Source organism: Tiliqua scincoides, chromosome 2 (assembly GCF_035046505.1).
Source record: "Tiliqua scincoides isolate rTilSci1 chromosome 2, rTilSci1.hap2, whole genome shotgun sequence".
Lineage (NCBI taxonomy): Eukaryota > Metazoa > Chordata > Lepidosauria > Squamata > Scincidae > Tiliqua > Tiliqua scincoides.
The window spans coordinates 258,183,501-258,246,794 of NC_089822.1; the positions used below are offsets into that span (position 1 = coordinate 258,183,501).

A 63,294-nucleotide genomic window follows, 5' to 3' on the forward strand; every position below is an offset into this window, starting at 1 on the left:
CAACACCTGCTGTGGATCAAAGGCACTTATTCAGCCCCTCATGCTGCCTTACTGAAGCTCTTCTAGGGGTCTGTCTTGTGTTTTGCATGTGCCCACTCTCACACAAACAAGGGCAGCTTTTCACACCCTTCTGGGGCTTCTGCTTTGAACACACTGCAGAAATCAGGAATCAGCAGAAGGCCCTCTGCCTTCCTCTCAGGTGCCTGCAAAACTTAGGGCCCAATCCTATCCGACTTTTCAGCACCAATGCAGCCATGCCAAAAGGATGTGCACTACATCCTGTGGTGGTGGGGCAGTCATGGAGGACTCCTTGAGGTAAGGCAATATTTGTCCCCTTACATCGGGGCTACATTGCAACTGCACCAGCATTGGAAAGCTAGATAGGACTGGATTGCTTTGCACCCCACAGCTACACCACTGTCCTACCTCAACCTTGACTGCTGGCCATAGGCCAATTCCCCCCCCCCCCATCATGAGTGGTTTGGTCTCTAAGGGTGGTCTCTGAGACATCATGGCCAGCTGCAGGGTCAGTGGTTGCTGGGCTGGAGGATTGTGAGTTGCCATCTTGCCTCTCCATTTCCAAGCAAGCAGATCCAATGATCAGTTGAGATCCAGTGTGGACAGTGCAAAGTCCTGCAGGAGCCTCCCAGGGGGCTTCCTCCAGCCCTTCTGCAGCTGGCTGCCCCCCTCTGCACAGACCCCAGCTTCTCAGAGCCCAATACTATGCAGGTCTACTCAGAAGGAAGTCCAATTATAGTCAACAGAACTTACTCCCAGGTAAGTGTGGATAGGATTGCAGCCTCAGGCCCCATAGACTATAAGGGGACTTCTGAGTAGACAAGCATAGGATTGGGTACTCACTCCCCTGCAACATCTCGCCCTTTCTGACTTGGCTACAGAGTAGCCTCAGGGAGGAGACGAAGGAGGGGAACCTCAGAGGGGGCAGTTTGGTGGGTGTGACTGACCAGGACCCTTTGGGACCTCCCCTCCTGCAGGGATAGGGGCCACCCCTCGACCACGTGCGGAAAACCGGAGCCCGGAGTCCAGACTCAGACCCTCTCCAGCCTCAGCAGGACCAGGTGGCTCCATCGGCAGAGTTCTGGCAGGATCGGCCCCTGAAGAGGTAAGGTTCCTTCCCTGGGGATCTGCCCTCTTCTGGAGTTGAGAGGCAGCACGGAGGGGGAGGGGGCCGGAGGAGATGCCCTGGGGGCAGGGGGGACAGCTCGCTTACTGCCCGATCCTGTTGGGCAGGTCTACTCAGAAGTAAGTCCCACTGAGTTACTGGAGTCCCGCTGAGTGAACTGGAGAGATCAAAGCACACAAGGCTGGAAGGAGGAGATGGTAGCAGGTTTTTCGACGCCCGGGCAGGGTCCCTCCAAAGGGGGGTCTGACTCCTAATATAAAAAGATCGAGTTTGCTTCCAGTGGAGTAGCCAAAGGGGGTGCAAAGCACTAAGTTTTGCAGGGAGCCTCACCGCAGCGTGCAAGCAGCCCCTTCCAGACGGTGGTAGCGTGTGCTGCCTCCGTGGAGCCCCCATGTGCAGGAGCAGCCTGCTTCTCTGAACGCCAAGTGCCGGGCACAAGCGAGAGGGGAGGGAAGGCAGTCACTTTCATCCAGTCCTGGTGAAGATCCGGGAACATCCAACTGAGCACGGACAGGGGTCCGCTTGCACGCTGCGGTGAGGCTCCCTGCAAAACTCAGTGCGTTACGCCCCCCCCATCCCACTGTTTGCTCCTTATTACCTGTTTTAGAGCCCAGCCCTGTGCGTGTCTACTCAGAAGTAAGTACCATTACAGTCAGTGGGGCTTACTCCCAGGAAAGCGTGGCTAGGAGTGCAGCCCCCATCATCAGCTGTGGCTGGCTGCCATCTTAGCTCTGAAGCAGCCCTTCCTTTCAGGTGGTCTGTGACCTCTCCCCAGAGAGGCAGCTTCTCTTGGGCTCTGCCTCGTTATTGCTGAAGGGTCCTGATCTCACTAGTGATCTCTAGATCACTAGTGCCAAACTTAGCAACCAAGCTAGAATGTTTAGTTTTAGTTTGAGAGACATGTGTGTATGTTTCATGTTACCTTTCCTGGCCTTTTGAATAATATAATGATTGATTGGCTGCCTGCATGCAGGAGCATAGCCCCCCCCCCCAAAAAAAAAATCCTATAGGAGGGTATGGGGGTGCCATGGGTGCATACCCCCCCCCACCCAAATACCTGCCAGCCCAGCAGGGAAGTGCGCCTTCTTGGCTGGGGAGCAAAATTGGGTGCCAGGAGAAAGTCCACTGGGTGGGGTCCTGGTGAGATTGGCTGAAATGGGAGCCCAGATCTACCAGCTGGGTAGAGCTGGACCCCCATTCCAGTCAGTGGCTCAGAAATCCAGTGGGAGCTCAAGGCCTGGGTAGACCTGGGCTCTCATTCCAGCCAATGGCTCCAAGTCCAGGTGGGAGCTCAGGTCTACCCAGCAAGTCTTTCTGGGCTCCAAGTCCATGACTGCCTGGTTGACCTCCCTTCTGAAGTTTGCAGTGATCATGCTCGCCCCCCCCCAAAAAAAACAAGCACTGCATTCACCAGATATAAGATGCCTTATTATCTGACCACATCTAGCCCCCTCTCCCATTCTGACTCCTGCACATGCTCAGCTGAATATTTCTGGATCTGTACCAAGACTGGATGAAAGTGGCTCCTTCCCCTTTCGCTTGTGCCCAGCATTTGGTGTTCAGAGAAGCAAGTTGTCCCTTCACATGGAGGTTCCATTGAGATAGTATTGTGACTAATCCTAGAAGAAGAATACTAGCAGGGCTCCTGCCTTTCTGCAACCTCTGCCAATCAACCTCATTCCCACCCCCTCCATTACTGGCATACTTCTTTGCTTTCTAACCCAAAAGGCTAGAAAATGGGGGGGGGGAGCAGTTGTGCAGCTAAGTGGCCACAGCCAGTGTGCAGGGGAAGAGGACTGGCACTGGAAGGTCAAAGGAAAGTGAGGATGGAGGGAAGTGGAGTTGGGGGTGAGCGTCTACAATGTTCCTCTAAGGTTACAGACTTAGGGCCCAGTCCTATCCAATTTTCCAGTGCCAGTGCTGCTGTACCAACTGGGTGTGCACTGCTTCCTGTGTAGGGGAAGCAATCACAGAGGCCTCTTCAAGGTATGGGAGCATTTGTTCCCTTACTTCTGGGCTGCATTGTGGCTGCACCAGTGCTGGGCAGTTGGATAGGATTGGGCCCCTAGACATTTTTACCAGGGGGAAGGTCCCTTTGAACTTGGTGGGTTGTACTTCTGAGTAGCCATGCTGAACTTAGCCATGCTTAACACAGCCCAATGCTATGGGGCTTTACTGCTCCCAGAACTAGCATTCTGGGTGTGGTTCCTGCCTTACCACAGCTGTAGAAACACACCAGCTAGGGGTAAGACAGAGGCGGTGGGGTGGCACCCAGTGCCAGCAACCTACCCCAGACAGCTGTCCCCTCCAGTAGCAGCCAGCACACCCCCTTTATCTCCATGAACTTCCATCAGGCTCAAGGAAGTGCATAAGAGACCCTGGTTGGGTGGAGTAGAGTAAGTAGGATTTTGCCTTACTTCTCTCTCCCATCTCATCATGCCCCCCCCCCATTTCAGGGTGCAGTACAAGCCTCCTTGGTGCAGCTGCTTCAGTGGGGGAGGGGAGGAGTGGCCCCTTTGCCTCTTTTTAATTTTATTTATTTTTTTAAAGTGAAGAGACGCATGTCCTCTTGCGCCTAGGAAAAGTGCTCCAACTCCCCATTTGTCCCCATTGATCATTTGTTTACTTCTAGCGTCCCTCCCAGCTGTGATCATCTCTTGGCATCTGGGTGAGCAGAGCTATATGCAGCAGGTCAGATGTGGTTGCACCACAGACCCTGTCATCCTGGTTGTTCCTTTCTAGTAGTAAATATCTAACATGGAAGTGTCACTCTTCCCTAACAGTGCAGTCCTCAGTGCCAGTATCCCTGCTACACTGGTGCAACACCTTTCCTATTCTCTGCCTGTCCACACCAAGGGGGAGGGGGGAATTAGAACCCAAACAACTCAGTGGGGCAGCCCTTCTAGTAAGTCCACCAGTGTGCATGGAAACCCTGCCACCACTCCACCCGTCAATCACAGTTTGGCAGCCTGACCATACCCACACATTGGCCCCCTATCAGAAGTAAGGAGCCATCACTCAGATGTGTAAAATCATTTAATGTTTGGTGTTAATGCAAAAGATAGCAGGTGTTATGAAAATAACTGCACTAAAATAAGAAGGCTGGTCTGGAGAGAAACATTTTTAGGCCCAGACAAGAGGCTTCTAAGGAGGGAGCAGCTTGTAGACTAAGAGGAAGGGAATTCCAAAAAGTGGGAGCCACTCCTGAGAAGACCCCGGCTAGTCCTCAAGAGGTGTTCCTTCCTCCTCTCACCCATGCCCTTCCTGCTGTCTGGTACAGGTCTCACAAGCCGCCTGAATGGATCAATCTGCCATGGCCTCAGCCTCACTACCATCCATGAATGTGGAAGAGGAACTCAAGTGCCCCATCTGCTTGGAGTACATGACAGACCCAGTGTCTGTGGACTGCGGCCACTGCTTCTGCAGGGTCTGCATCACCAGCTACTGTGAGAGGCGTATAGATCTGATAGACTTGGATTGTCTCTTGTGCGGTGTCAAAATCCACAAAGAGAATTTCCGGCCAAACTGGCCCCTGGCAAATATATTAAAAAACGTTAAAGGTTTATCAAGCCAGACCGAAAGAGGGGCAATGTGTGGCAGACACAACGAAGCACTCAATCTGTTCTGCAAAGAGGACGAGGAATTGGTCTGTGTGCGTTGTGAACGATCCCAAGAACATCGATCACATAGTGTTGTCCTCTTGGAAGATGCTGCTGATGAACACAAGGTAGGATCATTTGGCTCTTTGATAACAGAAGCTTTGTATGTTCTATGGATATGGTTTTCCCCCCTGTCATGTCCAGAACCAATCCCTCCCCAGGGTTGAGGTTCATTAGTGGTTAAAGAGTTCTGTTTTGTTCCAGCCTGCAGCCAAGCAAGGGTACAAGAAGGTGTGAACCAATTATCTGTCTCCCAACAAACTGGGACCTGATTCTTCATCTACCATCCCAAACAATATCTTTACTATTCCCTGGCGGTGGCTCATTTTTCATCCTGCCCAATCTGGTTTCAGGCAGGTGCCCCTGTTGCCCAAAGACAGGGTCAGTTCTAGTTTGAATGAGCCCTTAGCAAGCTGTGCTGCAGTGCACCCACCCCCCTGTTCTCATGACAGTCAGTGTCACAGTCGGGCAGGTTTCTCTTCTTCTCCTTTGTCTGCCACCAGGTCTGCTGCCAAGGTATAGGGAGGAGGGCCCAGACAATTGGTGGCCACTGGTTGATGGCTGGACCCAGTCCTCACTTGGTGCCCAGGACAGACAGACATCAATAGCGTACCCCCTTGTAGCTATCCAAAGATGCCATAAGTGAATTATGGTCCTGCTTATGACACTCCTGCTACTGTTCAGGTAGCACCAAGTCAACGAAACTCTTTGTAAAGAAGATATCTGGAAATACTTTTCTTTTCCTGTGGAAAACCAGCTCCTTTCCTTGCCCTCTGTTTTGCCCTCTGGAGTGCTGGATTAGATGGAGGAAAGATCAGATTTCCCGTCTCCTGTTATTTGCTAAAATTTACGATCTGACTGCAGACCATGGCGGGCAAAGGGTTAAAGCCGCTCTCTTCAGTGGAGGCCATATAGCTTCTATTTAGCCCCAAGTACTGCAGAGCCAATGATGTTCTTGATATGTAGTTTGAGGCTGAGAAAAAGTGTTGAAGGAAGTAGGCGGGGAAAGGCCTTCCTGCCATGTGCCTCACAGCAGGTGAAGCAACTTCCTGCTTTGGGATGTGACAACTCCCATGCTGTAAGGTTGGACATGAGGTGAGGGTGATGGACTTCCCCCCTTCCCCATCTCAGGAAGTGTTCATTCAGACTCGCTCTGAATCTGAAAACCCACTCACAGCTCACTCCTCTTATAGACTGAGATGCAAATTTGAAGAACATGAGACCCCCCCCCCCCAAAAAAAAGTTGGGGGTCTGAAATGTGGGGCATGGAGCAAAGGTCAGCTCCTCTCTCTTTCTAAGTGACAGGTTTCATGTGCCTTTAAATGGAATAACCTCAGGGTCTTTTCTTGTTGCTTAGGGCCAGTTCTCAAGATCCCTGGAGACTCTGAAGGAGATGAAAGAGAACATTCCATTTTATTTAGGAGCCATGGAAGTGATAAACCGAGACTTGCTTGTAAGTGTCACTATTACTTGGATGTGCACAACTGCTAGAACGAATATGTGGGGAATATAAATTTGCAGAATATACAGGTTTTCCCCCCTCATCTGGCAGCTTAGGGACTGGAGTAGCGGTGGGAAGGGAAATGGTTGAACAGAGGAATCTCTCTCATCAGCAATGGTCTACCTGTCAAAAATTCTCATGCTTTACCTCTTGATGCCAGAAAGACTGACTATATCTCTTCCTGTCACTGATCTCCTTTTCTCCACATCCCTCCTACTTATCATCTCAGGCCAAAATAAAAGCATTGAGGAAAGAGACATTGGCTCAATTCAGGCATCTGCACCGCTTTCTGGAAAAAGAAGAGAATAGTCTTCTGGCCCATTTGGAGGAGGTGGAGAAGGAGGCCGAAAGGAGAAAGATGCATTTCAGTTCCTGTGTTGCCAGGGAGCTCTTCTTCGTTGACACTCTCATCCCGGACCTGGAGGAGAAGCAGCAGCAGTCAGCAAGTGAAGTCCAGAAAGTAAGAGGATGGTAGAAATAATCCAGCACTCTCTGAAGGGGAAGGGTACAACCTCTGTGTGCCTGCTTTGCTTGCACAAGAAGTGAAGGGTCTCGGTTCATCGACCTTATAACCAGATTGGCTTATCTACAGAAGAGAAATAGGAAAGAACATTTTCTTCCTGTTGCGCCCTTGGGCATTTGGCTGGCTATTGTCTGAGTGGAGTGTTAGGCTAGAGCAGGGGTGCCCAAACCCCGGCCCTGGGGCCACATGCGGCCCTCAAGGTCTCTCAATGCGGCCCTCAGGGTGCCCCCAGTCTCCAATGAGCCTCTGGCCCTCCGGAGATTTGTTGGAGCCCGCACTGGCCCGACACAACTGCTGTCAGTGTAAGGGCGACTGTTTGACCTCTCGTGTGAGCTGTGGGATGAGGGCTTCCTCCACAGCTTGCTGTTTCACATCTGTGATACAGTAGCAGCAGCAAAGGAAAGGCCAGCCTTGCTTTGTGCAAGGCCTTTTATAGGCCTTGAGCGATTGCAAGACCTTCATTCATTCATATAAGTTCATTTTTAATATATTCATTTATGTATACTTATGTAAATATGTTCAAATTTTAAATGTAAATTAATTCTCCCCCCCCGGCCCCCGACACAGTGTCAGAGAGATGATGTGGCCCTCCTGCCAAAAACTTTGGACACCCCTGGGCTAGAGCAGGGGCGTCAAACTCTTGGAAACAGCCAGCCAAACAGCATTCATGGCTACTGCTGAGGGCCAGAAGTGGCATCATTCTGGTTCTTTTCCTGGAACCTCCTTGGATACCATAATTAGCGGATGTTGGATTCTGTGGATTTGGGCATCCCAGAGTTTCCGAAGGCCGTTCTGGAGTTTCTGGAGACCGTTCTGAGGGCTGGGGAGGCAGGAAGGCCTTCAGAAGGCTGAAGAGCACAACTCCAGTTGGGTTTGGAGGGCTGTAGGTGGCCCACCCTGCATGTCTGGAACCCACAGATTTTCAAGTCTGTGCATAACGAAGACCGGTATGCTGAGGGCTGCCTTTATTAAGCAGATGATGGCCAGAAATAAGCACTGTCTGATATAGGAACTCATTAGCTGCAAATGACAAAAGAGAAAATATGCAAATCTTTAAGATATGAGAGAACCCAATTATCATCCTGAGAGAGCCCAGTTATCACATGGGCCACCCTTTCAGCTGTGCCACTTCTGCTCAGGCATCACCTTGCAACTCAGGTGTTTTGCGAAGTGATTCCTTGGCAGAAGTGGCACTGCTGAAAGGGTGGTGCACTTGGGCTCTCCCAGTGCCTCTGCAGCAACTCCCTCCTCACCCCACTTGGCCCTCCCTCCCACCACCACAGCATTCCCTGCTTTCTGAGGCCCTCTTCTGACTATCCCAGAGCCTCAGTTGAAATGCTACTGCTGAAAGGGCAGCACTGGGAGAGGCCAGTTATCACTTGGGTTGGACAAAGAGCTTCCACAGACTATATCCAGCCTAGAGGCCTTATATGTGACACCTCTGGACTAGAGGAACACTTGTCTGACTGCAGAGGGTTCCCCCATGTTATGTTTCAGGGCTGAGTTCCTTTGTCTTTGTTGTTATCTTATTATGTCTTAAGAGACTGTGGCATCTTCCAAAATTATTTCCGTTGATGGACTAAACAAGTGTTTCTCAAACTGTGGGTTGGGACCGACTAGATGGGTCATAAGCCAATTTCAAGTGGTTCTCCATTCATTTCAGTGAGTGCTTTATTTTTAGTATATTAGAGTTGATGCTACCATGGGATGTGACTGCATTTGGGGGAATGTTACAGATCTGTACTTTTAACAGGCTAATATGTATACATTTTTAACAACGATAGTCAGTGGGGCTTACTTCCAGGTAAGTGTGGATAGCATTGCAGCCTTTAGGATTTTGGGAAAAATTTCTTTTAAACAGATCAGCAACTTCTTGGGAGATTTAGGGCTCAACTGCTATCCAATTTTCCAGTGCTGGTGCTGCTGTACCAATGGGGTATGCACTACTTCCTGTGAGGGGGAGACAGTTGCAGAGGCCTCCTCAAGGTATGGAAACATTAGTTCCCTTACCTTGGGACTGCATTGAGGTTGCACCAGTGCTGGAAAGTTGGATAGGACTGGGCTCTTAGAAGCGTTCTTTATTTTAAATAAATTTTTAACTTGTACTTATTGTAAACTTTTAATTTACTTAGGGCGCAATCTTAACCCTTTATGTCAGTGCTTTCCAGCACTGACATAAGGGCAATGCAGCTCTGAGGTAAGGAAACAAACATTCCCGTACTTTGAGGAGGTCTCCGTGAGTGACACCCAACTGCAGGATGTCCCATTGGCACTGCTATGCCAGTGCTGGAAAGTCCAGTGCTATGCCAGTGCTATGCCAGTGCTATGCCAAAGTCCAGCTGAAATGTCTGCGTGACTTCCTCTTTGCCGACGATGCAGCTGTCACTACCCACTCTGCCAAAGATCTCCAGCAGCTCATGGATCGTTTTAGCAAGGCCTGCCAAGATTTTGGACTGACAATCAGCCTGAAGAAAACACAGGTCATGGTTCAGGATGTGGACTCACCTCCCTGCATTACAATCTCTGAGCATGAACTGGAGGTTGTCCATGACTTTGTGTACCTTGGCTCAACAATCTCCGACACTCATTCTCTCGATACCGAGCTAAACAAGCGCATCGGTAAAGCAGCTACCACGTTTTCCAGACTCACAAAGAGAGTCTGGTCCAACAAGAAGCTGACGGAACATACCAAGATCCAGGTCTACAGAGCTTGCGTCCTGAGTACACTTCTGTACTGCAGCGAGTCATGGACTCTTCGCTCACAACAGGAGAGGAAACTGAGCACTTTCCACATGCGCTGCCTTCGACGCATTCTCGGCATCACCTGGCAGGACAAAGTTCCAAACAACACAGTCCTGGAACGTGCTGGAATCCCTAGCATGAATTCACTGCTGAAACAGAGACGCCTGCGTTGGCTTGGTCATGTCGTGAGAATGGATGATGGCCGGATCCCAAAGGATCTCCTCTATGGAGAACTCGTGCAAGGAAAGCGCCCTACAGGTAGACCACAGCTGCGATACAAGGACATCTGCAAGAGGGATCTGAAGGCCGTAGGGATGGACCTCAACAAGTGGGAAACCCTGGCCTCTGAGCGGCCCGCTTGGAGGCAGGCTGTGCAGCATGGCCTTTCCCAGTTTGAAGAGACACTTTGCCAACAGTCTGAGGCTAAGAGGCAAAGAAGGAAGGCCCATAGCCAGGGAGACAGACCAGGGACAGACTGCACTTGCTCCCAGTGTGGAAGGGATTGTCACTCTCGGATTGGCCTTTTCAGCCACACTAGACGCTGTGCCAGAACCACCTTTCAGAGCGCGATACCATAGTCTTTCGAGACTGAAGGTTGCCAATATACAAGGGATTAGGATTGCACCCTTAATTGATTTAATTTTGTCATATGGGGAGTTAAAAATTTTCTTGTTTGACGATGTCACTTCCAGTCATGACATAGTTTCTGGTGGGTCCCAGCAGATGGTCATTCTAAAAAGTGGGGCTAAACCCTTCCATTCTGGCTGTACTCTGCATGTACAAAACAAATGATTTCTTCCCACCCTAGAGTTAAGGATCCAGTTCAATCCCTTCCACAACCCCTCATTGTCTAGTGGGTGTCACTTTTGCCTTTTGTTGCTGAACTGCAGTGGGCAGACTCAGCGCAGGGGGGTGGAAGACAGTGACACTGACTTCATTATCATCCAACTGATGCTGGCTGGTTTCACTATCTTGGAAATACTTTTTTTTTCTTGCTTTATGATGACATACATGCTCCTTGCATGACATGTGCTATGCGGACCCTCCCCTTGGCCACATCAGGGAGCCAAAGATCATCACCCTCCAAGGGCTTTGTAGGGTCTTCATAGCGTGGTTTGCGACAGGCACTGAGCTCCCTCCTCTCTTTCTCTCCTCCCTTCTAGAATATTGGAAGAACCTTTCAGAGGTACGTGAATCCCACTCCTTTCATTCTCTACGAATGGTCAGGATAGAGGTCCGATTGGGTGGATGGTTCAACTGTCTTGTGCTTGTTTTTGAAGCAAGAGTGTGAATGGACTTCAACAATTTAATCCTTTCAGAAGGTGAGACTATTCAAGAGCATGGGATGGATCTGGTTATAAAATAGCTGCAGCTCAACCATGCTCAGTGGGTTTTATTGTCTGGCTTGGCAGTTACTGGAGGGAGGGAACTGGAAGTAGAATCTTGACTTCCATATAATGTGCTCTAGATTCTCCCTCTGGGGATTTACCTTTTGATCATGATAAATGACCATTGAAATGACTTAAACATTTTAAGAAGGAGAGACATTCCTGCAGTTTCCAAAAAAAGGAACTATGATTTACCAGGAACCCATCCAAAAAAAATAAGAGTGTCCCTGATAAACTGGGACAATTTGGGGGACCATCTCACAGCACAGACAAATCGTTCCTCTTTTTGTGTTGAACTCAATTGTGCTGAACAGTGAATTCTCCTGTTGAGCAGATGTCTGAGTAAGCGAAACTCACAGTTCTTTAATGTAAGATTCCACAACACATCTCAAAGAAGCCTTCAGAAAGACAGAGCAGTGCTAGTGTGATCTACATCTGCCAAGGCTGTGCAACATTTCTGGTGTTCATTTCCTCCTGGTTGGTAAAGGAAATAAATTGTGGATTGAATGGATGGTGGGATCATTTTTTTTTCCTTTCTACTAGGTGTGCGGATTGGAAAGAATTTGAGACTCGTACTTCTATTCCCCCTATGCCTAAATGGAGGAACTGTGATATCGGTGATATACATCCCTTTGTGGAGGGTGTCATAAAACAATTCAAAGGTAATGGATAATGAGGTTGAATGTGAAGCTGCCTGTGGCTGGAAGCACTCCTCCATGGGAGAGGCAGTTGTGACCCCTTCCTTTTGTCGCCCTCACCTTCTTAGGGCCCGATCCAGATCGGTTTGCCCCACCTCACCGCTGGTGAGCAGTGTCACAAACGTGCCATAAGGCAAGCTGCGACACTTACTGCTGAGCCAGCGCCAGGTGGAGGATGGGCAACCACTGCCTGGAGCTCCATGCTATCACTGGGTGGCAGAGAAGTGAGTGGGGGACTAGGGGAGATGTTCGGGGCGGGGGAAGGAATGTGGGAGAAGGCATGGCAGGGGAGGGAGGGGATGGGACTGGCCGAGCTGAGCCAACCTCCTGGCCTGACATGGAACTCCTTTACTCTGCACCGGCTAAATAGCCAGCACAGAGTCGAGTAGCCCCATTGCAGGGCTTCTTACTTTACTCGGGGGAAGGGGATGAATGTCCCCTTCCCCAGAGAAGATACCAGGAGCCACCACTGGCTTCCCAACGTCCCTAGGATACTGCTGCAGCCATTTTGGAACTCGTTAAGCAACAGGAAGCAGACATTAGAACTATATGGATAGTTTTTGCAGTGGAGAGAAGCAAGGAGTGGATTCTCACCAGATTACTTACTGGGACCAGTGCCACTGAACTTGTTCAGTAATGATCTGAAGTTTGGGGTGAGCAGTGAATAAATTTCCCCATGATCTGCCTTGTGATGGTCAGCTTTGAAGATGTGCTAGCGGGAGAACAGGCAAGGAGGGGGCTGCGGCGATGATGGAGAAGGGTGAACCCATGCATATGATCGCATGGAGCGCAGCCGGATTGGGCTGTCTTAGGCAGGCAGCACCCAACCCTTCGGGTGGGCCTGTGTGAGCATTTAGAGTTGTTGGAGGATTCCTTTCCAAAATATGCTTCAGCTTCTGTTTAATTCTCTCTTTGAAATAAGGCAGGGGGTGAAAATGCAACCGTGTTATGAGCTGATATACTTGTTAGGAAGTTTCTGCCATGATGGTTTGGTGCTTAGCTTCTGTTCATTTTGCTTCCTCAGACACTCTGGAATCTGGATTTCTTTCACCTAGAGGTATGTTTCCAGGACTGACAGACCTCCAGGTTCCCAAGAAGAGAGATTTTCCTCTGTCCCTACAGGTTGCGACTCATTATTCGCCAGGGTTCCCTTCCAGGAACTCACCTGGATGACAAAAAATGGCACTAAAGCAAGTCAATTTAAAAAACAAAACACAAAATCTTCCCTCCTGTGATTTAAAAACAGCCTTGCTGACTTTTTGAAATGCACACAGAGACAATCAATCTCTCTCCAGGCTTCAGTAGGAGGCAGCAATCCCTCCCTTCACCAGGAGCCACAGTGAGGGGGAAAGAATGGAGGTGATAAGCACTGCCAATGTAGCCTTCTTTCATGTTCTCATGGAAGGGAGGAGTGAAGCCTTCAGAGAGAATGATTGATGGATTGTCAGCCTGCTGCCCTCTCTGGTATTATTAAAGGACTGTTTTTCTTTAATTTAAAGGGCCGTTCTCATCACTTTGAGATAGAAAAATCTATAGATAATTAGGTTATACCTGTAATCACTTGCATGACTGTGGGCACAATCCTAACCCCTTATGTCAGTGCTTTCCAGCACTGACATCAGGGCAATGCAGTTCAGAGGTAAGGGAACAAACATTCCCGTACTTTGAGGAGGCCTCCGTGAGTGACACCCAACTGCAGATGCAGCACATGTCCCATTGGCACTGCTATGCCAGTGCTGGAAAGCACTGACATAAGGGGTTAGGATTGCACCCTTAAAGTCATTCTTCAATTTGGCTACCTCACCTACCCTGATGGACCCCCTTCACCCCACTCCAGAAACCTATGACAGAGGTCTTGGTCTCTAGTGGGAGTAGTACTGCGAGCAGGCTACGTGTTGGCATTGGGGCAGGAAAGCGGAAATCCTCTCCAAATTGAATTCAGAAGGCTGGTGAGTAAAGGAGGAAAATTGTTTTGGGCTGTGAAAGTGGGGAGGTATAGTGAGAGTGCGTTGTTTCATTGTTGGAGCGGTATGAGTGCATTGTGTGTCATGTTTATTGTGAACATAAGAGACGTTCAAGACAAACTTATAAATCTAACCCAACTTTTTGAAGGCACTGAGCCAGAAGATGCCAGTGGAACAGAAAATTGGAAGGAAAGTTTGGAACGCCAAATAGAAGAGTATCAAAAGGGAAGAGGCAAACGGAGATGCCTGGAACCCCCTAAAGAGCCGAACTTTTTCCCACCACCATGGGAATAGAGGAAATGGCTGTGAGACCAATGGAACAAAAGCCAGCCTCAGTATTTCCCTGAGCAAGTAACCAAAACCCTCCTACAGTCCCCCCTCCCATAATAGGCCTTCCTTGAAGCCTCAGGTGCTCCCATCCCAGGAGCCCTCTCCATCATCAAGTTGAAAATCTTGCTGTTAGTACAAGTCCCTCTTACGTATGGGTCTAAAATGGGCGGGCTAACTTTCAACTTTAGGGATCCTGAACCTTTAACAATTGTATAGAAGAGGGAATTTCAGCAGATGACAAGCTGCAGCTGCTGAAGTTCTCACCCCTACACAATTATTAAAGGTCCAGGACCTTTAAAGTTGGCAGTTTGTCCACCACAGTCTAAAAAGTTTAACACTCAAACCCTAAGGGCACAATCCTATGCTGCACTGGAAAAGGCAGGCCAAGAAGCTTGCGCTGTATCCAGCACAGGATAGGGGACATAAGCGGCTCAGCCAGACGCAAGGGGAAACTTTTCCCCTTGCCTCTGGGTAAGGGTTGCTGGCCCCTATGAGGTGGTGCAAGTCTGTGGAGAGGGGAGCATCTTGAAGCCGCTCAGTTCTCCTCTGGAACAGGGGTTGGGATCCAGTATAACTGCAGGATCGCAGCCCCACCTCCCGTTCCCCACCCACCCACCACTGGGGCAGCCCACCGCCTGCTCACCTCCCTCCAACCTCCTTTCCCCCTACCTTTTGTCCCTGTGTCGGCTGGGCCGACACAAGTGTCAAGGAGGAAGCTAGCGCAGAGTCTTATGTCAGCCTCTGCAGGCCTGCGCTTCTTGGAGCGCCAGCCCAGCTTCCTCTCAAGGAAGTGCAAATGAGTCTTATGGCACAAACAAGCTTTAAGAGCGTGTTTGGATTGCACCCTAAGTCTTTATGTTTGTGTTTGTCTTCTATAGATTATAGATATTGGGGGGTTGTGTTGTTAATGGAGTGTTTTGTTTCTTTGTGTTCTGTTTCAGCCCATCTTCAGGGTTAAGAGCCAGGCTTAATCAACCTGGTTTTTTCCTCTTGAGGTGCAGTTAAATAGATGGGTTTATCAGCATTACTCCCTTCCTAATAGAATTTTTTTTTTAAAGAACAATTGCTATGACAGAAGTTGTGTGCACAAAACAACATCAATTAAACCACTTCTGGATAGGTGCGCCTGGCATTATAAGAGTTAATTGGAGGTCACCAATTAGTCCTTCTAAAACAAAAGCCTGTAATAAAAAGCAAAAAAGGTTTGCAAAAGATGGTGCTGCTTACAAATGCTGCTTTTAGAATAGCTAACCTGTTGGTGTGTGCCGGGAAAGGTGTGAATAAAAGAAAAGAATGAAGCTTAAAAATTGTGTTAAATGATAAGTGTTGTAGCCACAGACAAAAAAAATCTATCCTAACAAGGTTATGAGTTGCAGAGGTGCAGCAGGAGATGTCTGTGTATGTTAATCAAAAGAGTATCATGCAGGAGAAACCTCCTGATAAGACCCTGACCATAAAGCCCAGTAGGAATTTTGAGGAGGTTTCTCTTCAGATCCTGTTAGGGCAGGCCTAAATGTAGGGTAAAGCCTTGGGGGGACATCTGGTAATACAGGCATAAGGCAGCAATCCTATACACACTTTCCTGGGAGTCAGCCCCATAGGATACATTGGGACTGACTTCTGAGAAGGCACGCATAGGCTTGTGTTGCAAGTTGTGTAGGATGCCATTTTATTCCACCCTTAAACAATTTGGGATGGGGATACTCTAAGGGTCACTTGTTTCCACATGATCCTGCCTTCAGATCTCTTCAGTGCAGGTTGTATTTCATGACCCTCTCATTTCCATCAGAAATGTTTTTAATGGGAATGCAGGGTGGGACCTTCTTGGTGACCACCCTAGACATGCACTGCAGCTCACTTACTAGGGGTCAATCCCATTGATGTCTGCATAGGCATGCTTAGGGTTGCACTGTTGCTTGTTGATTTTAGAAGGTTTCTGTGCTACTTTCCTTTTAAAATTCAGTAAAACTGAAGGCAGCTTGCAAGCATGATAGAAATTACAAAAATTACTCAAAAATGTTTGTTATTCTTCGTTCTCTGTTGGGTTGTACATTTATTGTCTCTTTATTGCATTGTGCCATTCTGAGGCCTCTTTTTGGGTGGAAAATAAATCTTCAAACAAACACAAAGTTCCTATTATTTAACAAGCAGCAAACAAAGATTCTGCATTGGGATTTCCAGTGAGAGAGTGAATCCAGTGAGCAGTGAATCCTCCTTGCTCTGGATCTTGCTTGTGCCAAGAATTCCATAGGGGGGGTTAAGCAAACCCCTCCCTCTCAGCCTCAGCTCTGAAGCTGCCATATGGAGATGGTAATTCTTACCTTACAGGATGGTTGTGAGGGCCCCATCAAGAGTACAGGTGAAGCACTTTGCATGTTAAGAAAGTGCTCTGGGAATGCTGTGCGAGGATGTTGATGCTCTCTTTTTCCTCTCTAGAGACAGCTGCTGGGCTGTTCTCCCCCATCCCAGAGGACTGCTGCACTGCCAGATGCAGGGGAGGGCACCAGGACTCAGGTTGTGTCTTGCTATCTTGTGTGCTCCCTGAGGCATTTGGTGGGCCACTGTGAGATACAGGAAGCTGAACTAGATGGGCCTTTGACCTGATCCAGTGGGGCTGTTCTTATGTACACAGTGTGAGAAGGGGTGCTGGCCTGCACCATTCAAACCCTGTTCTGAAATGTGAGGGAACCCATAGGTTTCAATTCCTACTTGCTGAGTTCCATCTTACTTTGTCCAACAGGGCAGTTGTTGACTCCCATGTGAACTGCAAGAGTGGTACTTCTGCAATCCTCCCACTTTCCCCTCACTGGGATGAAGCAATTTACTTCAAACTGAGAGGAAAAGCCCATGGTTGTCTCTTATCTGTTCACTGTACTGAGAACATGGAGGCCACAGTCTTTGCAAATGGCCACTCATCTTCAAGACTCTTCTCCAAGACTGGAGGAGGGGAGGTGGCTGACTGTCTCACAGCCCAATCCTATCCACACTTCCCTGGGAGTGAGCCCCATTGACTATAATGTGACTTACTTCTGAGGAGACATGCAAAGGATTGGGCTGTCAGACTGCAATCTTAATCTCACTTTCCTGGGAGTAAGTCCCCATTGAGCACAATAGGACTTACTTCTGAGTAGACCTGGTTAGGATTGTGCCCTCAGTGTTTTAATTTAGGTCCTACTGCCCTAGCCAATGGGCTGCTGCCACCTCCAGAACTAGTATTCCAATGGTGGAATGTGCTTTCCAGCTGTTGTGAAAGGCAATCCAGGAGCAAATGTATCTTACTTCCAGACTATAGTTAGAGAGGCTGTGAAAGCCCATAATAAAACCTGTCATAGTCACAGGCCTACCTCCTGTGGCTTGTGTGTGACAAGTGCCAATGTCCAGGATGGGCTATAGATCACTGATGATATGTAGGAGTGGTTTTAACTGGGAGCCATAGGTGGCAACCAGTGGCATACTGTCTTTTTCCCTTTGGGATCCATCTTGTAGCAAGTTGTCTCTGGGTATCACTCTAGCCCTGTCTGTCTTGGGTGAATATTCTAATTTTCTGAATGCCTATTGTCAGGGTTGGGTGGGGGGGCCTGTGACCAGCTGCAGACTGATCCAGGGCAGTAGTGCATAGTGGTTGGGATGCTCACTCTTATTCCTACTCCTCCCCCCCCAGCCACAGTTGAATGGGGAACCACACCTACTGCAAATCTATCCAGCTTATTCACTCTTCATTCAGTCTACCAGAAACTCAAGGCTGGGGTCTTGTGTGTGTGTGTGTGTGCCTACCTGCATATGCATTTTGATCCCTGCCCTCCCAGAGCTCCCTATGGGATAATTCTCAGCAATCAGGAATGAGGAAATGATGCTCGGTCATTCTCCCAGCTCCACAACTACAAGCCTGAAGTCTTCTTTGGCAGTTTTACTATGTGATGGGTTTACAGAACACTAGATGCTGTTCCAGAACCACCATTCAGAGTATGATACCATAGTCCAGGGGTGCTCAAACTTTCAACTTTAGGGATGCTGGACCTTTAACAAGTGTATAGAAGAGAGAAAGAATTGCAGCAGGTGCAACTTGTCATTCCACAGATGACAAGCTGCACCTGCTGAAATTCTCTCCTATACACTTGTTAAAGGTCCAGCATCCCTAAAGTTGAAAGTTTGAGCACCCCTGCCATAGTCTTTCAAGACTGAAGGTTGCCAACTACTAAGTGGAAAGAAGATCCAATAAGGGACATTATTGCTATTCTAGTTAAAAACATCACAAGTAACACAATGTGGGCAGGGGAGGATTCTGCTGGGAGCAGCAGTCTGCATCCTGAAATGAAGTCTTAAGTTTCAAGGGGAAAATAAGTGGCAGGAGAAGAAAGAACTCCAAAAAGGAAACTGAACCCACTTTTGCCCCGCCCAAAGGTGTGCACCTTTGGTCCCTGTTGCGTATATGCAACATTGGGCAGAAATGGCTGACCTTGGATATTTTGTAGTGTCTTTTTACTGGGGCGTGGCTATGGGAGGGGGAATGTCCTGAGGGAGCTCCAGCACTCCAAGGCTGACCACTGATCACAGGCCACTCCCTTCCTTTGCAGCCTGTCTCTTCAAGAGGAATCCCTGAGACAGCATGGCCGGCTGCAGTGTTAGTGGTTGCTGGGGGGGGGGGGGGGTTGTGAGTTGCCATTGTGCCTCTCGATTCCCAGGCAAGCAGATCCAATGCTCAACTGGGATGCACGTACTACTTCCCAGTACGAATGGGCAGAGAACCCTTTATTATGACTCCAGTTCCAACCTGCCCCTGCCCTTCGCTTCTTCAGGGGCACATCTACAGTGGGAGCCCCCCCTCAGTGTCAATGCTCCTGGCAGTGGAAGGCGATCTCCTGGGTGACCGGATCGCATGGAGGACAGAGTGCCTGGACCTTTAACCACTGCATAGAAGGGGGAATGTGGGTAGGTGCAGCTCAACATGGGAGGGTTTGAAAAGCTGCACCTGCCAGGATGCCGCCTTCTATGCAGTGGTTAAAGGTCCGGGCACTCTGTCCTCCATGCGATCTGGTCACCCTGGGAGGCCTGCATCGACAACGGGGGGGTGGGGAGGATGTGGGCAGGGAAAGCCTTGCAGGAGCCTCTGGGGAAGCTGCTGAAATCCTTCTGCAGCTGGCACTCCCCGTGCATCCCGCAGCAGCTTCCCAGGCGCGAGCATCCTCTCTCCCTCCCTGGCTTGGCTGCAGGAAGGAAACGACAGAGGGGAGGCTCGCAGGGCGTGACTGACAAAAACACTCCTCGCCCTGCAGAGCCGGAAGAACCGGAGCCCGGGGCGCAGGCTCAAACTCTCTCCAGCCCCAGCACGATCAGGAGGCTCCACCGGCAGAGTCCTGGCAGGATCAGCCCCCCTGAAGAGGTAAAGCTCCTTCCCTGGGGATCTGCACCTCTCCTAGAGTCGAGAGCGGGGGAGGTGGCACAGAGAGGGCACCTGGAGGGTCTCTTGGGGAGAGCTCGCTTGCAGCCCGATCCTCTGCGTGTCTACTCGGAAGTAAGTGCCTTTGAATTAAGTGGGACTTACTCCCATGCACGCTTCAGCCTTGGGACGTCGAAGCCACGATTCGGTCTCCAGCACATGCTCCGCCCGCTGCATCCGGACTTTCCACCAGGCTGGCATGAAGGTGGCTGCCCACCCCGTTGGTTCGTGCCCCGCATCTGGCGCTCAGAGAGGCAGGCTGAAGGCTTAGGGCGTGCACTGTTGGGAATCAGACCCGTCTAGCGGCACCCTAGTGGCGTAGCTAGAGGGGGGAAAGCTTTAAGTTTTGTAGGGAGCCTCACCTCAGCGTGCAAGAAACCCCTCCCCTTGCATTCGCCTGCGTTTTACTCCCCACCCATAGCTCCGAAGGGAGGGGCCCCTTGCACGCTGCGGTGAGGCTCCCTGCAAAACTTAAGAACATAAGAACAGCCCCACTGGATCAGGCCATAGGCCCATCTAGTCCAGCTTCCTGTATCTCACAGCGGCCCAGATAACAAGAGACCTGCATCCTGGTGCCCTCCCTTGCATCTGGCCTTCTGACATAGCCCATTTCTAAAACCAGGAGGTTGCACATGCACATCATGGATTGTAACCAGTAATGGATTTTTCCTCCAGAAACTTGTACAATTCCCTTTTAAAGGCATTCAGGCCAGATGCCATCACCACATCCTGTGGCAAGGAGTTCCACAGACAAACCACATGTTGAGTAAAGAAATATTTTCTTTTGTCTGTCCTAACTCTCCCAACACTCAATTTTAGTGGATGTCCCCTGGTTCTGGTGTTATGTGAGAGTGTAAAGAGCATCTCCCTATCCATTCTGTCCACCCAGTGCATAATTTCGTATGTCTCAATCATGTCCCCCCTCAGGCGCCTCTTTTCTAGGCTGTAGAGGCCCAAACCTTTCCTCATAAGGAAGGTGCCCCAGTCCCATAATCATCTTAGTCGCTCTCTTTTGCACCTTTTCCATTTCCACTATGTCTTTTTGAGTTGTGGTGACCAGAACTGGACACAATACTCCAGGTGTGGCCTTACCATCGATTTGTACAACAGCAGTGTTTTGCACCCCATCTAACTATGTCACTGCTGCAGCCTCCACCTATCACCTTCTTTACCCATCCCGTCCTTTGCAGTGCTTCTGCTTAGTTATCTAATGCAGTGGTTCTCACACTTTTAGCACTGGGGACCCACTTTTTAGAATGAGAATCTGTCAGGACCCACATCAGGAAGTAACATCATCAAGCAGGGAAATTTTTAACAATCCTAGGCCAGGGGTGCCCAAACCCCGGCCCGGGGGCCACTTGCGGCCCTCGAGGATTCTCAGTCAGGCCCGCGGGGAGCCGCCAGTCTCCAATGAGTCTCTGGCCCTTTGGAGACTTGCTGGAGCCCTTGCTGGCCCAATGCAACTGCTCTCAGCGCAAGGGCGACTGTTTGCCCTCTCACATGAGCTGCGGGGCGAGGGCTCCCTCCACCGCTTGCTTTTTCACATTTGTGATGCAGCAGTGGCAGCAAAGGAAAGACCAGCCTTGCTTTGTGCAAGACCTTTTATAGGTCTTGAACTATTGCAAGACCTTCATTCATTTATATAAATTCCATCTCTAATATATTCATTCATGTTACTTTATTCAAATTTTAGATGTGAATTAATTCTTTTTTTCCCTGGCGCCCCCCCCCCCCGCACAGTGTCAGAGAGATGATGCGGCCCTCCTGCCAAAATGTTTGGACACCCCTGTCCTAGGCTGTAATCCTACCCACACTTACCTAGGAGTAAGTCCCATTGACTATCAATGTTAAAAGCATATACATAGTACCCTGTTCAAAGTACAGGTTTGTAACAATTCCCCAAATGCAGTCACATACCATGGCAGCATCAAGTCTGATTGAAATGAATGGGGACCCACCTGAAATTGGCTCCTGACTCACAGTTTGAGAAACACTGATCTAAGGGATGCAAAGAAAGAGGAGGGGCAGTGGCCAATGAAGCCACTCTCAGTGAAGCTTTCACTCTCAGCCAGTGTGCAGAGGAAGAGGATGGGGTTGGAAGGATCAAAGTGTGGATGCCAGGAAGCGGAGTTGTGGGTGAGCATCCTGAATTTCCTTGGCTCACCTCCACCCTGTGTTCTAACACTATGGAAAAGGGAGAGAACCATCCTTCTGTCTACTACCAACCACAGTATTTAAACCTTTGAGATATCCTTCCCAGGCTGCAGTCTTAAGCATAATTTCTAGGTTCCATTGAACTCTGGGATTTACTTCTGAGTAAGGAGTGTATTGATTGCTCAGGATTGTGTTGGTTGTCATTCCCCACCCCCCCACCACCGGCCCCTAAACCTAAAGACCCAAATGTTTAGAGGAACTGTAACTCAGCAGCAGTGCATGTGTCTTTCCCTGTCCTGGCATTGCCAGCAGTGGCCTAGCTCAGAGGGGATGCAGGGGTGGCAACTGCACCGGGCAACAAGCTTTAGGGGGGCAACAAGCTGAGCTTGACACTAATGGCCAAAATGGTGAAAAATGTACAAAAACTGCCATTATGTTATATATCATTGGAAAGGTAATTTAATGCAGAATGCAATGAAACAACCCATACTGAATTATCTCTATTTTATCAAAAGTTATGGCCAGTGAATCAGAAAAAGAAAACACAACTGCCTTATGGAACAAAAAGTGGATTTTGTTAACTTAAAACTGTGCAACGAGACTGACTGTTCCGAGAGCCAGTGCAGTGGTGTTATGATAAAGCAGGCAACCAATAAGGTTAATATCAGTCAGCTCTTATTTCCATGTATCATAATACCATTACCCTTGCTAACTGGGCAGAGGCACTTTTCAAGTGCTGTTCCTCTTATATTTAGCAAGGGGAGAATAACTGTCCCTTAAGCCAACAGTGTCTCTAATCAATGCGGGGCACAATGGCAATTTGCCAGGGAGGGCTGGGAAAGACCCCTGCTGGAGACCCTCATCTGCTGCCACTCAGTGTTGACAATACTGAGCTGGATGGGGCAAGAGTCTGATTCTTCCTGTGCTTCTATGTAGACATGTGTTGGATTGTACTGTTAGCCTTGTACTGTCCCTGAACTTCTCACTACTCAGAAAAGTGGGGCGCATGCAACCCAGCTGCAGGAAGATCCGAGTATGGGGTAGGAGGCATATTTCAGAGCATGGGGGGAGCAGCTGTTTGTAGTGGGGAAGAAGGCAGGCATGTCAGTTGAGATGCTGCTTCCTGGCGATTGTCTTTCCCAGTTACCAGTCTAGTAAGTTCTGGAAATATAAATTTTTATATATAAGCATTGTCTAAATTTTAAAATTTCCAGAACACTATAAGAAGTCAGTCGAATAACTGAAAACAATACCATATAGACACTTGGCCAACAGTCTGAGGCAAAGAGGCAAAGAAGGAAGGCCCATAGCCAAGGAGACAGACCAGGGACAGACTGCACTTGCTCCCAGTGTGGAAGGGATTGTCACTCCCGAATTGGCCTTTTCAGCCACACTGGACGCTGTGCCAGAACCACCATCCAGAGCACGATACCAGAGTCTTCCGAGACTGAAGGTTGCCAACAACAATTGTTATGTGCATTTGCCCTTCTCCAGTGGTGAGAAGTTCTAGAAGCAGCACAAACTGGATTCTGGCTTCCTTTGGAGAAGAAATCACTGGAGGCCTCTGATGTACCAACCTTCCTCTGAAAAGCTCCTACCCCACCTTTTATTCTTACAACAGCCATGTAAGATAAGCAAGACTGAGAGATAGTGGTTCAAAGTCCACCTCATAAGGTACATGATTGAGTGGGAATTTGAACCCAGGTCTTCCAGTTCCCCTTGGCTACCCATTTTCCACTAAGATCCCCCTTTAAGCAAGCATCCACTTGGAACACTGGGATGTATAAACTAGCCTCCTACACCAATATCCCCGTCAATGACTGCAAACTCTCCTCCTCCTCCTCCTCCTCCTCAAATCACTGTATCAGAGTCCAATGCAACTTCCAAATGTAAGGAGTCTACTACTGCAGTTACTTCCTCCCTTAAATGGAGTTAAGACATTGCATATAGTGGGATGTTCAGGACTGCATTATAACTCACTATAGAAAGCATCATTTCCAGGACCTCTTTGTTGGTGTGTCTTACAAACATTTTTAGACCTTTGGGACAGTGAATTATGTTTTTTTTAAATTTCCTTTGCAATATATGCCGTTCTGAAGGTGGTGGTGGTGGTTGAAAAGTGGTATATACATACTCTTAATAATAAAATACCAATAATAATGAGCTCCTTGAAAACCTGCAGTTTTCAGATAATAGAGAACAACCTTCTGGTACAGGGAGGTCTTTGGCTGCATGGAGAGCTGGTCTGTGGAACGGGTGGAAGAATCTAATTTGGTCAGTAGTTCCAGAAACTGTGTGCCATAGCAGAGAAATTGTGGAGCTTCTGGAGTAGATGGATGGTGAAATAGTGATTCCCCAAGAGGCATTTCTTCCTTCTCAGTTTCCCATTTCCACACTGATATCCTCTTTCAGGCCTTCCAGCCTGCTCTTCTGTCAAAGCAGTAGAGGTTCCACCCATCATGGCATCATCCTCAGTGGAAGAGGAACTTGAGTGCCCCATCTGCACGGAGTTCCTGAGAGACCCAGTGACCCTGGACTGTGGCCACAACTTCTGCAGGAGTTGCATCACTGACTACTGTGAGAAGTGGGAAGATCTGGGGGACTTGGAGTGTCCCCTCTGCAAAGCCAAAATCAAGAAAGGGAATTTCCGGCCAAACTTTTCACTAGCAAATATAGTAGAAAAAATCAAACTTCTGTCACTTAATCCAGGAAAAGAGGATTTATGTTTGAAACATAAGGAAAGACTCCATCTGTTCTGCAAAGAGGATAAGGAACTGCTGTGTCTGTTTTGTGAGCGATCCCCAGAACATCGATCACATACCGTCTTTCTCTTGGACGAGGCTGCCAAGGAATATAAGGTAGGATCGTTTGAATTTTTAATAAGAGAATCTTGTTTGGTTGAACAGAATTCTGTGGAATATGAATTTTATTCCTGGTACATCAAGAAACTTTCTCCCTTGAGGGCTGATGCTAATTATCTTCTGCTCTAAGGAAGGTAATCCCCTTGGAATAACTCTTCTTGGTGTCCAAATTGTTGGTTAAATAGTTCCAGTGTTCTCCATTCTACAGTCAAATGGGTATACAGCAGGTCCTGTTTTTAAGTCAGGGTTCTGATGGAAGGCTTGGACTTCTAGCCAAACAACTTATAAAAGGAACTTTTCCTCCCTAAGAAATGATGTAAATAGGAGCTAATGGGGACATCCATGCCCTTCACCAAACCTAAAGAGGAAAATGTTCTCTCATTAATAACACAATGGGATAAGGTGGGGTAGGAACTGCAGAGAGTGGCATGTGGTCCTAAACATATATAAACCAGTATGCCCGCCCCCTGCAGGGGCTGCTGGTCCATGATACCAGTGAACAGAATGTGGGGAGGCATTGAGTTGAGGAAGGGGACCACTTTCCCAGCCCGCACCCTCCTTGGAATCCACACTGGCTCCATCCTCTTCTCCTGTTATACATGCCAGAGCCTGGCATATATATACACGGAGCGCGGCATTCCGTATGTGGCCAGTAGAGGAAATGGCGTAAGTGGCCCTCACTTAGGGAGAGAGTTAAGCCTTGCCCATCCTCTTCTTGGCCTCTGATGCCTCTAGAGCAGTCGCAACCCAGCAGGAGAACCTGAAGCAGGGTATTCCGCCTTAAGAAGAGTGGCCCTGCTCCAATGGCAGTGACTGTGCTGCAGAGATCGCAGCACTGCCACTGCCAAGGGTCTTTTGTACTTACTGGGGGGGGCAGTGCTGGCCTCCTGCAGGGTCATGGAGGCTCGAAGCAGCTTGTTTACAAGGCACCTTATCTCCAATCTAAAGCGTGTTTGAATGAAAACAGGAAGTAGCTTTAGATTGGAGAGTTACAGCAGCCATGGAGGAGATCAGAGAGGATGTGAGCCTCCAGAACCCTGCAAGAGGCCAGCACGTCCCCCTCCAGGTAAGTGAAAGAGACCCTTGGCAGTGGCAGTGCTGCAATTTCTGAGCATTGTAACGGCCCCTCTCCCTGCCCCCCTCTCCACCCTTGCAAACACTTACCTGCTTTCAAACTCTCCTGTGGGAGTTTAGGAACCACTGCTGTAGTGGCGAGTGAAGGGAATGCCAAGAGCCCAGAATTCCCTCCACGGCCTTGAGAGGCAGTGACAATGAGGCTGGACACTGAGGGAGAGGGGTAAATGCGGAGCATACTTCTAAGACGGTGGTCCGGCGCAGGTTTACCTCTCTCCCTTGGCATCCAGCAGTATCACCACTGCCTCTTGTGACTGAGACTTATAATGTCCCCCATTGAGTATGTGTGGAACAGCCTTCTGGCTGCAAGCAGGCTGGTATCTGGCTCTTTGTCAAATACCTTGAAGCATGTTTTATTATTCCATACAGAAAACCGAGCATAATGTAATTGAATTTGAGGAGCTTTAGATATATTTGGTGGTCTTTGTCATCCAAGCTCCATTGGGAACAGGTGTTCATGTCACCCTGCTGTAGCACCAGCTCTAGTTTTGATGGTCTCTTGGCAAAGTGAGCCCCTTTGGTGAGCCCCCTTCCCTTACTCTACCAGTGGGTGTGGCAGTGGATGTAGGGCTCTGTTTTTATGGTACCATATCTGCTGCTTAGGTAAAGGGAGGGAAGGCCCAGCCAACTGGTGGCTGCAGGTTTCTGGCTGGGCCCAGGTTTCCCTTGGGGCTCAGAGTAGGTATCAGTTGTGGACCTCCTGTAGTACTTGGGCCCCAGCAGCTGCCCAAGAGTGCCACCAGTTGATGCCTACCCCGCCTGAGACATTCCTCCTGTGGCTCCTCTTCCCACCAAGTTAAGGAAAGTCTGTGTAATTAGAACTTTTGGCAACTATTTTTTTAATAATAATAATAATAATAATAATAATAATAATAATACAGGTATTTATATACCGCCTTTCTTGGTCATCAGATTTCTCCTCAGACTTTATACAAGGCGGTTTACATAGGCAGGGATTTTTACAATTGAAAGAAGGTTCTATCTTCCAAGAACCACAACATTCAGATGTTTCTTTCTGATCTGGTTTCACATTCTGGCCTCCATCCTCCCACGCTCAGCGCAGATGGAATAGCTCAGCTTCAGCTTGTCAGCTGCTTCAAGGTCGCATGGTGCCGGTGGCCTCGAACTGGCGACCTGTGGATGTTATCTTCAGGCAAACAGAGGCTCTACCCTCTAGACCAGACCTCCTGCCCCAGACCTGATAAATAAATTTATCATTTATTAAATGATAAATCAACTTCTTCTCTTGCTCTCAGTTTTGGTTTGAGGGCCAAATTAGATCATCATGAAGATGACAAGATCAGATTTCCTGTCTCTTTAATTTTTAGCAACTAGAAGATCTAGGTCGGGACTGTGATAGGGGGCCAATGGTCAAAGCCCACCCATGCTTGGAGACCCTGCAACTTTGGTTCAGCAAGCAAAACCCCAAGCACTGTACACCCCATGAAATGTGCATCTAGAAATTCTTTGTTTCCCTTGGCCCAAGTATGGAATACCGGGTGCTGTAGGCTTATACCATAGTCTTTCAAGACTGAACGTTGCCAACCAACAAGTATGAATTTACCCAGTCTATATATGTCATTCAGGTTGCCCACTGACTTTGACTCTGCTAGGATTTGAACTGTTGGAGGAGTGACAGCATGTGAGCTAGACCTGTGCAATAATAGATGTGGATGTGTGTGCTAATTCCTACCAGGAGGGGGAGCCGTTATACAGTATTCAGTTCCTACTTGAAAGGCTTGTGGGTTGCTGTCTCCTACTTTGGATCCTCACTAGTCTCTTTTCCTGTGCTGCTGCTGTTTCATGTCTCCCTGCCTGAATGCCCATGACCAGTTGCTTGTTTTACTTTGCAGTATAAAAACACTTCACAGGTCTGCTGTGAATGAATTTGTATTTACACAGCTCTGCTAGCTTAGACATGAGGGAGAAATGAGGGGTGTTCTCCATCTCAGGAAGGGTTAAACACAGTCTCCACCTTGATCTAGTAACCTGGTGGCTCTCAAACTGGGGCACTGTGATGCCCCAGCCTGAGAGTCCTGCACTCTGCCCCCTTAAGGGACAGGGAAAGGGGGAAGGCAGCAACGTGATCCCCAGGATTAAGCCACTGCAGGAGCAGGGGGGCTTTTAAAAATACATCTTACCTTATGTGTAAAAAGTGAAAATTGCAGTTGTGACCCATTTCTGTTTTCCCATTGCAACCTGGAAGTGGGTTGTAATTGCAACTTTCACTTTTTACAAGCTGCCAAGAGCCCTGCAGAGTGCTCCATAGGGCTCCCTGCACCCACTGGAACCTGGTAGAAGATAAGGCATGTTTAAAAAAAAAAAGCCCCCCCTCCCTGCTCTGCAGAGGCATGGTCCTGGGGCTACCTTTTTTCCTGCCCCCGCAAAGACATCTTTGGGGGGGGGGTTCCTTCTGAGAAGCTTGAGAACCCCTGAAAACCCATTCATTTCATTGCATGCAATGCTGAAACACAGGGTCTAATGAAACCTTCTCAAAAGTCACTGGAACGTGGGGCAAAGAGGAAGATCTGTCTTTCTTTTTTAATATGCCAACACGCTCTCCTCCTAAATGTTTCTTTTCTTTTTTTACTTCAGGCCAGATTCCAGGATCACCTGAGGATATTAGTGATTGAGCAGGAGAGAATTCTGGAGATGAAAATAGCTGCAAAAAAGGAGAGTCAAGACTTGCTTGTAAGTACCACTATTACGTGGGGGAGAACAGCTATTAGAAACAGTGTGTGGAAAACCTCTGTGTAAAATACCAAAGATTCAAAATGGAAGGATCTCCCATAAAAATGTCCATGAAAGACTTTTGAAAGGGTGGGCCATTGCAGTGTTTTCGTGCTCGCAACTGGTCTGATCTCTGCAGAAAGTCAGCAGCGACCTTCCTGTCAGATGTTCAGGTCCTGCTTTTCAATGCTTCAGATATCACTGTCTGAGACTGGTCTGCTTTTTTCTCCTTTCCCCCTTCTTATTGCAGAAGCAAGTGAAAATGGAGAGGAAGAAGGCAGTGACTGAGTTCAGGCAACTCCAGCAATTTCTGCAAGAACAGGAGAATCTTTTGCTGGCCCAGATGGAAGAGGTGATGGAGCAGATCATTGCAAAAAGGGAGGAGCACCTGGCCAGACTCTCAGAGGAGCAGTCCTCTCTGGAAAGCCTCATCCAGGAGATGCAAGAAAAGCTTCATCACCCAACAGGTGAACTCCTGAAGGTAAAGTGAAGAAGATTCCTTTAAAGGAGCACACAAACTTCAGGGTGTCTCCTTTGCTTTAAGCAAAAGGCCTCTGGTTATTGTGCTGATAACTAGATCTGTTTATGTACCAGAGTACCCAAGAAGCAGGAAGGAACATCCATCTCATTGTGGTCTATTTGATGATGAAATCTGTGGTCAAACTCGCTTCTTGGCTAATGATTTCCTGCCTGATTCCTCTCTTTCATTCATTTCTTCCTACCTACCCACCCACCCTGCCTCTCCTTTGCTGAAGCAAATGCCCATTAGGGTCTTTCTGTGGACTTTTGGGATGCTTTTGGCTGGCTACTGATGGAATGGGAATGCTGTAATGGCATCCTTGTCTGATCCCAGAGCATTCTCTATGTCCTGTTTCAAATCTGTCTTGTACCCCTGATGTCACTGGGAGTACAAGTGGGTCCAACTTAAACCCTTCCAGAGTCTCTCATTGTCCAAAATATACTGCTCTGGCCTTTTTGCTCTCACCTGAACTGTAGTGGGCGAGCTTGGCCAGCAAGGGTTTACTGAGGGTGGTTCTGGCTCCATCATGATGGCAGCAGAACTGCTGTGAATCCCCACATGGAAGAATGAAATTTTACAAGAGGCATCTGCCTCTGTGCATATGTAGCTCCAGTGGCAGCAAAAAGATGGAAGACTTCTTCTCTCCCCCTTTCCTTGCCTGATCTGACCTGTGAAGGAAGTTGAACCTTGTGTGTCTGCTTGCCTGCCACCTGTGTATCCATGCCCAGTGCCTCCAAACCCCCCTGCCAAGCCCATTTGATGATTATACCCTCCTTTCCCAAGTTCCTAAGTACTGTGTGCTGTGCAGACCCTCACCCTGGGACACATCAGGGAGAGAAAGATCATTAAGCTCTGGAGTCTATGAAGGGTTTTCACAGCATCATATGTAGCAGACACTTATTCCCCTCTTCTCTTTCTTTCTTTCCTTCTAGGATGTTGGAAGCACCTTGCAGAAGTAAGTGACTCTCACTCAATTCACTAAACTTTGCCTACTGATGAAGTCTCAGACCACGGCATGAGATCGTTCAAGGGTATTTTTCATCTTGCTGATGGATCTGGATGTGCATATTTGCAAAGCAGATGTAGCTCAAACATATTCATCAAGGCGTAGTAACTAGATTGGCAGTAATTGAAGGGATGGAATCAACCTGGAATCTTGGCATGTCTGTGTGTCCATGTCTGTCTCTGTATTAAATGGCATATGCACTAGACTGAAGGTGCTCCTGTCTCCCTTTGGGAGGATTGCTCTCATTTCTGATCAATGCCTATTGAAACAACTTGCACATTTTTTTTTTAAATGAGAGGTATTCCCCCCCCCCCCCGGTGTTTGAAAAGACAAAATAGAACAGCGACTTAATCAGGAACAAATACAAGAAAATAAGGACTATCCCTGGTAAACAGAGAAAATTTGAGTGACTTTGTCTCAGTGCAGATTTTATTTTCTTTGTTGCTTGAGTTCTGCTTTAAGCAGATGTTCCAGAAAGCTTATCCCTTGGTTACCAGTGTATGATTTCACTATACACCTCAAAGTACTCATGTCTTCAGAATGAGTGCAGTAGTTCCCAAACTGTGAGCCTGCCACAGTTGTGTATTGCTTTGACATTAAGCAAAGCCTCTGGAGGTTAGGGGAGCATGGCTCCCCTTGGCTTCAGAGGCTAGGTGGGTGAATAGGGACCAGTGGCAGCCATCGCATAAGCAGGTTGTTGCTGGTCGGATTTGCTTTTAACAATGGGACTTACTCCCAGGTAAATGGGAGTTTGGGGAATTTGTTTTAAACAAATCAGCAGCTGGTTGAAAGATTAGGAGGTCTTGTCTACATTTTAAAAATTATTCTTATTGTAGACTTTTAATTTACTTAACTTACAGCGTAATCCTATCTTGCGCTGGAACAGGCAGGCCTGGAGGCCTGCGCTATACCCAGCACAAGATTTGGGTCAGAAGTGGCTCAACCGGAGACATGGGGAAATTCTTTCCCTTACCCCCAGGTAAGCCACCACAGCTCCAATGGGTCTCCTCGGATTTGTGCCACCTCCAGAGTTGGCATAAGTCTGAGGAGTGTGGAGCAGCTGCTCAGGAATGGGGGCTAGGATCCAGCATTTGTGGGCATCTGGCCCACCCGCCCCGGAACACCTTCATCCCGCCTCCTTCCCACCCACCCCAGACCCTTGCGTCGGCCGAACTTGGCTAACACAAACTACCCAGACCAAACCGCTATGGAAGCTGGATACAGCCTCTGTGCTCCAGCATATCTCCGTGCACTGGATCAGCTTGCTCCCAAGGAGGTGCAAACATGCTTTATGGCACATTTGTGACCCTCCTGGGCCGGCGCAAGAAACTTGCGCTGGCCCAAGGGCGCATTATGATTGCGCCCTTACTTATTTAATTTGGATTTGATTTTGACATATGAGGGTACTAAATATTTTCTTGCTTGATGTCGCTTCCAGGTTAATGACATCACTTCCACTAGGTCTTGACACATTGTCACTCTAAAGAGTGGGTCATAGTGCTAAAATGTTTGAGAACCACTGATCTAGAGCAGGGCCCAAACCCCGGCCCGGGGGCCACTTGTGGCCCTCGGGGACTCCCAATCCGGCCCGCAGAGAGCCCCCAGTTTCCAATGAACCTCTGGCCCTCTGGTGACTTGCTGGAGCCCATGCTGGCCCAATACAACTTCTCTTAGCATAAGGGTGACTGTTCAAACTCTTGCATGAGCTGTGGGACAAGGACTTCCTCCACTACTTGCTGTTTCACATCTGTGATATAGCAGTGGCAGTTGAGGAAAGGCTGGCCTTGCTTTAGGCCAGGTCTTTTATAAGCTATTGCAAGACCATTCATTCATTCATACAAGTTCTATCTCTAATATATTCATTTATGTAAATCTATTCAAATTTGAAATGTAAATGAATTCTTTTTTTTCAGGGCCCCCAACACAGTGTCAGAGAGATGATGTGGCCCTCCTGCCAAACATTTTGGACACCCCTGATCTAGAGAAAGAAAATGTGCAAAGTGATGATGATGTAGCACAGGAGCACAGAATCACTTAGCATGATGAAAATGAAGCATCCTCTCATGAGAAACTAGTGGGGATATGGGGGGGAAAAGGCTCCTGCCAGTTTGGTTCACAAATGCTACATGTTGGGGTCCCAGCAGATATAGTCTTGCACCTGCCTGAGTGTCGTGGTTTTCCGCTGATTCTTTCTCTTCCATTCATTTCTTTGGCTCTACTCAGGAATTCAGCATTGAGCAAATGGTGGGATAACCTTTTTTTTTTTCCCCCCCCTGCAGGTACAAAACAAGAACAACACTTGAGAAGCTTGAGGCTTTTCCTGATAGGTTAAAATACAGAAGCCGGAAATTCTCTTACATAAATCACTTCATGCAGAATGAAATTAAAAAGCTCAAAGGTAACGAATTATGAGGTTAAACATGAAGATCTACCAAGCCTGGCAAGTTCCTAAATGGGAAGCTACCTGGAAGGACCCCTGGTTTTGATGCCAACAGCTCATGGACTAAACAGAGCAGTAAAATTCTAAACAGACTGTAGAGAGCTGGCCACAAAATGGCAACTGTGTTTCATTGTCAGTGCTTGCAGAGTGATGCACAGTGGTGAAAAAAGTCTCAACTTCACAAATGAAGTCTGAAGTGACAGACTAATTGGACCAGAGATCTTGAGGTTGTGGTGGATATTAATGTGAAAACATCAGGCAAGAACTGTGGGAAAAGACAAATTCCACAATGGGGGTTTGTGGTGTTTCTGTGCATCGTCATGGCAAACTTGGGGACATGGGTTATTTTAACACTAGAAACCTGGTAGATTTACTGCCACCAGAAAGGAAGGTGGCTCTTCCAAAGGCAGTGTAAAGCATGGGTGCCATTTTTTACATACGAACACTGATATTGTTGCATGTTTTCTTACAGAGTCTCTGCAGTCGGAACTTCAGCAGAACAATGGTAAAGTTCATGGATTGACACAGGTCCTAATTCACAGAAAAAGAAAGGTCCCTCGGCAGCCCCCCCCATTTATATTTCTAAACCTCAAAACTCCAAACCTTATCCATATTCCAGACATCAGATTATTTGGGTGCCCTCAGTCTGCTTCTGTGATCATGCCCAAGTCAGGTTTCCTCCTAATGCCCAAAAATTAGTGCAAAAAGAATGCAGTCGTCATAACAAAGGTCCTTTTCTGTAGGAAAGGAAAGGGTGATGGAAAAGTTTCTTGCAGCACGAAAAAAGCTTTTGGAGGGCATAAGAGCGTTGCCCCCAAGTTGCTGCCTCAGACTGTTGCAGAACCAGTTTCAAGGCCTGCACAGGTACCACCCAAAATTCAGACTATAATGAAGGCATGATAATAGCCTAATCCAGGAATTAATTCTGTGGGGAGCAAATGCACTTGGGGTGAAACAGCATCAGGCCTGCCAATCAGGTTCCCTTATTGCCCTGTTGATGAGCCAGACGGCACCCTAACCACTCTGGATTTAGAGCTTTTCTGCAGAGGCAAATACAGAATGTCTGTTCTCTTTCCCTCCCTCTCTTCTTCCCCCACAACTTTTGTTTATGGTGTTTTGGCAGGATATAAATACAGTCTCAAATAAATCAATATCATAATTAATGGGTCATAATTACGAGGAGTGGGTTTTTTTCTTCTTTCTTTGTACCTCTAAGATCAGGACACTGTCAATTGACTCTCTTTCTCTTCTCTGTCCTTGTCTCCCCAACAGCAAGTATTGCTCTGGGTCCAGATTCAGCTCATTTCGAATTCCTGCTGCCTGAGGGTCATAAAAATATGAGACAGGCCAAAAAGTGTGTATTTCTCCAGGGCCATCAGATGAGAAAACCACTTTATGCTGAGCTGCAACTACTTTCCAGAGAAGACACCGTGAGAAGGAAGGAATACACCAGTGAATGGTTGAGCAGAAAGGAGAACTCTGAATGGATAACTATCGATGGTTCTGACTCTGACTATGAGGATTTGTCATAGGGGTCGGGTGGCCTTTGTTGATGCTGATACAAGAGCCTGGCTGTACAAATACCCTGGATCAACCTCCTTTCTTTTTAAAGGAGGCTGTGTGACCAGTTGTGGAGTGACCCAGAATGCCTCCTGATGCTGTCCTGAGTCCACCACTGCATCTTCCCTACAGAGAGAGAGAGAGAGAGAGAGAGAGAGAGCGCAGTCACTTTCTGCACACCTCGGGCAGTTTTTTCAATTACAGATGTACAGGACTTCAGTTTGACTTCAAGGTGTTATGCAAATGAAGGATGGTGGAAGTAATATCCATATTTAGCAGGATCAGAGGGAAAGCTATGACAAATGAGGACCAGCAAGGAGCCTAGCAGGGCTGTTTGCTATGTGCAAACTGGCCTATATAAGGAGGCTGACACTGCAGAGGTGGGCCCTTTTTCATCCTTCTGGAATAGCAGAGCTACAGAAGGAATCATATGTACCTGGTTCTCCACTTCTTGCAGTCATACCTCAGTCTCCAGCCTATCTTGGATGTCAGAAGGAATAAAGGGTGGTAGCTGAAGTAATAAGAGTGGCTATCTTTTTGTATATGTGAAATTGGCTGAATAAAATTTTTTACGCTACTTACCTTGTCTTCTGGAGTTTCTCCGACCCCCTTGCCCAGGCTCCTTATGCAACAGTGATGATCAACCCCCTTCCCACAGTTAACTGAGTGAAGACTGCAGGCAGAACAGGACTGGCCCAGACTAAGCTGGGAGAATGAAAGCAAAGGGAGCCAGGGCTTAGAGGGGAGCAGACCTTTTGCTACGACCCCCTTGACTTGCAAATCATACATCAATTTTTTTAAAAAAGAACAATTAAAATGCCCCATGAATTATAGTGTCAGATCATTGTCTTTTGTTTAGAAGAGGAAAATAGGTTGTTCTTTGGTGCCTATTCTGGAGCTGGACCAGTTTTTGAGGCACATCATTGCTGGAATTGAGGCTATGATGGCAGAACTGTTGTTGCCCTGATGGAGCTGTCATTGTGCTGGCGAGTAACCCCCTCCCACCCTTTGTTCTGGTTTCTCTGAGACCTCCCTGTGCCTTCCTCCCTCCCTGGAAGGCACTTCCAGTTGCATCCAGAGGTCCTATGTGGGCCCTCCGAATGTGGGTTCAGTACTGCTTTGGGTCAAATCTGCAGGTTCCGAATCAGGCAAATATCAACAGAACTTATTTGATCATGATTCACCTGTTGGTTGCTGCCTACATTTTAAGGGATGGTGTAGCCTCATGGCTAAGAGACCAAGTTGTGAAGCTGGACTTGTTGGGTTAAATCTTTCCTGTGTCAAGTACTTAGTAGGCAGTACTCCCTCTTAGCCTCAGCTCCTCATGTGGAGATACTAATCATTACCTTACATGGTGGTTGTAAGGTCAGTAGTTGTTGGCAACCTTCAGTCTCGAGAGACTCTGGTATCGCGCTCTGAAAGGTGGTTTTGGAACATCGTCTAGTGTGGCTGAAAAGGCCAATTTGGGAGTGACAATCCCTTCCACAACGGGAGCAAGTGCAGTCTGTCCCTGGTCTGTCTCCCTGGCTATGGGCCTTCCTTCTTTGCCTCTTAGCCTCAGACTGTTGGCCAAGTGTCTCTTCAAACTGGAAAAGGCCATGCTGCACAGCCTGCCTCCAAGCGGGCCGCTCAGTGGCCAGGGTTTCCCACTTGTTGAGGTCCACTCCTAAGGCCTTCAGATCCCTCTTGCAGATGTCCTTCTATCGCAGCTGTGGTCTACCTATAGGGCGCTTTCCTTGCACGAGTTCTCCATAGTGGAGATCCTTTGGGATCCGGCCATCATCCATTCTCACAACATGACCGAGCCAACGCAGGCATCTCTGTTTCAGCAGAGCATACATGCTAGGGATTCCAGCACGTTCCAGGACTGTGTTGTTTGGAACTTTGTCCTGCCAGGTGATGCCGAGAATGCGTCGGAGACAGCGCATGTGGAAAGCGTTCAGTTTCCTCTCGTGTTGTGAGCGAAGAGTCCATGACTCACTGCAGTACAGAAGTGTACTCAGGACGCAAGCTCTGTAGACCTGGATCTTGGTATGTTCTGTCAGCTTCTTGTTGGACCAGACTCTCTTTGTGAGTCTGGAAAATGTGGTAGCTGCTTTACCGATGCGCTTGTTTAGCTCAGTATCAAGAGAAAGAGTATCGGAGATCGTTGAGCCAAGGTACACAAAGTCATGAACAACCTCCAGTTCATGCGCAGAGATTGTAATGCAGGGAGGTGAGTCCACATCCTGAACCATGACCTGTTTTTTCTTCAGGCTGATCGTCAGTCCAAAATCTTGGCAGGCCTTGCTAAAATGATCCATGAGCTGCTGGAGATCTTTGGCAGAGTGGGTAGTGACAGCTGCATCGTGGGCAAAGAGGAAGTCACGCAGACATTTCAGCTGGACTTTGGACTTTGCTCTCAGTCTGGAGAGGTTGAAGAGCTTTCCGTCTGATCTGGTCCGGAGATAGATGCTTTCTGTTGCAGTTCCAAAGGCCTGCTTCAGCAGGACAGCGAAGAAAATCCCAAACAAGTTTGGTGCAAGAACACAGCCCTGCTTCACGCTGCTTTGGATGTCAAAGGGGTCTGATGTGGAGCCATCGAAGACAACAGTGCCCTTCATGTCCTTGTGGAAGGATCTGATGATGCTGAGGAGCCTGGGTGGACATCCAATCTTGGGGAGAATCTTGAAGAGGCCATCCTTGCTGACCAGGTCGAAGGCCTTCGTGAGATCTATGAAGGCTATAAAGAGTGGCTGTCGCTGTTCCCTGCATTTCTCCTGCAGTTGTCTAAGGGAGAATACCATATCTGTGGTGGACCTGTTGGCTCGGAATCCGCACTGTGATTCTGGATAAACGCTCTCTGCAAGTACCTGGAGCCTCTTTAGTGCAACTCGGGCAAACAACTTTCCTACAACGCTAAGGAGAGAGATGCCACGGTAGTTATTGCAGTCACCCCTGTTGCCTTTGTTCTTGTACAGCGTGATGATGTTTGCATCCCTCATGTCTTGAGGTACTCTACCTTCTCTCCAGCAGAGACAGAGGATTTCATGCAGCTCAGTGAAGATGATTTCTTTGCAGCACTTTAGGACTTCAGCAGGGATGTTGTCTTTTCCAGGTGCCTTGCCAAAGGCAAGGGAGTCCAGGGCCACGTGAAGTTCTTCTAGGGTTGGTTCACTGTCAAGCTCCTCCAGCAAAGGCAGGCATTCAGTGTTGTTCAGCGCTTCTTTGGTGACTACATTTTCTCTGGAATATAGCTCAGAGTAGTGCTGCACCCAGCGTTCCATCTGCTGCGTCCGATCCTGGATGACCTCGCCTGTGGCAGACTTCAGAGGGGCAATTTTCTTCTGTGTTGGACCTAGGGCCTGCTTGATACCATCATACATCCCCTTGATGTTGCCCGTGTCAGCTGCTATCTGTATCTTGGAACAGAGCTGGAGCCAGTAGTCGTTAGCACATCTCCTGGCAGTCTGCTGGACTTTGCTTCGAGCAGCTCGGAGGACCTGCAGGTTGCACTCACTGGGACAGGCCTTGTATGCTGCTTGAGCTCTCCTCTTCTCCTCAATGACTGGTGTCAACGCCTCAGAGTGGGCTTCAAACCAGTCTGCCGTCTTGTTGGTCTTCTTGCCAAATATGGACAAGGCGTTGTTGTAAACGACATTCTTGAAATGTTTCCATCTGTTGGATGCGTTTGCATCGACCAGGCCTGGAAGAGATTCCTCAAGCGCTCGTGCAAATTCCTCCACTTTTCTCTGATCCCGGGTCTTGCTGGTATCAATGCGAGGTCTTCCTTCCTTTTTCGTGTGGTACAGTTGCTTTGTTTGCAGTTTCACTCTGCTGCACACCAGGGAATGGTCGGTGTCGCAAGCAGCACCCTGATAGCTGCGCGTGATCTTGATGCTGGGAAGGCTGGAGCGTCTGGTGAGAATCAGGTCGAGCTGGTGCCAGTGCTTTGATCTTGGGTGTCTCCAGGAGACTCTATGTTGGGGCTTTGTGTTGAAGAATGTGTTGCTGACACAGAGACTGTGAAGACAGCAAAACTCTAGCAGGCGTTGGCCATTTTCGTTCATCTTCCCAGTGCCGAACTGACCTAAGCAAGTGGGCCACGAACTGTTATCAGCACCACCTCTAGCATTGAAATCGCCGAGGATGAACAATGGCTCTTTTACGGGGATCTTCTTGATAGTGGTGGCCAGGTCATCATAGAATTTGTCTTTGGCTTCTGCTGGAGATGACAGAGTGGGTGCATAAGCACTGATGAGAGTGACAGGTCCTGCTGATGACTGGAGCTGCAGGGACAAAATTCTTTCACTTCCCACAGTAGGTGGGATGATGGATTTCAGCAGGGTATTTCTGACCGCAAAGCCAACACCATGTTCCCTGGTTTCGTTTGGTGGTTTTCCCTGCCAGAAAAATGAGAAATTTCTCTCCTTGACAGATTCGGAATCTGGCAGCCTAGTCTCTTGAAGGGCGACGATGTCCATCTGCAGTCTGCTCAGCTCCATGTCGATGACAGCTGTTTTGCGTGCATTGTCTATTTCTTGCAGGTCATCAGAGAGGCCAGGTGTCATTGTCCTTACGTTCCAGGTGCCCAGCTTTAGGGCAGGAGTTTTCAGTTTTTTATTGCATGGTGCAGAGTTGTCGATCCGCTTGTCGGTTTTCACCCTAAACCCCACGCGCCCCGTGGCGAGGCAACACCTTACTGGCTGGGGACTGCCCAGCTTAAGGTGGGCGGTAGCTGCCCAATGAGATGCAATGATCTCTCCCACCGTTGGAAGCAGCCCCTGGCGTCACGCTCTACGCCAATCGAGCGAAGACTTATAACCGGTAACTGCTGCTTCCCGTGTTGTGCCGACACGGTCAGTAGTAATACATGTGAAGTGCTGTGCATGCTCTGAAAGGGCTATGCAGAAGTTTGATGATCCCTTCTTCCCGCCAAAACCTACAAAAGCCAAATGCCTCCCTCCGTCCGCAGGAAAAGATTTTCTCACCAAAACTCATCACATGCCAGATACCAACCTCAGGGCCCAATCTTAGCGTGTGCGCCAGCTCACCGCCAGCTTGCACTGTTGCAAACATGCTGTAAGGCACATTTGTGGGCCCTCGCACCAGTGGAGTGCTGGTGGAGCACCAGACCTCCACTGATCAGTGGTTGCGCAGACCACCGGGCAGTGGAGAGGTAGGTGGTGAAATGGGGGGGGGAGGGAAGCAAGGAGGAGGCGTTCCAGGACTGGGGGTATGAGGAGATGACAGGAAGAAGGCATGCTGGGGTGGGGGGGTGGGAGGCAGGACTGGTGAAGCTTTTCTCCACCAGATCCTGAGCCTCCGTGTCGGGCAGGCCGCCTGACATGGAGGCTCTGAATTCTCCACTGACCTTCAGGTCATCATAGAATTGAGTAGCCCAGTTGGAGGGCTGCTCAGTTTACCCGTGGGAAGGAAACAAAAGTCCCCTTCTCCTGAGGAGGAGGTGGCGGCTGCCTGGGGGTGTGCTGGATGCAGCGGCAGCTACTTTCGGCGCCACTGCAGCCCTGCATGCTGGAAAGCTCAAGATTGGGTTGCCCGACAGCAGGAAAAGGTTTTCCCACCAAAGCCCATCAAATATCAAATACCACCCTCAACCGGAAAAGGTTTTCCCAACAAAAACCTATTTATCTTTCCCAAGTGAAACCTTGGAGCCTCCAGTAGTTATGGAAAAAAGTTTCTTTTAGTGTTACAAAAAAAGTTTTACCTCAGAAATATAGTTTAAACCCAGTCAGAGAGACCCCGAGGCTCTGGAGTTAAAAGTGCTGCTGCCTCCCCAAACACAAACACAGGATTCATCCCTGACTCAGTGACATACTGCCCCTGCAGCTGGAGGTTCAATGTTCATATCACCTACAATGTAGCTACAATGTAGCCAACAACACCCAACCTTCCCACCAGTGGCATCACTAGGGTTGGTGTCACCCAGTCTGGTAACTCATGGTCTCACCCTCATTTGTTCATTCTACTATAGAACAGTACAGGTTACCAAACCAACCAGTAACCAACAAAAAAAGTGGCCAAATTAATGACACTCACACAACTGAATAGAAGTTTGGCTGTTGGGCTCTGATGCATGGAAAATGGAGCTGAATTATGATCATCTTGCTTATTGGTTCCATGCTGTGCCACAGTAACACCTTATTAGCTCTCATAACACTCAGACACAGCAAGTGTAACCCTGCACATGCCTGATCTCCTCTGATCTCGGAAGCTGAGCAGGGTCAGGCCTGGTTAGTACTTGGATGGGAGACCGCCTGGGAATACTGGGTGCTGTAGGCTTATACCATAGTCTTTCCATGCCTGACCTTGGAAGCTAAGCAGGGTCAGGCCTGGTTAGTACTTGGATGGGAGACTGCCTGGGAATCCTGGGTGCTGTAGGCTTATACCATAGTCTTTCGAGACTGAAGGTTGTCAACCAACACTCAGGCCCATTGGTCAGTTTTGAGTTAAGGAAATCCACTTTTTGTGACATAAGGCAATTGATATTTCACTCCGGTTTTTTCATTGCATTCTGCTATAAATTATGCATCAAATGGTATATAACATGATGGCATTATTCCAAGAAATTGCGATTTTAGAGATTTTGTTCACTAGAGGTGTCACTTGGCACCCAGGGCCCACGGCCCTCCCGGCCCTCCCCATTTTGACGCTACTGCAGAGAGGCATCATAAGAAAAAGGCAAAGGGGGTAAACATCTAGGAAGGGCTTAAGAAGGGAAGCCCTGCCCATATAAGAGCATGCTGCCAGAGGGTTCTGCAAAGGAGCTATATAAGGAGCCTGCTCCCTCAGGCAGAGGCAGGCAGCCAGTACTTTCTCAGAGCAAGCTGTGAGGGTCAGTCAGAGAGAGCAGGTGAGCAGACAGGGAGAGCTTTCTACTGACCTTTACTCAGCTTGTTCTGGCATCAAATAAGCACTTAGGTATGGTTTTTGGAGTGCCCAGAATGGGGGTTTATTCTGTGATTTGGCCAAAATCTACCTTTTGTGTGCTAAGCCCTCTCCTCAAAGTTCCACACTGACTCATTTCTGTGTTTATGGACTTCAGTGAATGTTTGAATCTACGCAGCAGGTGTGGCGTCCATAGTTGCTGGCTGCCTTCGCTATCTCCCAATGTCCCAAAACTTTTGGCAAAACGAAATTTTTTGCAAGGACAGGTCAAGTAACCTTGATCTGTGGGGCAGCCCCCTTGATGAAGTGGCATCATCAAGCAGGAAAATTTTTTTGCAATCCTAGGCTGCAATCCTACCCACACTTACCCAGGAGTAATTCCCATTTTCCACCATGGTTAAAAGAATATACATAGCAGCCTGTGAAAAGTACAGATCTGCAACCTTTTTCCAAATGCAGTCACACAACATGGTAGCATCAAGTCTAATATATTAAAAATGTAATATTGAAATGAATGGGGACCAACTGGAAATTGGCTGGTGACCCACCTAGCGGGTCCCAAACCACAGCTTGAGAACCACTGGTAAAGGGATACGCGCTGTGTCCTCCATTGCATCTGGTCGCCCTGGTCCTGAGGAGCTCTTCCACTGACCAGTGGCCACAGGTCAGTACCTCCCCTGCTTTGCAGCCTGTCCCTTCAAGAGGGGTCCCTGAGGCAGCATGGGCAGCTACAGGTTGAAGGTTGATGGGCTGCTGGGGGGTTGTGAATTGTCACTGTGCTCCTGGATTCCTGGGCAGGCAGGTCCACTGATCAACTGAGATGCAACTGCTGGGTGCTTCCCAGTACGCAACCAGATGCAACCAACCCTGCAAGCAGAAGCACCATGGAGGAGGAGACTGGGAGTCAACGATTCCCCCTTCCGGCCCCCCCATCAGGTAGGATGCTCAGTTAGTCTTACCCCCCCCCCCCATCCAGGGGACTGTCCGTGCTCCCATCAGTGGACGACGCTGTCCTGGATGCTGCATCGACAACAGGCGGGGTGGATGTGTGCAGGGAGAGTCCTGCAGGAGCCTGGCGGGGAAGGCCATTCAGATCCTCCTGCAGCCCTTCCGCAGCCGGCATTCTCCGCAGAGCCGCCAGCAGTTTCCCAGGCAGCGGCCCCCGCTCCCTCCCGGGCTTGTACAGTGTGGCCGCGGGAAGGAAGTGACGGAGGGGAGGCTGGCAGGGCGTCACTGGCACCTCGCCTGCTGCAAGGACAGGGGCCTCCTCCCTGCTCAGCCCGGAGAACCAGAGCCCGCAGCCCAGGCTCGGCCCCTCTCCAGCCCCAGCACGACCAAGAGGCTCCAATGGCAGAGTTCTAGCAGGATCGCCCCCCCCCCGAGGTAAGTCCCTTCCCTGCGGAGCTGCGCCTCTCTTAGGGCTGAGAGCTGCGGAGGGGGCAAGTGGAGAGTCCCCTGCGGAGAGCTCGCTTGCAGCTCGAGCCTCCGTGTGTCTACTCGGAAGTAAGTCCCATTGAGTTACGTGGGAGTTACTCCCATGCAAGTGTGACTAGGACTGCAGCCTTGGGACATCGAGGCCCCGTTTCTGTCTCCAGCACGTGCTCCGCCGGACTTTCCACGAAAGTGCCAACCATCCACCCCGTTGGTTCGTGCCCTGCATCGGGCGCTCAGAGAGGCGGGCTGAAGGCTCAGGGCAGGCACTGTTGGGAATCAGACCCACATCCGCTTCCTGGCCCTCTCTGCAAACCGGTGGTGTAGCTAGGGGGGGGCGAAGCACTAAGTTTTGCAGGGAGCCTCACCGCAGCGTGCAAAAAGCCTCTCCCCTTCCCTTGCGTTCGCTTCCGTTTTGTTCCCCCCGCCTGGGATGGCTCCGAAGGGCAGGGGCCCTTTGCACGCTGCGGTGAGGCTCCTTGCAAAACTTAGTGCTTTGCCGCCCTCCTGGCTACGCCACTGCTGCAACCTCCGCCAATCAGCCTTGTTCCCGCCCCCTCCCTTGCTGTGCTTATGCTCTGCTATCTAACGGTTGCAGAGAAAGAGGAGGGGCAGTGGCCCATCTGAAACTTTCGCTTTTGGCAGTGTGGAGAGGAAGAGGATGGGGCTGAAGGATCAAAGGAAAGTGTGGCTTTAATGGAAGGGAGTTGTGGGTGAGCAGCCTGAGTTTCATTGGGTCCCCTCTTCCCTGTGTTGTACCACTATGGAAAAGGGAGAGAACAGTCCCTCTGTCTACTGCTGATCACAATATTCAAACCTCTACTCTTATGTCCTTCCCAGGTTGCAGTCTTAAGCATATTTTCTAGCTCAGAGTAGGTCTCTTTGATCTTGGTGGGATGTACTTCTGAGTCAGGATTGTATTGATTGTTCAGGATTGTATTGGTTGTCATTTTTTCCCTCCTAAAGACACAAATGTTTGGAGGAACTGTAATTGCCAGCAATGGTGTAGCTTGGGAGGGGGGTGCAGGGGTGGCAATTGCACCAGACAACAAGCTTAGGGGACAACAAGCTGAGCTTGACACTGGTGGGCAAAATTGTGAAAACCTTGGTATGTATGCAACATGTTGTATATCATTATAGGATTGCACTGCTTTTGTACTGTCCCTGAATTTCTCACTACTGTGAAAAGTGGGGAGCATGTAACCCAGCTGCAGGAAGATCCAAGTTTGGGATAGGAGGTGATTCTCACTGGATCTGGGTTCAGCCCATATCAGGGGAAGAGAATGCATGTATCTGAGGAAGGATCTTCTCTCTTAGATGACAATTGGCATATTTTCAGAGCACTGTGGGGAGGGGAGCAGCTGTTTGTAGTGGGGAAGAAGGCAGGCAAGTCAGTTGAGATGCTGCTTCCTGGAGATTGCCTTTCCCAGCTACCAGGCTAGTGAGTTTTGGAAATATAAATTTTTATATATAGCATTGTCTAAATTTTAAAATTTTCAGAACAGTGTAAGAAGTTGACTCAGAGATAGTGGTCCAAGGCCCACCCAATAAAGTACAGGAGGTCTAGAGGGTAGAGTCTCTGTTAGCTGGAAGGCATCAGACATCAGAAGGTCGCCAGTTCAAGGACAAGGGCTGAGAATGGGGAGACCTTGAAGCACCTGACAAGCCCAGCTGAGTGATTCCACCTGCTCTTGGTGTGAGCAAGAAGCATCTTGGCTGCCCTCCATGTGAGGGATGGAGCTGCTTCTCAGCCTGCATGGGAGAACCGGAGGCCAGAAGTGAGATCAAACCAGGAAGATCCATTCTGAAATGTTGTTGGTCTTGAAAGAGAGAACCTCTATGATTGTAAAAATCCCCTTAGGGGATTTAGAAACACCTGCCTATGTAAACTGCCTTGAATAAAGTCAGAGGAGTAAAGGCAGTATATAAATACCTAGTTATTAGTTAGTTATTACATGACTGAGCAGGAATTTGAACACAGGTCTTCAGGTCCAGCACTATAACCACTACACCACATTGCCTCTCAGTGGTTGCAATATAGGCTGATTATAAGACAGAGGCAAATAGCAAAGCACCCCATGAGCACCAGCAGGTTGCATCAGCTCCCTAACGGGCCCTAAAAGATGGTGTTAGGATTTGGTTCCCTTGCTCTGCCCCTTAACTTCTCTTACAGCATCTGCCTTTGTTTCACTGCCAGAAAACCCCCCCCCCCTTTTATTCTTCCTTATACTCTCTCATGAATACCTTCTCCTGGTAAGATGTGTGGGGAAGGAAAAAGCTGAGACAACTTTGATTGCTCCCTCTTTCCCCGCTGGCTACCTACCCATTTTCCATTAAGATCCCCCTTTAAGGAAGCATCCACCCTGAACATTGAGAAGCATCAGCTGGCCTCCTACACCACTGGTCTCATCAAAGATTGCAAACTCCTTCCATTACCCTCATCATCAAATCACTGTATCAGAGTCCAATGCAACTGCCAAGTGTAAGGAGTCTACAACTACAGTTACTTACCCACTTAAATAATAATAATAATAATAATAAATAAATAAATAAATAAATAAATGGGTTTAAGACATTGCACATAGTTGGATGTACAGGACTGCATTATATCTCACAATAGATAGCATCATTTCCAGGACCTGTTTGTTGGTGTGTCTTAAAAACATTGTTAGTCCATTGAGGGCAGAATCATTTTTTTTTATTTCTTTCACTATATACACCATTCTGAAGGTGATGGTTGTTGTTGAAAAGTGGTATACAGTTTAAATATGCTTAATAATAAACATACAACAATAATTATGGGCTCCAGCAATAATAACAGGCTCATTGAAAGCCTGTAGTTTTCAGGTCATAGCGAACAACCTTCTGGTACAAGAGGGTCTTTGGCTGCAGGGAGAGCTAGTTTAGTTGGTGGAGTGGGTGAAAGAATCTCATTTGGTCAATAGTACCAGAAGCTGGGTGCCATAGCAGAGAAATCATGGATCTTCTGGAGTAGATGGATGGTGAAACAGTGACTCCCTGATGCATTTCTTCTTTCTCGGTTGCACATTTCCACCCCGATGTCTTCTTTCAGGTCTTGCAAGCTGCTCTTCTGCCAAAGCCAGTAGAGGATCCACCCGTCATGGCATCAGCCTCAGTGGAAGAGGAACTCCAGTGCCCCATCTGCATGGAGTTCCTGACAGACCCAGTGACCCTGGACTGTGGCCATAACTTCTGCAGGAGTTGCGTCACTGACTACTGTGAGATATGGGAAGATCTGGGGGACTTGGAGTGTCCCCTCTGCAAAGCCAAAATCAAGAAAGTGAATTTCCGGGCAAACTTTTCACTGGCAAATATTGTCGAAAAAATCAAACTTTTACAGCTTAATCCAAAGAAAGAGGATTTATGTGTGAGACATAAGGAAAGACTTCACCTCTTCTGCAAAGAGGATAAGGAATTGGTATGTCTGTTTTGTGAGCGATCCCCTGAACATCGATCACATACCATCCTTCTCTTGGAAGAGGCTGCTGAGGAATACAAGGTAGGATCATTTGGATCTCTGATAAGAGAATCTTGTTTGGTTAATCAGAATTCTGTGGAATATGATTGTTCTTTCTGGTCATCCAGAAACTGTCTCCCTTGTGGGCTGATGCTAATTATTTTCTGCTCTGAGGAAGGTAATCGCCTTCAGATAACTTTTCTTGGTGTCCAAATTGTTGGTTAAATAGTTCCAGTGTTTCCATTCTACAGTCAAATGGGTATACAGCAGGTCCTCTTTATAAGTCAGGGTTCTGATGGAAGGCTTGGACTTCTAGCCAAACAACTTATAAAGGGAACTTTTCCTCCCTAAGAAATGATGTAAATAGGAGCTAATGGGGACATCCATGCCCTTCACCAAACCTAAAGAGGAAAATGTTCTCCCATTAAAAATACAATGGGATAAAGTGGGGTAGGAACTGCAGAGCGTGCATGCAGCCCTAAACACGTATAAACCAATACTCCCACCCACCCCTGTCCATGATGCGAGTGAAGAATTTCATGTCAGGAAGTTAATTGGAGGTAGTGAGTTGAGGAAGGGTTGAGGAACTGGTCACGGCCACTCAGGCAGCAGCAGCACATGTTCATCTGCCACCTTCCCCAGCCTGCAGTCTCCACGGAGTCCAGACTGGCCAGGCAACAGACGTGACTTCCCAGAGTGCCCATGTGCCCAGATCTGCATGGCAGTCACGCGGTGCGGAGGTGGAACGTTACGCTCCAGTTCATGCAGAGACTGGTTTGGCAGTGTGCAGCGGTCGCAAGTTTGGTGACTGCTGTTCTAGGGCACAATCCTTTGGTACATCTAGAAATTGCTTCTGTTTATCATGGCCCAAGCATGAATTTACCCAGTCTATATAGTCTATAAGTTGCCCATTGACTTCAACTCTTCTAGGGTTTGGACTGTTGGGAGAATGACATCATGTGAGCTTGACCTGTACTGTAACAATGGATGAGGATGTGTGTGCTAATCCCCACAAGGAGGGAGAACTATTATACAGTGTTGTCAGCAGTTCTCAAACTCTCCTGGAGTTTGAGCTCTGCTATAAGTAGTTGCGGGGGAGGGTGGAATGGAGTGATGCAATCTTCTGGATTGCACCACTTTTGAGAGGTGCTGGGTCTTGCTGCCACTTACCTGATGCTGCAGCAGCCTCCCAGGGGGGCAGGGAGCCCCATGCCAGCCTCAGCAGGGCTGCCCAAGCTACGGAGCACTCAAAATAACAACTACGACTCATTTCCAGTTTTGCAATTGCAAACCGAAAGTGGGTTGTGATCGTTATCTTCACTCTTACCACAGTTTGGGGGACCCTATAGAGGCTGGCATGGGGCTCCCTGCCCCCCCCCCCGGGAGGCTGCTGCAATGTCAGGTGAGTGGCAGCAAGCCCCTGCACCTCTCGAAAGCAGTGTGATCCAGAAGATCTATTGCTTCATTCCCCCATCCCCGTCCCTTAAGGGGGTAGAGGCCAGGGCCCTCAGGCCTGAGTGTTGCAAAACCCCAGTTTGAGAACAAATGAATACTGTATTCAGTTCAGTATTCGGTACAGTCTTGTGTATTGCTCTCTCCTACGTTGACTAGACTTCTAACTAGTCTTTTTGTGTGTGTGTGCTGCTGCTTCCTGAGTGGCCATGACCAGCAACTTGTTTTACTTTGCAGGATAAAAACACTTTGGGCGCAATCCTAACCCCTTATGTCAGTGCTTTCCAGCACTGACATAAGGGCAATGCAGCTCCGTGGTAAGGGAACAAACATTCCCTTACTTTGAGGAGGCCTCCGTGAGTGACACCCAAGTGCAGGATGCAGCACATGTCCCATTGGCACTACTATGCCAGTGATGGAAAGCATTGACATAAGGGGTTAGGATTGCGCCCTTTGTGTAACTCATATCTACTGTGAATAAGTTTGTATTTACACAGCTCTCCTAGCACAGACATGAGGGAGAAATGATTGGTGTTCCTCCCCTTCTCCATCTCAGGAAAGGTTAAGCATAGTCTCCACTTGAATCTAGTAACCCATTCAGTTCATTGCAGGCAACATTGAGAGACAAGGTCTAAAGTAACCTCCTTGAAGGGAATGTGGGGAAAGAGGAAGCTCGGTCTTTGTTATGTTATGCCAACACGCTCTCCTCCAAAATGTTTTGTTTTCCTTCAGGCCAAATTCCAGGAGCACCTGAGGATGTTGGTGAATGAGCAGGAGAGAATTCTGGAGTTGAAAACAGTTGCAAAAAACGAGAGTCAAGACTTGCTTGTAAGTGCCACTGTTATCTGGAGGAGAACAGCTACTAGAACCAGTGTGTGGAAAACCTTATTATAAAATGCAGGGGAGACCAGATGGATCAGTCTCCCATTAAAATGTCCATGAAAGACATTTGAAAGCGTGGGCCCTTGGCAGTGTTTTCCTGCTTGCAGCTGGTTTGATCTCTGCAGAAAGTCAGCAGAGACCTTCCTGTCAAACCTCCGGGTCCTGCTTTTTGATGCTATATAGGCTCAGTATATCACTTTCTGAGGCTGATCTGCTATTTATCTCCTTTCCCCCTGCTTATTGCAGAAGCAAGTGAAAGCAGAGCGGGAGAGGGCAGTGACTGAGTTCAGGCAACTCCAGCAATTTCTGCAAGAACAGGAGAATCTTTTGCTGGCCCAGATGGAAGAGGTGGAGGAGCAGATTGTTGCAAGAAGGGAGGAGCATCTGGCCAGACTCTCAGAGGAGCAGTCCTCTCTGGAAAGTCTCATCCAGGAGATGCAAGAAAAGCTTGATCAGTCAACAGGTGAACTCCTGAAGGTAAGGTGTCAGCAGAAATACCCAGATTCCTTTAAAGGAGCACACAGACCTCAGGGTGTCTCCTTTGCCTATGCAGTAACCAAAAGGGCTCAGTTTATTGTCCTCTAGGGGTTCCTTCTAATGCTGATGGAATCTGTGGTCAAACATACTTATTGGCTAATGATTTCCTTCCTGATGCCTTTATTTATACATGCATGCATGCATACATACCCATTCCATAATGGAAGGCCTCCTCTCTCCTCCTCCTCTTCCCTGATCCGACCTGTGATAGAAGTTAAACCTTGTGTGTCTGCCTACCTGTCACCTGTGTATCCATGCCGAGTGCCTCCATTCCCCCTGTCAAGCCCATTTGATGATTATACCCTCCTTTCCCAAGTTCTTAAGTGATGTGTACTATGCAGACCTTCATCCTGGGACACCTCAGGGAGAGAAAGATCATCAGGCTCTGGAGTCTATGAAGGATTTTCACAGCATTGTTTGTAGCAGACTCTTATTCCCGTCTTCTTTCTCTTTTTCCTTCTAGAATGTTGGAAGCACCTTGCAGAAGTAAGTGAATCTCACTCAATTCACTAAACTTTGCCAGGTGATGAAGTCTCAAACCACAGCATGAGATCGTTCAAGGGTATTTTTCATCTTGGGGATGAATCTGGATGTGCATATTGCAAAACAGCTGTAGCTCAAACATATTCATCAAGGCGTAGTAACTAGATTGGCAGTAATTGAAGGGATGGAATCAGCGTGGAATCTTGGCTTGTCTGTGTCGATGTCTGACTGTGTTAAATGTCATATGCACTAAAGGTACTCCTGTCTTCCTTTGGGAGGCTTAGCTCTCAGTCCTGATCAATGGCTATTAAAACAACTTGCACATTTTTTTTTTAAATGAGAGGTATCCCCTGGGTGAATAGGGACCAGTGGCAGCCATCGCATAAGCAGGTTGTTGCTGGTTGGATTTGCTTTCAACAGTGGATCTTGCTCCCAGGTAAATGTGGATAGTATTGCAGCCTTTGGGATGTTTGGGGAATTTGTTTTAAACAGATCAGCAGCTGGTTGAAGGATTAGGAGGTTTCGTCTTTATTTTAAATACATTTTAAAACTTATTCTTATTGTAGACTTTTAGTTTACTTACATACCTTACAGTGCAATCCTATCTTGCGCTGGAACAGGCAGGCCAGGAGGCCTGCGCTATATCAAGCACAAGATTGGGGCCAGAAGGGGCTCAGTCGGAGGCAAGGGAAAACTCTTCCCCTTACCCCCAGGTAAGCCACCACAGCCCCAATGGGTCTCCTCGGACTTGCGCCATCTCCGGAGGTTATCAGTGTATAATTTCACTATACAAAGTACTCATGTCTTCAGAATAAGAGAAGAGGAAGGCTAGGACAGTGGTTCCCAAACTGCGAGCCATGGCTCCCAGAGTGCCGCAGAAACCAGCCAGTGGAACCACAGAATCCTCGCAAGATACCAACTGCCCTATATAATGTATAGGATTGTAGCCCTAATGGGAGCTGTGGCCAGTGGCCCAATAGGTCAAGGGAGCCACCAGTTAAAAAGGTTTGGGAAATACTGAGCTTCGGTATTCTGCACCTAACATGGTTTTTCCTTCAAATCTAAAAAATCTTCAGGGTTTAATTTTTTCATTCATTCAGAAGAAAAAGGGAATAAATTAGTTCCAAAGAAAAAAGGGGACAAAAAGCACAGTGCTCTGATGATGACGTTGTACTGATTTCTCATTAAAAACTGAATGAACAAAAGATAGCAATTCCAGACTGAAGGCTAATGGGAACGTACCTCAAGTCTCAGTACTTGTTCGCAGAACAGGAGACCGTCTTTTTTTTCTGGTGCAGTTAGGGCTTTACTTGCAATATTGGTTGGGCCCCATGCAGTCCTGTTCATTCTCTGCCTGTTGTGTGTACTACCCTTGAAACTATTGAGGAGGGAGCAGGACTAGAGGGTGTGCCCTGTTCTTACTACTTCATCGCCTAAAAAGTGCTGCTCAGAATCAAAATGTATAATTATGAGGAATATTTGGCTGTCAAAAACAGTAGCAACCCTCTATCTCTTCCAAGTCAGTCTAGGAATATTTAGAGTGGTGATTCTTAGTCCTCCAGAAAAATGCACATAAACATATATACACATAATTTTTTTGGCATGCAATTCATGGACTCCTCTCCTCCAAAAAAGCCCATCCATGAATCCCACATGAAAAACTCTTGGTCTCTAGAGCAGTGTTTCTGAAACTGCGTTGGGACCCACTAGGTGGGTCTTGAGCCAATTTCAGGTGGGCCCCCATTCATTTCAAGTAGTATTTTATTTTTAATAGACTAGATGATGCCATGGTATGTGATTGCATTTGGGGAAATGTTACAGATTTTACTTTTAACAGGCTCCTATGTATTTGCTTTTAACAATGATAGTCAATGGGGCTTACTCCATGGTAAGTGTGGATAGGATTGTAGCCTTTGGGATGTTTGGGAAATTTATTTTAAACAGATCAGCAGTTGTTTGGGAGGATTTAAGAGAGTTCTTTATTTTAATTAAATTTTTAAATTAAATTTTTTAAACTAATTCTTATTGTAAACTTTTAATCTACTTATTAATTTGATTTGATTTTGTCATATGGGGGTGCTAAATATTTTCCTGCTTGATTATGTCACTTCCAACCATGACACCACAACCAGATTTTATTTATTTATTTATACAGGTATTTATATACCTTTCTTTGGTCAGATTTCTTCAGATTTATCCTCAGACTTTAATCCAAGGTGGTTTACATAGGCAGGCTGTTCTAAACCCCTGGAGGGATTTTTGCAATTGAATAGTTCTAGTCTTTCATAGAACTCCTCATTCCAGCTGGATTCCTTCCCAGTCTGGCCTTTCTCTGGCCCTTCGCCTCCCACGCTCCACTTGATGGCAACTTCTCTCTGCCACTGAGGGTCAGCTCATCAGTATATCAGTTCTCGGGTACTTCCGGTTGTTTTGAACTGGCAGCCTCAGATCTTCAGGCATACAAGGCGGCAGCTCTATCAACTGAGCCAGACCTCCTGCCAGACCTCCTCAGGTTATTGATGTCACTTCCAGTGGGTTCCAACAAATTGTCATTCTAAAGAGTGGGTCACGGTGCTAAAACGTTTGGAAACCACTGATCTAGAGAGAGAAAATGTGCAACATGATGATGATGTAGCCAGTGGCGTCACTAGGATTCACGTCACCTGGTGCAGGAGGCCTGCATGTCACCCCATGCAGTGGGCAGAGCAACGCCCCAGGTGGTGGGCGTGGCGATGTACCGTTGCCCCACCCCCACTGGTTTTTTGGCTGTACCTTTTGTTAGAACACAGATATTTCAATGTGGTTTGTTTCATTGCATTCTGCATGAAATTACGCATTGATTGATATATAACATGATGGCATTATTCCTCCAAACTCTGATTTTAGTGATTTTGAAAACTTGTAGTCTCTCACACACACACACGCACACACACCCCCGTGTCAACTTACTAACACCTTATTGCAGCAGTTCTCAAACTTTTAGCACTGGGACCCACTTCTTAGAATGACAATCTGTCCAGGACCCATTGGAAGTGATGTCATGGCTAGAAGTATCATCAAGCAAATTAAAATAAATAATTTTGAATAATTAAATTAAAAGAAAAGAAATAATTAAATAAGGGGGAGTGAGTCCTATTCCACCAAGTGAATCTACTCTGAAGTAAGTCCTATTGTGGTCAATGGGGCTTACTCTCAGGAAAGTGTGGGTAGGATTGCAGCCTGTGAGCCCAATCCTATGCATGTCTACTCAGAAGTAAGTCCCATAGTGGTCAATGGAGCTTACTCTGTAGTCTGCCTGCAATAACAACCCCCCAAAAAGAATCAGTGAGATTTCCAGCCCTCCCAGTGCCCAGTTAAGGTTCTTCGATTTCAGGCATATCAATACAAAGACCCTCCTGGCTTTGCAAGTGCAAAATAGAAAACTTTCCCCTTACCAGTTCAAGCCTCTTTTTTGTCCTTTTTAGTGGGGGGGTGGGGGGGGCTGCCTTCTGGAGCATTTGTTGCACTCCAGCTCCATCGGATCGGGATCATTCTGGTGTCCTCACATTCCACTTTGCCTGACTTGACCAAGGCAAGTCTGCCTACTTGCGAGTAAATGCGACCGTGAGGCTGCTTCACTTTCCATAGGGCTCAGTAAACTTGCAGCTGGGAGGGAGGGACCTCCTTCTCGGGTGTTTTTGGGGGCTGCATTCATTGGATCAGGACCATTCTGACATCCTTGGAGCCTTCTCAGCCTGCCCTTTCCGATGCACTAAGGCAAGTTTGCCTACTCACGAGTAAACGCAGCCACGTGACTTCGTTTCAGGCTCAATAGACTCACAGCTGGGAGGGATGGGACCTCCTTCTTGAGTGTTTTTTTTTGGGCGGCATTCATTGGATCGGGACCATTCTGGTGTCATTGGATTCCTCTCAGCCTGCCCTTTCTGACGGACAATGGCAAGTATGCCTACTCGCGAGTAAACATGCGATACGGCTCACTTTCACTTTCCATAGGGATCCATGCATTTTTTCTTTTCAGTTTTTTGGCCATAACATTTGAAGAAAAGAGGCTATTTCAATTCTGTTTTTTGTATTGTATTCCACTGGGAAATCTGCATCCAATGGTGTATGGCATGACGTTGTAGCTCCTAAAGCCACAACTTTAGCGCATCACCCCCTCCCGGCGCATCACCTGGTGCAGCCTGCACACCCCTAGTGACGCCACTGGATGTAGCACAGGAGCACAGAATCACTGAGCATGATGAAAATGAGGGTGTTCATTAGAAATTATTGGGGAGATGGGAAAGATGCTTCAGGTTGGCTTTCTGCTGTTACTTTTTTTTCCGTTCATTTCTGTGACTCCACTCAGGAATTCTGGGTTGAGTAAATGGTGGAAATAACTTTTTTTCTTTCCTGCAGGTACAAAACAAGAACAGCACTTGAGAATCTTGAGGCTTTTCCTGATAGCTTAAAATGTAGAAGCCAGAAATTCTCTTCCTTAAATCACTTTGTGAAGAATGAAATTAAACGGTTCAAAGGTAATAAATAATGAGGTTAAATATGAAGATCCAGTGAGCCTGGCAAGTTCCTAAAAGGAAAGTCACATGGGGGTTCCCCTGGTTTTGCTGCCATCAGCTTATTGAACTAAACAGAGCAGTGAAAGTCTAAACAGACTGCAAAATGGCAATTGTGTTTCTTTGTCAGTGCTTGCAGAGTGATGCACATTGGTGGAAAAAGTCTCAACTTCACAAATGAAGTCTGAAGTGACAGACTAATTGGACCAGAGATCTTGGGGTTGCAGTGGATATTAATGTGGAAAGATCAGCCCAACTTGCTGGGCAAGAACTGTGGGAAAAGGCGAAGTCCATAATAGGGATTTGTAGTGTTTCAGTGCAACCTCATGGCCAACTTGGAGGCTTGGGTTATTTTAACATTAGAAGCCTGGTAGATTAGCTGCCACCAGGAAGGAAGGTGGCCCTCCCCAAAGCAGTGTAAAACTGCATAAAACAGGGCACCATTCTTCACAAACAAATGCTGATGTTGTTGCAAGATTTCTTACAGAGACTCTGCCATTGGAGCTTCAGCAGAACAATGGTAAATTTCATGGATTGGCAAAGGTCCAAATTCACAGAAAAAGAAAGGTCCCCATGGCCCCCCATTTATATTTCTAAACTCCGAACCTCGTCTCCATTTTCCAGACATCAGATTATTTCGATTTTTGCTTCTGTGATCATGCTAAAGTCAGGTTTCCTCCGAATGTTCAAAAATTAGTGCAGAAAGAATGCAGTCGTCATAACAACGGTTCTTTCTGTAGGAAAGGAAGGGGTGATGGAAAGGTTTCTTGCAACACAAAAGGTGCTTTTGGAGGGCATAAGAGCATTGCCCCAAGATGCTGCCTCCGACTGTTGCAGAACCAGTTTCAAGGTCTGCACAGGTTCCATCCAAAATCCATACTATCATGAAGGCATAACAATAGCCTACTCTAGGAATTTATTCTAGAGGAACAGATGCACTTGGGGAGAAGCGGTTTCAAGCCTGCTAATCATGTCCCCTTGTTGGCCAGGCACCCCAGCTAGCCAGGCACCCAATCCCCTCTAACTTTAGAGCTTTTCTGCAGAGGCAAATACAGAATGTCTGTTCTCTTTCCCTCCCTCTCTTCTTCCCCCACAACTTTTGTTTATGGTGTTTTGGCAGGATATAAATACAGTATCTCAACTAAATTAAACCTGGGTCATAGTCATGAGGAGTGTTTTTTTTTCTCCTTTCTTTCAGTGATCAGGACAACTATCACTCTTAGCTGATTCTGTTTCTCTTCTCTCTCCTTGTTTCCACAACAGCAACTATTGCTCTGGGTCCAGAATCATCTCAATCCAAATTCCTGCTGCTTGAGGATCATAAAAATGTGAGACAGGCCGGAAAATATGTGCTTCTCCGGGACTATCAAAAGAGAGACCCATCTTATTCTGAGCTGTACCAACCTTCCAGGGAAGACACTGTGAGATGGGAGGAAGACACCAGCGGGCATATGAGCAGAAAGAAGAGGCCTGGATTGATAAGAATCTATGGTGCTGACTCAGAGGATTTGTCATAGGGGTCGGTTGGCCTTTGTCGATGCTGATACAAGAGCCTGGCTCTACAAATACCAGGGATGGGAAAATCCAGTGGCTTGAGTCGAGTCTAGAGTCACTGCCCCCCCTGCAACTTGACTTGAAAAAGAGTCATAATGGGAGTACTTTCCTAGTCATCCTTTTGTGACTCTACTAAAGGGCTTGAGTTGAGTCACTGCTCCCCTTTAAAAAGCCTGTTGCAGAAAAAATGGGGCTGCTGCCAGGCTGTGTGAGTGTGTGAGAGAGTTCACTTTAAAGATTCCTCAGCTACCCTTCCTTTCTGTAAAAGGGGTGGGAGGTACTGTGTGAGATCAGGGACAGAAGCAGCAAATAGGAGGAGGCTCATGTGCAGCAGTTGCGTGGCTTACCAGGATGACCTGATCTTTTGCAGCTCTACTCAGAAGTAGTCCCACTGTAGCTGGTCATTCAATGAGGCTCCTTCTTCCCAAGTAACAGCGGAGCTTACAGCAGCCATGCCATGTGGTTGGCAAGCATGATCAACACAAATTGCCTCCCTCCCTGTCCCTGGGCTTCTCCAGCCAGTTGTATGACAAGTACCCCCTTGGATCCTTCTGTATCTGATGATTATCCCTTCCTTCCTATCCGAGAAAGGGAGAAAGCCTGCTACTGCCTCCCCCCCCCCCCATTCATTGCAAGAGAAAAATATTAACCTTTTCCTGCCTCATGGCTGGAGCTCCCTGCTGCACAACCAGTCTGAATGCTGACCCCATGAGGTTTTTCACACTGTGAAAACAGTAAGCAAGCACAGGCAGACTATGCATGCGTGGGGACGAGTGTCGAGTCAGGGGAGCCCTGACTTGTGTTTTAAGAGTCTTCAACGAATCACTGAAAAATGCGCATTTTCGGGGCTTGAGTCCGAGTCACTGACTCGAGTTCCCATCCCTAATAAATATTCTGAATCAACTTCTTGCTTTTGAGAGAAGTCTGTGTGACTAGTTGTGGTGTGACATGAAATGTCCTGATTTTCATGTCCTGATGCTGCCCCAAGTCCACCACTGCATCTTCTGCACGCGCACACGCACGCGCGTGCACACTCTCTCTCTCTCTCTCTCTCTCTCTCTCTCTCTCTCTCTCTCACACACACACACACGCACACACGCTCACACACACACACAGCAGCCACTTTCTGAAGTCCTCAAGAGGTTTCTTCAATTTCAGATGTGCAGGACTTCAGTTTGATTTCAAGGAGTTGTGCAAATGAAGGATGTTGAAAGTAATATCCATTTAAAGAGTTAATGTTTATCAGAACCAGAGGAAAAACTATGCTAAATGAGGACCAGCCAGAAGCCCATCAGGGCCTATATAAGGAGGCTGATTCTGTAGAGGGGGGCCCTTTTTCGTCCTTCACTTGCTGGAGTTAGCAGAGCTACAGAAGGAATCATACGTACCTGGCTCTCCACTTGCTGTTATACCTCAGAGTCTCCACTCTATCTTGGATGTCAGAAGGAATAAACGGGTTTAGCTGAGGTAATAAGAGTGGCTTCTTGCTCTGTTAGTGACATTGGCTGAATAAAATGTTTTGCGCTGCTTACCTTGTCTTTTGGAGTTTCTCCGACTGCCTTGTCCAGGCTCCTTACACAACAAAGATGATCAACCCCCTCCCACAGCTAACTGAGTGAAAACTGCAAGCAGAACAAGACTGTCCCAGACTGAGCTGGGAGAACGAAAGCAAAGGGAGCCGGGTCTTAGAGGGCTGCAGACCTCTTGTTACAACCCCCTCTATTCTTGGTCTACCAAGATGTGTCCTGGAGGCAGGTGTTTCATCATTAGAGTGTTTTGCCTGACTATATGCATTTAGGAAGTGTTATATGCTGATGCTTTGGCAGGATATTTATATGTGTTACAGAATGATGTTTACACCAGCTCCTGGTTTAAAACTTTCTCTGTCAAATTGCATTTCCTGGGCCTATTTGGGGATTCTATCTGTGTTTATGAGTTTAACACATTTCAGTCCATTATGGAAAAACAAATTAAAGATATTGATTTTCAGCATGCCTTGTCAAGCGCCCGCAAGACTTGCTCACCACTGCACTTTGGTTTGAATTTTGAATTTAATCAAGGTGCTAGATATCTGGGCAATTTATATCAGCAAATTTTTACAAGAGCTAGATTTAATTGTCTTCCATCTGCAGTCTTGGAAGGACGCTATAATAATGTGCCATATGAAAATAGATTATGTCCCTGTAATAATATGGAAATAGAGACCTTGGAACATGTTCTTTTTGTATGTAATTTTTACAGGGACGAGCATACAAGATATATTAACCCTATTATGTGTAATCTCCCAGGTAGGACACTTACGTGGCATTTAAAATATATCTTAGCTGATAAGAATAAGTCCATAACCGAATCAGTGGCCAAGTTTCTTTTTTCAGCACAAAGAACACAAAAGATTTTTGCTTCTTTTTTTAAATAAAAGCTTTGTTTAAAATGTTTTTATGAATGTTTTAAATGTTTTATGAACGTTGGGTCTGTGACCATAAATAATGATGATGATGATGTTATGACCTCCTCGACTTGCAAATCATACATCAATTAAAATAAACCAATTCAAATGCCCCATGATTATGATGTCAGATCATTTTTTGTTTAGAAGAGGAAAAGGGGTTTTCTTTGCTGCCATTCTGAAGCTGCACCAGTGTTTGAGGCACATTGTTGCTGGAATGTGGCTATGATGGCAGGCTACTGATGTCACAACTTGTGTCTTCCTGCTTGGAGATCAAGATGGGTGAAATCCTGAAAGTGACCCCAGAACAAGAGGGTTGCAATGAGATAGGGCTTTTTGTGATTTAAAATGAAGATTGGTAGGACCTGGGGGCGGGGCAGGAGAGATGCTTCTGGCAGGGGTAGACTGTGGGAAAGAAAATGTTTGGCTGAACTCGGGTGTGTGAATTGAGGGGGGGGGGGTCTGGCTTTTGATTCTGAGCACATGGAGTATTGACAGAGTGTCCACGGAGACCAATGTTTTTACTAGCTTCGCGTTCAATAGCAGTCACAATACTCAGATTTCTGGCAAACAGTATAGAGGTGTGGCTTGGGGTCAAGCCCCAAAATGTCACTCCTCAGGCAAAAGCCGCACCTTCCCCCAAAATGACCCAGTATCACCGAAACTCCTTCTCAGCTGCCGTGACTGCCCTGCTGGTCCACCTTTAGACTGAACAGTCAATATCCCTATTAATGCAAGAGACAATGTGACAGCTGGAAAAGTCTGGGAGGACCATAGGTGGCTGAGGATGTCATGTGAAGCAGCTATAGAATCTGCACCTCCAGTGTATGATAATCCCATACTAAGCCCCACACCTGGAAGTTCATATAGACAATTCAAAATGCATACATTGCTGCCACTTAAGGAGGCATATGTGACATTCCTGGCAACACTTTGTATTCAGAGAGGTTCACTTGCTTGTCATTTAGCAGTGTCCCTCAGCAAATGCATTCCAGCAGGAGAATGAAATCCAGACTGAGGAGTGTGTGTACACACACCTTAAACTCAGACAACCGACAGGAGTGTTACTCCAAAGCGAGGGAATACTCCCAGGTGCAGCATTCTTCTGCAAGATGATCTGTTGCTGGTGGCTCAGCTTGGAAGAGCTCCACTGTTTCTCCTATTGCACCACGTGTCTGTTGAGCAGGTTCTGGGACTGTTTTGATGTGCCAAGGGCTGTCCTTGCACCAAAGCGTTCTTTCTTCCCTGCTACCTGTTGGTGGAGTTCTTGCCCACAGGTGCTGCGTCAAGCACCCCAGCTCCAGCTTCTGTGCCAACAGTATCCACGGCAGTAACTTCCTGCAACCCCCCCTTCCCCTCTGGCTTCCTTCTCCGTCTCTCTCTTCTCTCCAGTAACCTCAGTGGAAGCCAACTGCTGCCTGCTCAGGCACTCGCTCTGGGAAGAAGGGCAGCCCAGCTCCTGTGTCCAGTTTCCCTCAAGGCTGCAGCCTCCCCTGCATGCTCAGTGTCTTGCCAAATTCCTGCTTTGAACTTGGCCTAGAGAACCTATGCCCACTTTATGGCTAATTAGTTCCCCAGCTTAAACACAGGGCAGGGAGGAGGCATGTTGGGGAGAGGGCAGGGGAAGGCGTGCTGGGGGGAGGGAGGGAGGGAGGTCCCCACAGAGTCAGTCTGTGAGTTATTGACCACGATATTGGCCTATTTATTTCATAGTAACCAAAAAATCTAGTTTTTAGATCTAAAATCTTTAAAATTTTAAAATCTAGAAAAAAATCTAGGCCAATAAGCAGAGCCGTGAGTTAAAAAGCCAGTAGGTCAGTTAGGAAAAAGTCCGTCTGTTTAGCCAGCAAGTCTCCACCTCCTCCTCTCTCCAGCTACAAGAAGTTTCTGGAGGAAAAATCCATTATGGGTTACAAGCCATGATGTGTATGTGCAACCTCCTGATTTTAGAAATGGGCTATGCTAGATGCAAGGGAGGGCACCAGGATGCAGGTCTCCTGTTATCTGGTATGCTCCCTGGGGCATTTGGTGAGCCGCTGTGAGATACAGGAAGCTGGACTAGATGGGCCTATGGCCTGATCCAGTTGGGCTATTCTTATGTTCCAGGTGTTCCTTATAGCCTGTTCCTTATAGCCTGCTCCAAGTGTTCCTTATAGCCTTATAGCCCACTTAGGGGTGTGTCTGCCTCTAGTGGCTGCAGCTGTGCAGCACACCTACTGCTGGAAGCCCAGGCTTTAACCCTGTGTTTCCAATACACAGGGCCTTCTAAGAGCCCCTTTCCTACTTCTGAGACCCCACTTGTCCAGGCCTGTAGGCCGGCCTTTTGCAGCCATGTCCCCCAACTGTGCAGATAGTGTTGAGAAAAGATTAAAAACTCCAATGCCAAATACCTCCCTCAGTCAGCAGGAAAAGTTTTCCCTTCCGGAAACCCAGTTACCTGACCCAAGGAAAACCTTGGAGCCTCTAGTTGGTATGAAAAAGGTTTATGTCAGAGGGTTGCCCAAAAAACTTTTACCTCAGAAATATATTTAAAACCCAGTCTGAGGGGCATCATGAAGAAAAAGCAAAGGGGGTCAATATCTAGGAAGGAGTTTGGCTCGCCAGAAGCTCCTGCAGAGGGGCTGTAAAAGGAGCCGTCTCCCTCAGGCAAAGTCAGGCAGCCAGCCAGTGAGTAGTTTATCAGAGCAGGCTGTGAGGGTCAGTCAGAGAGAGCAGGGGGGCACCCAGGGAGAGCTTTCTCCTGACCTTCACTCATCTTGTTTTGGCATCAATAAGCACTTACGTACAAGATGCCTATTTGAGTGACCAGAAGGGGGGTTTATTCTGTGATCTGGCTAAAATCTACCTTTTGAGTGCTAAGCCCTCTCCTCAAAGTTCCACACTTATTCATTTCTGTTTATGTACTTCAGCAAATGTTTCATCAAGTGTGGTGTCCATAGTTGCTGGCTGCCTTTACTATCTCCCAATATCCCAAAACAAAATTTTTTGCAACAACAGGTCAAGTAACCTTGATCAGTGGGGCAGCCCCCTTGCCAGCGGCCCACCAAACCCTCTTCCTGCATCTTGTAGTCACATTGGCTGTACGCTGAGTTCTTGACTGTATCCCTTTTCCTGTGTTGGACTGACAGAGAGCGTGTGTATGTGTGTGTGATGGTTTTTCTATCAATTAGCTATTGATGACTCTTTTGAGACTGTTCAGAAAGAAATGACCCATTCCAGGGGGCTCTCATCCATACAGACTGAGAAATCAGTCAAGAGAGACTGTGTTTGATGGCAGAGTCATGAACTCCCCTGTCCCATTGAGGAATGTTGCCAACACTGTTCATTCCCATGTCCATGTGTGTCCTATTTGTGTCACACACATACACACAAAATAATTGAAATTGGGAAAATTAGCAAGCAAGAGGTTAAATTCAGCAATATGACAGGTTCGGGATTGATGACATGGATGAGTGGAGCAACGTGTCAAAGTGCCTCAAAAATAGGTTACGAGTAACCACAAGTCAGAGCTTCTTCAAAGAAGATAAAATTTATTAAAGTTGTATAAATAACCAGAAAAAGGCATGTTTGCTTTCAATTACTTTATTCAAGAAGTTGGTTACAGAGCTTTAAAATTGTAAGAGAGATACTTGCAAATAGCTGTGTTTGGACATTGGGAGTTAGTTGGAGGGGGTAAGCTTTTTTTGGAGGGTGGGGGAGAGAGAGAATTGCTATGAAGATCAAAAGGTGGGAGGGAGGTTACCTATCCTGGTCTGTTGGTTGGGTTTTTGGTTTCAAAGTCTTTCTGAGCAGCAGGGCAGGGCTGCAAGAATCCAGATTCCAGAGAAGAAAAATATTCAAAATGGAGAGGTTATTTTTTCTACTGGGGAAGAAACCTCCAAGTGCAGAATGGACACTCCTCTAGGGTCTAGGAGTGACCAAAAATGGAGAAGGTTCCAGCAGGGAAAACAAAACCTCCAAGGAGCAGGGACGCCAGTGACCAAAAATTCCGCTTCCAGGGCAGGGGAAGTTATAGTACTTTTTACAAAGGAATTTTTGGTTGGACAAAGGAATTTGGATCCTTTCTTTAGCTATGCAGCCTGAGCTTCCTGGGCTTGATTGGGCTTGAATGTGTTCTTCCAGGTAGACTGAAAAGGCTGAATGGCTGGTCAATATACTGGACAACAGTCAGGGCAGGGTGTGTTGCCTCTGGTTCAGGTTGGGAGACTTCTTAGCCTAGAGCAGTGATTTTCAAGCTTTTTCATCTCATGGCACACTGACAAGGCACTAAAATGGTCAAGGCACACCACCAGGTTTTTGACAATTGACAAGGCACACCATGCTGCAAGTGGGGGCTCACATCTCCCATTGGCCCTATTAATAAATGACCTTTCCCCAAATTCCTGTGGCACACCTGTGAACCACTCACGGCACACCAGTGTGCCACGGCACAGTGGTTGAAAATGGCTGGTCTAGAGTCTAAAATGAACTGCCCAGTTGGGCAATTGGAGCTTATGTTCAGGCAGGACTTTGTTCTTGCTGGCTGTCCTTTTGTCAGAATTAAGCACCCAAATTTGAATGACTCTAGAGATGGGCCTACAGATGCCCCCAGGGTCACAGCCTTCCTTTGTAAGAGTCAGCATGACCAGAGTCTGCCTTGTGACAGAGCAGGGGGCCTGCTTGGCTCTAAAACCAAGATGGAGTTAGCTTGAACAGCACACATGTTTGGGAAGGAGAGGGTGTTCGTAACAGGAACCAGGACCAAATCAGCCCCCCCCCCCCCCACTGTCAGGAAGGAGGCTCAGCCAGTAGGGTGTCACTGCTTCAGTGAACAGATAATGTTCCCCCTGATGTCTGAATCATCCAAAGACTGGGGTGGGGGTCTTGTTGTTGAGAGGACTCGGTGTGTGTGTGCAGGGAAACTCATGCAGGATCCTCACAGGAGAAGGCGTTGAAATCCCCAACACAGCTAGCAGTTGGGATTCCCAGCACTGCAACTCCAGCTTCCCAGTGCCTTGCACCCTCTCACATTCAGCGGCTTCACTGCAGTATGGAGGGTGGCTGAGAGAGGGCTCTTTGGGGGCTGTGACTGACAGAAAGCACAGCTGTTGCTCCCTCCCAGACTGGAAGGGTTTTGGTTTTCAACCAGGTGCGGAAAACAAGCGTCAGCCATGTCGGTCCGGCCGCTCTCCTAGCAAGAAAAAAGGCTCCGGAACAGATTTGTTAGCAGGTTTCTGTCTGGATCTGCCCTCTGAAGAGGTAAAGAGAAACAAGTTCCTTTCCTGGGGGGTCTATATTCCTCCCATTGTTAATAGCACTGCAGGAATAGCACAGAACGGAAAGGGGGCAGGAGGCGCTTCTCTTGCAAAGAGCTCCCTTGCAGGATGATTCCATTCATGGCTTCCCAGTCCAGTTGTGTTTAATGGGACTTACTCCCATGTAAGGGTGTTCAGGATTGCAGCCTTAGACTCAATCATCGAGGCCTCTGTTCTGTCTCCTGCGAGTGCTCTTCTAGATGCTTCCAGCATGAAAGTGGCTCCCCTGCTTTAGTCTGTGCTTGGCATTTGGCAGTCAGAGAAGCAGGCTGCTCCTGCACATGGAGGTTCCATTTAGGTAGTATTGTGAATGATACTAATCCAACTGCCCCTTGAAACCTCTGCCAGTCAACCTGCCCCTTCCATTGCTGTGCTTGTGCCCTGCTTTCTAGCCCAAACCATTGGCTGGAGAGAGAGAGAGAGAGTAGGGCAGTTGTGCAGCTAAGTGGCCACCACCCTTCATTGCTTGAAGGTTTAGTTTTCTGCCAGTATGCAGAGGACTGGC

General features: G+C 47.8%; 2 protein-coding genes across 3 annotated transcripts; both read left to right on the forward strand.

The window, feature by feature from the left end:
* The first annotated feature begins 19,234 nt into the window (after positions 1 to 19,234).
* On the forward strand, positions 19,235 to 34,343 carry LOC136642169 (tripartite motif-containing protein 10-like). Its single transcript, XM_066618447.1, has 8 exons — positions 19,235 to 19,329; positions 23,953 to 24,398; positions 28,131 to 28,226; positions 28,516 to 28,746; positions 29,718 to 29,740; positions 32,071 to 32,189; positions 32,704 to 32,736; positions 33,504 to 34,343. Exons 2-8 carry the CDS (start codon positions 24,000 to 24,002, stop codon positions 33,761 to 33,763), a joined length of 1,161 nt encoding a protein of 386 aa, XP_066474544.1. The 5' UTR covers positions 19,235 to 19,329; positions 23,953 to 23,999; the 3' UTR covers positions 33,764 to 34,343.
* Positions 34,344 to 41,897: 7,554 nt separating this feature from the next.
* On the forward strand, positions 41,898 to 57,614 carry LOC136642170 (tripartite motif-containing protein 10-like). Of its 2 annotated transcripts, none has more exons than XM_066618448.1 (7): positions 41,898 to 42,062; positions 45,184 to 45,630; positions 47,773 to 47,868; positions 48,169 to 48,399; positions 48,923 to 48,945; positions 53,341 to 53,459; positions 54,759 to 57,614. In XM_066618448.1, exons 2-7 carry the CDS (start codon positions 45,232 to 45,234, stop codon positions 55,010 to 55,012), a joined length of 1,122 nt encoding a protein of 373 aa, XP_066474545.1. In that variant the 5' UTR covers positions 41,898 to 42,062; positions 45,184 to 45,231; the 3' UTR covers positions 55,013 to 57,614. The 2 variants fall into 2 exon arrangements, with proteins under 2 accessions (XP_066474545.1, XP_066474546.1); XM_066618449.1 differs by lacking the exon at positions 41,898 to 42,062 and adding an exon at positions 42,780 to 42,823.
* Positions 57,615 to 63,294: the final 5,680 nt, after the last annotated feature.

Excerpts from the sequence above, each read along its gene's own strand:
- LOC136642169 (XM_066618447.1), top strand. The coding sequence starts at position 24,000 with ATGGCATCATCCTCAGTGGAAGAGGAACTTGAGTGCCCCATCTGCACG. Across the intron at positions 24,399-28,130 it reads AGGCTGCCAAGGAATATAAG|GCCAGATTCCAGGATCACCT; the intron begins GTAGGATCGTTT and ends TTTTTACTTCAG. Across the intron at positions 28,227-28,515 it reads AGGAGAGTCAAGACTTGCTT|AAGCAAGTGAAAATGGAGAG; the intron begins GTAAGTACCACT and ends TTCTTATTGCAG.
- LOC136642170 (XM_066618448.1), top strand. The coding sequence starts at position 45,232 with ATGGCATCAGCCTCAGTGGAAGAGGAACTCCAGTGCCCCATCTGCATG. Across the intron at positions 48,400-48,922 it reads CAACAGGTGAACTCCTGAAG|AATGTTGGAAGCACCTTGCA; the intron begins GTAAGGTGTCAG and ends TTTTCCTTCTAG. Across the intron at positions 53,460-54,758 it reads TGAAATTAAACGGTTCAAAG|CAACTATTGCTCTGGGTCCA; the intron begins GTAATAAATAAT and ends TTTCCACAACAG.